General features: G+C 35.2%; 1 protein-coding gene across 1 annotated transcript; it reads left to right on the top strand.

Annotated features, from left to right (window-relative positions):
• Positions 1–12390: 12390 nt before the first annotated feature.
• On the top strand, positions 12391–68470 carry DTHD1 (death domain containing 1). The gene is made up of 10 exons (XM_039848774.1): positions 12391–12661; positions 14639–15242; positions 18694–19024; positions 21619–21798; positions 22876–23120; positions 38882–39046; positions 40796–41085; positions 46373–46617; positions 63834–63891; positions 67961–68470. The coding sequence occupies exons 1-10, from the start codon at positions 12391–12393 to the stop codon at positions 68278–68280; spliced, it is 2709 nt and encodes a 902-aa protein (XP_039704708.1). The 3' UTR covers positions 68281–68470.
• The last annotated feature ends 3619 nt before the right edge of the window (positions 68471–72089 follow it).

Below are 72089 nucleotides of genomic sequence, written 5' to 3'. Positions count from 1 at the left end.
AATGAACATATTTGTAAGTTATCTTGCCAAATTTAGGGTTTAAAATTAAAATTATTAGCACTCATCAAAAATTGATGAATTTTATTTGTCCACAACACATGGAAAACATTTCTGGTGTAGTGTACACTTGTTTGAGGTGGTTTGCTGTTGTTTTCTTTTAAAATATTGAAAATAAACTCTACTTGTGGGAAACCCCTTGAGTTTGAGCTTACAAAAGTGCTGTAAGTTCAATTTTATCATGGTATCGAGGCTTTCCAAAGAATGTATCTTCAAAACTTCAAGGAAACTATACTTTATGTAGCAGACGCAAATCAGCCACAGCATAAAAAAAGCACTTTTCTGAAGGCTTATGAGAGATCCAAAGGCTTCGAATCTCAATTTTCAGTTGAAAGGGCCTAGAAGTAATTACCTGCTATAATATACTTCTATTGGTTTACTATTTTTGTATCCCAGAAAATCTTTCAAGAGTAAACATAAGAGAAAATAGTCATATTGGCAATTACCACAGAGTAATAGTAAAAACTCCAGGATCCCCTAGAGAGGAAGCAGGTGTGAGTGAAACTATTTCTTTCAGTACCTTACATATTATAGGGCAGGGGAAAAAAATGCTTACATTTTCATTCTTCATTCAAATTCACATCTACAAAGTTTTCTCTTGGTCAAGCAAATTCAACTATATATCATCCTGAGAGATTCAAGGATTGAGCAGAAAAATGTCATTGTTCAAAATAAATTGATGTATAACCTAGAGAACTCATTTTTTTTTTTTTTAGTTCAAGATGTTGGCTGCTTCACAGTTCTTGTCCCCACAGCAACAGGATGTGCTTGGTATAACCACATGATGAATGAAACAACAGCCTCTGTACTGCATCCCTGGGGGTGGTTTTACTGTGGTTTTACTGCTGCATTCATGGTTCATCTGCTGTTCCTTCAACAAACCTGGACTTCCTAACGGGTTCCAAGTTGCATTTGAAGATGTCTGAAGTTATGTTTATTTAATATCTACACTCCATGTGCTTGCCCGTGCTATTTGCTACTTCTTCCCTTTGCTTTTCTTGTCTAATCTATAGCACTCATTCTTCTACAACCTGGTTAATACGTGGCTAATTTGCTCTTTTGACGTAAATTTTTGGTTTCCTTTGATTGCTTTCAAATGCAATGTTTGGTCGCTCCAACCACATTTTTCAGATTCACAAGGACCAGAACTATTTATTTTAAGCCACCTACATATTAGTACAATGCTTAGTACATAATAAACCACAGCAATATTGACTGGTGGACAAATGTCTCACTACAGCCCCTGTCTCTGTCATATGTAGGTGAACAAGCCAGTTTTGTCCAGCAGAGATTTGGTGATAAACACTTGGTTTCATTCACTCCAGTGGGTTATTATTATAGATAATCTTGCTGCTTGTTCTAGTCATGGCTCACAGATGATGTTGATTAAAGTTGTCCCCAAAAGGGTTGCAATATCTATTATTGGCCCGATTCTCACAGCTAAACTGTAGGAAAGATATCACCACTATCACACTGATACAGTTAACATTATATAGAAGCTAAAACTATATTCACATAGCAAACTTTCTCATTAACTCACTTGCCTTATTATATTGTGCTTCTTTGTTTATTTTGTATCAAACAAAAGGGCATTGCCAGAGCTGCTGAATCAAGTAATGACTCCAAATATCAATCTTCAAGGTCATACAAACACACTACTATTTCTTCTCTTGGACAAGGATATGGATTTCAACTGTAAAAGTCCTCAAAACACTTCCACATACTCATAGACAGCACTCCCATGGATCATTCTTCTTCTCGAAAAGCATACTGCGAATATTTTCTTTTCTTTTCTTTTCTTTTTTAATTCCTTGCATGTCACCTGCTATCTATTCTTGAAGTGCTCCACTTTCTGGGTTCTTGAGAATGTTGAGATTATTTTCCACATATTAAATTTAGAGCTCATTGCTGAAATGAGAGCAAGTGAAGCACAATGAAGTATTTGAGAGTATGGTACTTTTTAAAAATCTAGAATTTCTTCATGAGAGTGTTTTGAATATGTGAAAAAGTGCATATTTGAAATCTTATAGCTTATCATACAAGGTAAATTCTGCATGCTTCTTGCACTTCTAGTTATTGAATTAGTAATATTCTTTCGAAATTGCTTCTTCTTACTATTCTAAGCTATCATTAAAATTTTTAAGATTTAATTAATGAAATTTTGGTTTTTAAAAGTTCCCAGAGGAGTCAGTTCTTCCCATGGATGAATATATTATTTCTTTTATACATTTGAAATAAGGGAAGTCCTCTGGTATTGAAGATTCTGGTTTATTTCTCCTAGTACTAATAGTCCCTCATAGTCCCTAGTACTACTAGTCCCTAGTACTATTAGCACATAAATAAGGTACTACGAAATTAAATTCTTTGAAATACAAGGAAGCCACTTCCCAGAGGTTCTAACTTAACTGTACTGTCCTGTGCAATCAAATGAATTCATAGGGCAACTTTCCGGAAATGCAATTAAATCTTTAATCCCTATGCGCCCGTTTATTTTCCGGAAGAGATCTTAGACTTTAGAAAAATATAAACCAGTTTTAGAATAAGTAGAGATTACAACCATGTATTTGCAGCAAAAGGGAGTATGAGAGGGGTGGTAGAAAAGTCAAACTGGACTATATTATTTAAACTACAATGTTCTTATACCCTTCCCACCTGGACAAAGTGGCTTAAGCCTTATAGCATTCGCTAGCTGTTAGGATTTTGCTTTTAAAATGAAAGTAATATTCTTAAGCAATAACAATATATTTTTTTAAAGTGTAGACCTGGTTTTAAGACCTGGTTTTTAAATAGCTTAGTTCCTTTGTAGCTGGCCACCAAGTGTTAAAAACGACCCTCATCTTGTTAGATAATACCGCAGAGTATTTCTAACTTCAGCTTTAGCTTCTGTCTGCTGGCTAGACCTATTTAAATTCTCTAACCTGTTTAATGAGCTCCAAAAATAAATGTATATTATAGAAAAAAACGGAAGCACAACTCACTATGTACAGAAAAATGACACAGGGCATTTATGCAGTATGTGACCTAAATAACCCAAAGCAGACTTAATTTAATATGGGAACCTGGGATTACATTGGAGCTGTTATCTAGGTCTAACAGTTACTGTAACAGCATGTTTAAAAGGTGACACAGTCTTGGATTGTCTATGTCCTAACAAAGATTGTGTCCTTCATGCGAACAGAAATTAATTCATTCTTGTTCCCATTTTTATCACAAAGTTATAAAACTTTTTAAAAATCAAATGAATTTCCCTTAAAATTTTATTGCTAATTCTAAGTTAAGAAATGATCAAGTGAAAAGTCATGCATTTTGGATAGTGCTCAAAATAAGACACAGAAAGAAAAAATACTCCCAATGATATTACTTCACCGTGTTGACCTAACACGTAGGCTGAGAGGTACCTGGAACGACATTCCATTGAAGCTTAGATTTTAGCATTACAGATTCATTTTTTTTAAAAAGTTCAAGTAGTGCTGGTGGGGAAACTCACAGACCTGCCAAGACTCTAGTACAAATAGGTTCATCTAAGTGATTTTTGGCAGATGACTCATGGCAGCAAGAAAGAAAGAACAACATGGAAGATATGCTGAAGGGAGAGAGGGTGGGAAACCGGGCCAGAAAGGCGATGCTGGTGATCATTTCATAACAAAAATGCTTGCCTTGGGCCAGTTACAGCTGGTCTTCCCACCCATTGCCACTCACTGAGATCCTAAGATGCCTCTGAACCTGGTGATGAGGGCAATGAAAAGGAAAAGAAGAGCAAAAAGAAAGATTGGTGGTATTTTTTTTTCTGCTATTGAACATCGCTAATATCTGTAGTGGGTGTAAATAATTTAAGACAGAAGTTAATAAGCATAAGATCAAATGTGTCAAGATAATAATGATCTAAGAGGGGAGAAAGTTGTGGTTCTGAGGAACGTAATACTTTCTATTTATAATGAATTTTATTTCTGAGCAACAAAGACGCTTAATGATTCAATGTGTACAATCTGTTTTTCCTGGTTATGATGAACACTGGGAGTCCTAAGGTGGTCTCAGTCCATCCAGATTTAGTTGGAAATGTTCAATTATTTCTGAAAATAATTGGGCATCCCTCAGCATCCTTTTCTCGCTTCAGAAAAGTTTCTGTGACGCTGAGGGTATAGTTCATACTAAAGAATTTGTTTCCTGAAAATTTATTTTTGCCTTGTGAGGAATAAGACTTCTCATGACAATTCAACTTTCAAACAGATAAGTTCTTGTATGCTAAGTGGAGACATCAGGTTTCTAAGAGATGTGATAGGGTGTAGGCAGAAGGGGCAGTTGTGGAGGTAAGATCTAGAATAGCACAGCAGCATTCCACTGCATTCTGTTATGACTGTCCGGAGGAAAGGAAGAAACCTGGAGGTGAACTTTTTCTTCTTTTTTAAAAAAACTCTTTTTCTTCTTTCTCTGTGACAGAACTACACCTCAAATGTCTAACGTGCCCTGGTAGACGTCAAGCAGAGAGGAAGGTATAGAAACACATTCTAAATACTGAGACATCACATGGAACTCTGTAGCAATGCATCTGGCACACCCTCATTTGTCCCAGAAAGTCTGGCAGAGAAGAAAACTGTCTAGTTTTTATTTCACATGAAAATTTACTTCATTAGTTTCATATCATAGGCCCATGACTATATAACGAGTCATAACCTTTACAAACACAATAATGACTCAACAGAGAAGGGTTGCAAAGCCGTAATGCAAACACATATTAATTTCAGGGGCCATTAATGCTGTTAAAGAAAAACTCAACCAAATAATGGAATACCCTTAATGACTTTTCAATTCTAACACATGTCCTGACACCCTGAACAATGATTTCTTTACAGTTACTGCAGAACTCTGAGATATGACAAAACATCTCAAAATCAATACTGACTGTAATTGAATGGTATTGGTTCAAGAATGTATTCAAACACAAAGGGATGAAACCATCTCTGCAATTATTTCTGCTATTGTTTTTCAAATATAAAAACTTAGTCTGAATCAACTCCTTTACTTCTAATTCTCATCAATATACAGAAATAACTAAAATGAAAGATAAGTTTCAAATTTATAATTAAACTCCATATTAATTAAACTGCATATAATTAAACTCACTATTTTTGTTGGCATATTTTTTTAATGAGTTTTTCGGTTACTTTAATTTGTAAGAAAATCATTAACAAGGAGTTAGTTTCTTGTGTGGACCTTATTTAGAGCCCCATTTAAAAAACGTATGTAAAAAAAGAAAGTCGTTTGTAATTTTTAAGAGGCAATTGGAAATTTGAACCCTGTCTGTGTATTCGATGACATTAAGAAATTTTTTAAATTACTTTTTTGGAAGAATGGTATAATTATCTTTTTAAAAAGAACATGTAGATTGTTTATTGTCTTAATCCCCAAACATATTTTGGCCTTCTGTTGTATCTAGGCTTCTGTGCTCTAGATGAATTATTTCATATTGGAACATTACCGGGTAGTAATTATTTCACCTCTGTTTGAAAATCATGCCCGGTCGATTTGAATGCTTTTAAGTTCATTCTTGGATACTTGCCACTGAATTCTAATCATTTTCAAATGATAAATTACTCTTTATAAAATTAATAGAGTATGTGTTAGCTGTTCTGAAGTAATCCATGTGATGCGAATATGTTATGTTGATTTTAATATGATCTTCAAGGATCTGTAGTGAACATAGCATTTGACCATAGTTATTTCTTAATATGTGCATTTAGTTTGTATCAAAATAATACATGTATATAGTTTTTAAAGAATCAAATAGTATGGCAATTCTAAAGAAAAGCAATAGGTACTTGCTCCTTGCTTTCCTCTCAACCCGAATACCCAAGTATCTGTCAATGCCCTCCAGCAAAAGGCCACGGAACACACCTATAATTGAACAGGTTGGGCTTCGCACTCATTTCAGTGAGGGAAAACTCACAGCCATGGGGTGTCTCAGTTAAAGGGTGTTAAAGGGACTTATTATAGGATTGGGCTTTGGTTATATGACTTTGGAAGTTTCCTGCTCTGGAATGGATGCTGTTTAAAAGCGAGAACAATTTTATGATTGGGTATCTCAATAAATTGTATCTATAAGAAAGACAGACTAGAAAGATGCTAAAGCTACTGTTGGTAAGAAGCAGCCCTCATACTAGCTAGAATAGAGAGATGTTTGGTATTTTGTGGCTAGGACAATGCTCTTATCTTGTCTGTGTTTAGATGCGATTGTAGAGTGGTCTTCCTTTTGCCTTGATCAATCACAGTCGCAGAGTGGCCTTGTCTGATTTTCTGGGAAATTCTTTATATTCAACAGGAGAACACCAGGGCCCAGTTGATAGTCCTGGACTAGTTCCTAGAGGTCATAAGTTGCTTTTCTCTCTCCTGTACCTTTCAATTTTTTAGAGGCAATCACATTCAATATTTTTTAGCAGTTTCTTCTGGCACTTACCTCCAGATTCCCAAATATTAGTTTCTCCTTGTTTTTAAATATTTATTTTGAAATATCTGACTTCCTTTCTTATTTAGAGAAATAAGCCTTTTGCTCTCATATCCATTCTACTATACTCATTCTCCACATACATGCCTCCTATACCCATGCCAGTAATGTACATATAACACCAGTTTTACTTAAAGTAATTATAATATTTTCTTTCTTTATGGTTATGTAAGTATTATTTATATCAAGGTTATACAGTACTATGATTATATATCTTTTCCTTTAGAATTTAGTCTATCGATTGTCTCATTTTTTTTCATTTGCTTGATTATCAATAATTCTTTCCCCAAATAATTGTAACACTTCTCTTAAAATTGTTAAAACATCAGTTAGTTCTTCAGTTCCATTTTTCCCCCTTGCAGACAGCCCTCCTGGGCCACTCAGAGGACTGTTGCAGTCTGGACTAGAGCTCTCAAGGTCGCTGGCATTGCTGTCACCGTGGGACTTTATTTTAAGCATTTGATTTACCCCTCCACTTTACTGAATTTTCTACCTCCTGAATTTTTTCTGTGTTACTCTGTTGCTTTTATCAGAGTACATCCCTAAGTAGCTTTCCAAGAAAGGATACACAGGAGGCACATTTTTTTGATATTTGCATACCTGAACATGCCTTTTCTCTTACAAGTGATACTTTGGGGGAAACAGAATTCTAAATTAGAAAGAGGTTTCCTTCAAAATATTGAAGTCACAATTCTATTTTTTTCTAGATCTTGGTGTTGTAAAATCCCATGCCTCCTGATTTAAATGTAACCTTTCTTTCCTCTTTGGAGGCTATTAGTATCTTTGTCCATGGTGTTTTGAATATTCATGATGATATGAATAGTTACACTGTTTTTTTTTTCTTTGCATGCATGTATTGTTCTGAGCCCTTTTGTTCTGAAACTTCAAGTTCTTCCATCCTGGGAAAATTTCTTATATTATTTATTTGATAATGTCTTTCCTTATGTTTTCTCTTTCTAGGACTCATATTAGTTGACCAACTGAATTAAACCGTTAATGTTTTTAACTTTTCTTTCCTATTGTCTCTTTGTATTTTTGTTTGACCTTCTGGGAGATTTTCATATCCATATGCCAGTTTAAAATATTTCCATTATCATATTTTAATTTCTGTGAGGTTTTTCTTATTGTCTGAATGCTTTCTTTTTTGGAAAATCTTTTATTTTGTGGGTACATTATTTTCTCTTATCTCAGACTCTAAGAATGTTAATTATAGACTTATTTTGATATTTTCTTCTCCTCCTTGTGTTGGCTCTTTTTTTTTTTTTTCCGAGTCCTTTATTCATGTTTGCTTTACTCTCTAACATTATGTTAGAGGTTTTTTCAAATGTCTGACCTTCTTGACTGTTATTTTATACCTAAGAGAGAGGTATCAAGGGCATTGTTTGAAAGCTTTATATACATAGATAGGGCTTACAACTGGATGCTTCATTGTTGATGATCTGGCAGGGCCAGAGCAAGCTTTAGGGGTAGAGACTTGGGAAAAGAACACTAAAAGTTTCACTATTGATAGGTTTTTCTCTTCCGGTGTTCAGTTACTCTAGAGCAAAAAGCTCTAATCTTCTGCCTGAGAGTTTATGCTTGCCAGCCCTTGTTCTTGGAGCTGAGCGGAAGAATGGAATGGGACCTCACTATTTAAAATTGTGAATTTCACTTAACCCTTACTGTTATCAGGGCACCTCCCTCCAGTTCTCTGTTCACCCCAGGCCTTCTGCCTTTTTGCTGCATTTTCTTCATAGAGAAAAGTTAGCTTCTGATGGGTGACAGAGAGAGCATTGCCTAGGTATTTGGGGCAGAGGAGAAGGATCTGGGAACCTACTTGCTTACAAAACTGGGTTTTAGCAAAAACTTGTTAATGGGTCCAACTTTACTCTCACTTTCAGAGGTAATAGTCTCTAATTTCTGGTACCTTCTGAAATTCTATAGTAAGAACTGATCCATTTTCCACCTACTCTCTTTGCTTAAGTCATTTACAATTTGTTTATCTGCTTCCTATCTCCCAAAAGTTTGTTGAAAATTTTTATCTGTCATCATATCCCTCATTTTCTTTATTCTTTGGGGTTTATACGTTGTTTTATCCTTTTCAGTGACATTTCAGGAGGAAGCAGAGATAGATATGTATCTAATAATCTACATTGTTCAACCAGAAGTCTTAGCCTTGATTTTTACCACTTGCTCTTTAAAAAGTTTTAAATTGATGAACACATTGAAAATTCTGATATTTAATTTGTATTTTTTTCAGTGCAGTAAGTCATTGGGGAAAATAAAATACAAAACAACTACTTTACCTTCTCCTTCCACTCATCATCCATTTGTCTCCAAAAGATAAAACATGAACAGATATATAATAAGAGTTTTCAAATGGTGCCAAATTAGTCTGATCTGACTGCATCCAAATCTCTGATGTAGGCAACCACAGGAACTCAAAGAAAATGACAAAATCAGATAATGGAACTGATATTGACTTATACTACCTCAAGCATACATAACTCTTTTGTTTCCATCTGACATCTACCAGTCCTCATTGCTAATTTCATGGAACATAGCATACTTTATTATACTTCAAATCTGCATTGTCCTCACCTCCTGCCTAACATCAATAAGTTATCCAGTCTATTGCAGACTTTTATTTCTTCAGGTTAAACAAGTGAATATTATACTTACTTGAATTTTACCTATACTCATTTTGCCACTTTTAATGTTAAGAAGAACCGTCATCTTTTTAACCACGTAATGTATTGTGTGAATTCAGGACTGCATACTAAAATTCCTTTGATGTCAGCGAGAACACAGAAAAAAAGTAAAAAAGAGCAAAGTAAAAGAAAGTATTGGTAGTCATAATTAATGAGTAGCCACAATGAAGATGCAAATCAAATGTTAAACACATCACAATGAATTTTCGCAGCAACTTCTGTGGGTGTCACAAACCTTAACTATGAATGACGGTCTTTTCTGTGGTTAATGACATCGGCTAATTGAAAACAAGATGCAGGAACAGGCAGATGCTTGTTTGCACAATCAGTTGTAGCATGGCTTGTGGTAGGTCTCACTCTGCAAATACATGTTCTTGGGAAGACAGAGAACGAGTTTAGACTTGAGGAGAGCAAATGTCAGTGAGGCTAAGGAGAAATATCTTGGTTTTTTTTTTTCTTCTGCCTTGAGAAAGAATATTCCCCCATATCTAGAAGGGGACAAAATGTATATTTGTCCAGTGATTTAGCATTTTTTTAAATCAGTTTTATTCATACTGTGTATTCTTTATTAATCTCTTCTACTTCCAGTGGATCATTTACTTCATAGTTACTGATGACATTCAAATATGCCAGAATCATTCTGAGTTTTCTCCTAAATTCCTAACACATTCCAAAAAAATGGTCTTGAGCTATCTCAACTTCAACGAATTCAAAATTAATCTAATTATCTGCTTATTAAGCCTAACATTTTTCCTAATTCCTTAACTCAGTTAATTATTTTACCATCTATTCAGTCACCTAAACTAAAAACTTTAGTTATATTCCACTACCAAGCACAGTTCTTGTACTAGCAGCCAATAAATATTTCTGAAATAAATGAATGCATGGATATTTCCATGCTTTCTATTCTTCTCCTTCTAACTGATAATTTAGCAAGTTCTATTCCCTGTACTTCACATCCTTCTCAAAATATTCTCTTCCCTTGCCTGCACTGTTATTGCTCTAATATAGACCCTCAAGGCTCTTAACTCTTGTGTCTCTGCCATCTAAACCACCTGCATCCCTACAGCACAGATTTGGGCATATCTTAACTTGGTTCAAAAACATTTAGTTTCTCTCTCTCTGTCTCTCTCTCTTTTTTTTTTTTTGTCTGTAAAATAAAATCCCAACTTCTCCCAATTCTCCATAATTATTAGACTCTTCTCTTGCCACTTCTCAGACTTATTAACTGAACCTTCCTCTAAAGCCATACTTTTCCATTTGTGATCACCTTGTGTCATTTCATGCCTCCATGCCTTTGATTATATTATTTCCTATGCTGGAATGTGTTTTTCTTTTATTGTCTAGCCTACTCAAATCTTGATCATCTTTTAGCTCCTAATTTAACATCTCTTAGGCATCTAATCAAAATTATTTTTCACTCCTCAAAGCTTTTTTGATACTATTTATTCATTTTTCCTCTCTAGAGTTCAACACAGTTTAAGATGTATTTTAATATTTTGGTCATGTGTCTACCTCTCCAAAGTCCTAAAAAGCCCTATATCCAGCACTTAAATAGGGCCGGGCACACAGTAAATGCTATAGAAAGTTTTCAGAATTGACATTGAATTAAACCCATGTGTACATTATTATTTAGAATTACACATATACTTCAAGAATTAGAGAAAAAAATAAAATTGAACTAGAAAGTGTTTACCATTGAGAAGAGGGTGTAAAGTATTAAAACAATGTGATTTGTGATGTGATATGGATTCACATCTCAAAAAAGATGGCATTTTCAGTGTACACAGAGAGGATCACTGAAAAGTAAGGTTTCTTCTAGAGGGCGAGCCGCACTCACACCCCTACCTCAGCCGCCGCTGCTGTACCCCGCTCCGTGCCTTCTCTTTGAGATTCTGGGCCTCAGCAGCTTGGGCAGTCTTTAGGCCTGTGGCATCTGTTCTTTCTTCTTTATGCACTAGGCTTGTGTTTCCCCATCTTGTTTTGTAGGTGCCATGAGCTCTAAGATCTTAGTGCTTAAGACGAGATAATGTGGTGCCCGTGGGAGGGAAGCATTCTGCTCCCCTTTGGAAAGCTTTCATTTCATTCCGATACCTCTGAGAGAATATGAGCCTGTCTCGAATGCGCTGCCCTCTCTCTCCCTGGCTTTATGTTCTCCTTTACTAGAAGAGGGGGTTTGGAGTGGAGGAAGCAGGCTGTTCTGGGTTTCTCTGCACATCTTCCAATGTCCCCCCATATCAAGTCTTGTATCGCAATGGCCTCATATATAATGTGCCAACTGAGGAGCCAGTAGTGGTGAGAACTTGCCATATCTGAATTTATTTATACATGATAAAGATTCCTTGTTAGAGCAGATAAAGCCACTTTTCAGGTTTCCTTTCTTTTAGTGAAGGGGCATTTTATCCAATTAGAGGGAAATTATCAAAGAGTAAAGAGGCCAAGTACCTATCTCAATCTCACTGCAGATGTACCAGATAAGAAAGTACTAATTAAACTTACTTAACCAATGGTAATAGACTCTGCTCCAGCAAAGGGATATTTTTAAAACACTTTATTATTAAAAAATTATAAATATTTGATAATTAGAATCATAAAGACCCCAGATGTAACCATATCCAGGTCCAACAATTATTAACTTTGAGCCAATCTTATTTCATCTATTCACCACTCTCTGATTATTTAGAAGCCATATTATTGAATGCATAAGTATTTTAAAGATCACATAGGAATCTTATTAGCTGTGTTGTTTAAACCATTTACCTTTGATTAACAAACTTCTCATCTTATTCAGAATCTACATTTTCTTGCCTTGAAACTTGAAAAGTATGTGGAGCTCCCACAGTATATTGAATATGTAAGACTCACATAGAGAATGGGATTGTGGGAGCTAGCTCTACCCCTGTGATTAATCTATTCTGTACACAATGGCACCCAGGGTGCAGGAACGCCCCTCCTTTGGTCACCTAGTAACTTTTCACTGGTCAACAAGAAGCTGAATAAACTATTGTGTTGTGAGAAAGTGCTTGGCTAGCCGACTTGGATCATCTCCTAGATTTTAGGAAAAATATCTTTCGCCAAGTTCATATTTGCTAAACCTTTAGGCTTTGCTGTTAGGAAAGAAGCATTTCACTCTTGGAGCGTAAAATGGATACAGAAGACATGGGCTCAGGTAAACTAGGCCAAATATTGAAGCAGATTTGGAGACAAAACCTGATGCTAAAGCAGGCACTCCTGGGACCTGACCATTGTGAAGAGGCTGGCGGGGCCACTTGGATAGCCACAGTGGTCTTTCTGGGACAAGAGCTCAGTGGGGCCCTTCATCAACTCTTGGAGCATACTACAGGGACTCTACACTTTACTTGCCAGCAGCTGTATATACTGCTTGGCAAGGAGACTCAATGTACGTGGAAACAAGGCAAGTATTTTATTTATTCTTTCTCTAACAAATATCTATTGTGTAGCCACTTCGAGAGGGGCTAAGGTGCATACCAAGAAAGCTAAGAAAGAATCTCTGTCTACGAGGGACTAACAATATAATAGGGGAAAAAAGATGAGACAAATACACAATAACATAAGGAATGTCGAGGCCAGCTTCATTGGAAACATATAAATAAAGTGCATTAAGAATTCAGAAGCAGGCAAGAGCCCTTTTTTAGAACAGAGATTTGGGGATTTCACTAGAAAAAAATGTGGCATTTAAACTGAAGATCAAGGAGTGAATTGTATATAGGCAGCAAGAAACTGGAAATCTAGAAAAAGAATGCCAAGCAGTGGTATTATTAGCAGGATCTAAGACGTAGAGGTAAGAAAATATAGGACTACTTGAGGCAAAATAAGCAGTCTTTCTACATTGGAATATGATATCTTATTTTTAGATTTACTTGAGTTTGAACCTATTAGTTGCAAAAACACTGGAAAGACTGAGGTAAGCTGGAATATGAAACTGAACTCCCCCCTCCCAATACATACACTAAGAGAAATACAGGTTCTTGGGAAAAGGCCCAGTTATGGATGCTGAGAAGTACAGTACGGCAGGAAGAATGTGGTATCTGATGAATATGATCTCACACAACAATAGTCACTCGAGGTAAGAAGATGGGTGGCGTCATAAAATCCAATTCTAAATAATAAAGTGTCAAGGCAAGTGGGTAGGTCTTATTAATCAAGAATCCAGGGAAGATAATGGTAAGAAATTCAGTCTAGAGGGCAAATAGTGGGCATCTGGGAAATCTGTCCAAAGGCAGCATGACAAAAAGACTACTGGCTAGAGCTCATAGCCAGGATCCAAGTCTTTTCAGATAACTGAATGTGGTCCTAGGCAACATAGAAAGACAAATAGTTATTCATAGAATAGTTATTCATGATGATTTCAAAATAACATGAGTTCAAAATAAAGACAAAGTCTCAGGTACAAGATGAAAACAAATAGTCAGAAAGGGAGCCCAAAGTTAATTCCAGTGAAAGATTAGTGAAAGAATGATTTAGTGATGATTCTAAAAACACTGAGCTATGGGGGCTTAAATTACATATTCCGTAGTTCAGAACCAAATTCTAAAGACTGGAGAGTTGTTAAACCTGCAAAAATACATCAGGTGACCCTAGCCGTGAAGGGAGGAGAAATGAACAAACAGGAGAATGGTAAGAAATGGGGATGGAGTGAGAGATTACATCAGATCAGATCATAGTGAAAGTATACACTAGAGTGAATAGGCTTGACTTGGTTTAGTAGTCCTTGAGTAGCCACTGCATTATCTAATCAGAGAAGCAATATAATTAGAGATATTCTTTGAAAGACTAATTTGAAAATTGCCAATGATAACAAGCTCAGCAGGCGAAATAGCACAAACCTAATCCAATTCTCATAACAGCAAACCAAATACTCAATATAGCATCCACAGCAGCAGAAATAATGCAGCTATGGTATGCCTCTACCCAAGTCTCATCTAGAGTGTTTTGTTAAATTTTAGCAAATAATGTTAAGTGAATAATTGATAAACTATAGTACATTCAAAGGAGAAAGAACAAGTTTCAAAATCATAGCAAATGAGAAATGGCTGAGGGAGATGTTGATTTCAATTGAATGGTCTTATAGGGAGGTCATAATATCTGTCTTCAAATATTCAAAAAATTTTTACAAGCAGAGGGAATTAGATTTATTCTTTTTATAACCTTAAAAAGCCATTTGTCCCCAATTCCTAGATGTGTTAAAAGAATGATGGTTGTACAAATGACTTCTCCTTCAGGAGGGAGATTGGCTTAAATGCCCAGTAAAGATCTTTGTAGGTTTTAAATGTTATTTTGCCATATCTCATTATATGTCAGTGGAGAAATATAATTTAGTTTAGTTTTGTATTTGTTCTTTTTATGTGTCTATGTGTGTATATGTGTGTAGAAATCATTACTTTCAGAGACTGCCTTATGAGAATAAATGAATATTTGGGGACCACAGCTATACTTCTAAAGAAAGAAGAAAAAAAGATGTGTGATTTTTGCAGCACGCATGATGAATGTACTCCACAGCAGACAATGTCCTCCATTCAAGATATCAAAGCAATAGACACTGCTGCAAGAAGGGAACAAAATGTCATAGAAACGGCTAATGTTTCTTCCGCATATGGAGAGGAAAGTCATTACACAAACCAGGTCCAGTTAGCATCCATGAGTCTGGACTTAGTGGAAAAAGAAAACAATACATCCTTGAATGGTGAAGCAGCAGGGCAAGAAGAGTCACAGAACAAAATGTTCCTAGAGAATACAGAAAATGGTGATGATAAACAAATAGAACACATGACTGTTGAGAACATAAGTGGCAACGAGGAAGAGATGCATGACATAATTCAGACAACAGAAAGAGAAATTCAAGAGACCTCAGAAAATCAAAGAGAAGAGATTACCACATCCTCCATAACATGTGATATCACCAATAAATACGCGAATAGTCTTCTTCCCAATGACTCAGAGAGTCCAAAGCAAAAAAATAACATAATGGAAAAGGAGTAAGTAAATGCAATATGAGAAAACCTTATATGTGCTTATTTATATGTATGTATCTGTGGTTTTATACACATAGTATTTGTAAGTGAGCAAAGTTTTATATTTTTATTTCATATCTCCAAACAATATTGTAAATCAGTAGTTCAGTATAAATTATTCCCATGAAAATCTGATAGCTGCTATAACTAATATTGTTAGTTTCTTATACTTTTAGGAAACAAACATATTAAATGTTTCTTTAAAAGAGGAAAAAATTGACTGAGAAAGTTGTTAAAATATGTAATTGTCCATTACAGGGACACTTTAAAATCACTATTTTTTTCAATTATAATAAGAAAAACTAGGAGGCTACAAAGTATTCAAAATTTAGAAGAGAATTTTCCAGCCTCAGATTTATTATATTTATATTCTTAAGTAAATTCTCAGATTTATTTTATTTATAAATCATCATGAATTCTTTAGAACTCTGGGGAGCTCATAAATAAGTTTTGGCAGGTTCTTAAAATTAAATGAATATTTTCATACCTATTTTATTTCTTTGGTTTAGAGCTTTCATCAGACTCTCAAAGACCCATGACTTCAAAAAGTGAGAAAGACTGATCTATTTTATGAATTATCTCCCCAATACAAAGGGGCAATAATCCATGTTTGTTCAAATAAAGTAAAATATTCACAAACAATATTTCCCCAGCAAACATATCACCCTCAGAAAGCACTGAAAAATAGTGAAAAAATATCATATGTTTGGGAGTCAGACAGGCTTAAATTTTATCTGCTGTTTTATTCTAAACTAGTTCTATAACCTTTGACCACTTGCTTCATTTATTAGCCCCATTTCCTTCTTTGTAGATATTACATATACTTCCTGGGATTATTGGTAAGATCAAATGAGAAATCATGTAAAGGTCCTAGTACCCTGCCACTTTGCAGATGTTCACTCTCAGCTAAATGTTAGTGTTAATTTATTTCACCCCCAACAATCCTCACTTTCTCCACCTTCTACACACTACCACACTTCACTTATCCCCTCTCTGCCAAGATGTGTGATGCTCTTGAAGATGTACTATACCATTTTAGGACAACACCACAATTAGTCTATGATTGCAGGCAAGTCATTTTGCTCACTTTGACCTGAGTTATCTCATCTATAAAATGAAGAGGTTGAAACTAGTTTAGCTATGAGGTCCCTATAGGTCTGAAAATCTAATAAATTCTATAGGTGTCCTAGGAGTACAAAAGGTGTCCATGGTTCAAAAGAGTTACAGCTCCTGAAAAAAACCAAAAAACAAAAAACAAAAAAAAACAAAAAAAAACCCAGCAGCCAATATGTGTTTGCTCATTTCACTTGAGAAAAACATTAAGGCTGCAGATCCTCACATTCAGAAATGACTCAAAGTTGGTACTAATGAGTCATTGCTGAACCACTCCCTCTCACATCTACTTTAGGTGTTCCCTAGTTACTGATTTCCTCTTTGTGGCCTTCAAACCAATTGTGCTTGGCTTGCATATTTAAGATGACTACTTATTACAATCCCTCAGGCTAGGAGGCCATCATGCAATGTAAAAGATGAGTGTCAAAAACACAAGCTAGCTCAGAATCTGTTGTGATCCCTCCCTGAATAGCTTTTTGAAAAAAGCCTATCTCTTCTTGTGTAGTTGACCTAGAGTGCACATACTCAAAGGGAAACAAAACTAGAATAAACCCATGAGATCATTTGAGTGGCTGGACCTGATCTATTTGGTTAGGATTAAGAGAAAAAAAAGCATTTTGGGGTCTCCTCACCCTACCTCATCTGTCAGTCTTTTCTAAGAGTGTATTAAGATGGTTCCCATGGCACAGAAAAGAGGCATTTTTGAAGTCATTCTTGAGAAGTCAAGTTATTCATTCCTTTAGTCATTCTTGAAGACTGGGGTCACTGTGTCTTCTACTAAATGATGTTTCATATTTTCTAAAGTATAATCACCATCATCAGAGAATACTCACACAGATCATTGGGCTGGATAATTTTCTGTTCCTTTTAAATTTATGGGTTCGGAATTGTAAATGTAAATAAATGACCTTTGCAATTTCAATTTTTAAAAAAATTTCTATATTAAAGTGTACTATAAAAATTCATTACTAATAATTGAAAATAATTAAAATCCGATTATTCTAAAACAGTATTAATGCTGTATTTGATATAGATCTTCTTAGTTCTCTTTGACATTGTCTATATATCAATCATTTCACGGGTATACAATGAGAAGGAGCAATAAAAGGAGAAACTAAAGCTGGTAATTTTGATGCAGAGATCTAACATTTATTTAACACTCATTTTATGCTAACCCATTTTTAAGAGGTTTAAACATTTGATCTCATTAAATCTCCACATATTGTGATTAGTTATTAATTTCAACTAATAAGCCCTGGAATAAGAAACCAGGGCTTTGGAATGATTTGAGGAAGTATGATATTATACTAGAAAATTCGGCTTTTGTGTTGAAAACAGACAGATTCAATTATTGATTCTACAACTTACCATTTGTGTTATCTTCAGCAAAATAAATTTTTTTAAACCTCAGTTTCCTAATCTGTAAAATGGTGATTATAATATAACAGCCTAACCTTATAATATGAGGATTAAATGAAATAATATATAGCCTAAAACCTGGTGCATAGAAAGAACTAAAATATTAGCTATTTTAATAATGATTACTGATTTTTAAGGTCAAATAAATAGCAAGCGACTGATCTCAACTGTGAATTTAAACCTACAGGACTATAAAATCATTGGCAAAGGTGATGCTAAAAAAAAACGAGAGTAAAACAAATGGTCAAAATAAGCTTTTAGTCAAAACAGGCCTTTGGATTTATTCTTTGAGGATTGTAAATATTGTTTCTAATTACCTTGATTACTCATAAGTTCACGGTACTTTTGCACCTTTCTCAGGTTTTTGAAAAAATGAAATAAGCATTTGATCTCATGTGTTTAGATAATTCCAAAACCAGATATATATTTAGTCTCCTCAAAATTTAAAAAACTATTTGGGTATTAGAATTTGGTTTATCAAGAAGCTATAGCAATCTTCAGATTCATATTGTGAAGTGAACAAAACTGAGGAATGAATCAACCACTTAAATAATAATAGTAATAATAATAGTAACAACAATAATTACTAACATAATACTCACTATGTTCCAGGCACAGATTTTTGATTACTTAACATATAATAGTTCATTTAATTCTCAGCCTTCCTATGAGATACATTATTATTTTATCACCATTATAGTTGAGGAAACTGAGGCACAGAGAGATTAGCTATGTTGCCCAAGGTCACAGAGACAGTAAGCAAGAGAACTTAGATTCGCATGAACATAAGATAAAAGTATATAAGCTTAGGCTCTTATATACATAGCTATACAATACATAAATCAAATAATTGTAAAAATTACATCCTTTTTTCCCCCTGCAGGTATCTTGATGTGCTGAGTGATGCTACAGGTCCCCAAGTGTCTTGTTACATCACAGCACCATCATACATTTTACAACATCTAGAATGCCGAATAATTAATAGCATGAGTTCTTTCATAGTGAATGATAATGAAGAGTTGGTTAGCAATGTCATCAATGTGGAGTGCTCAGATATGGAAAAGAGAATTCCATTCCCAATATGCGTTGCAATTCCATTTACTGCACGTTACAGGGGAAATTACAGAGACATCATGGTGAAAGTGTCTGACATAAGCCTTCAGTCAAGTTACCTAACCCCAAGTTCACTGGAAGGAATGAGAGGAAGTTACAAGGTTGGTAAATCATTGGCTACACCTACATTTGCTGTTTGACTCTTCTAAATATTACTAAGACTACCAGAATCATAGTGTAGATATAACTACTCATTGGTATCAAATGAAAGCGTTGATAGATTGATACCAGTGCAGTCACATTTTTTTGCCATCCCCAAAGAACAAAGAACAGAAATTATTGGCCAAAATTAGGGATAGAGAATTTGGGTCTAGAATCAGCAAATACTATACTTTCATTTGGGAAACAAAACCAACATCATGCCTTAGACTACTTTTACATTAACATTTCTACATTGATGGACCTTAATTTAAGAATGTTAAAATCCCCAGATGATAGTAGCCTTATTTTTATTATTCATAGGTTGGGAACATATGTTACAAACAAATAATTGTGTGCATGTGTGTGTGTGTGTATGCCTAAAGATAGTTATTAAATCTATAAATTGTGTTAATTCCACACATGGAAGATAGTATATGTAGTTGATAGGACGTGGGTTGTAAAGGAAGATTGGCTGGGTTTGAATTCTGGTTCTTACACTTTCTTGCTATGTGAACTTGTGTAAATCATGTAATCTTACTATGATTCAAGTTCTTTACCTGAGAAATGATCAACTAATAGTATCTACCTGTTAGGGTCATAAGGATGAAATGAGAAAATACTGTACACTTATGAAGATAAAAGGAAGCCAAAAAACACGTTAGGAGTTAATAAATTATCATTTTTCATTGTAGAATTTATTGTAATAACTCCGAGGCCCTCTGTGGTCACCAGTTCACATGTTTTGAAGAGAGAATATACAAAAGTATTAAAGTTAGCATAGAGTTGATGGGGACTAACTTTTAAGGTTCTTCTGTGGGCCACTGAACTTATTGTAAAACAATTAAAATATTTGTCTTTTCAGCTTTATGTGAGTTGTCATTATTTGAAGAGGACAGGATATAAATGTAAAAAATTTCCATGCATATAAGAAATTCTTTGTAATACATCTCTTTTTCTGGTTTAGGTCTTTTCTGAGTTACATATAATGTTATACAGTTGAATGTGAAAGCTAAGCCTATTCTAATTATTTACTCCAATTCATGCAACTAATACATTTTCTATTTAATCTAGGAAGCCTATAAGTATAGCAGCCCTTGATTGGGGCTTTTTAATCTTGGCCACTTTGTGTGACTGTCATAAAAGCAAAAAACTGCTCTTGGACATGTGCTTTTCACAGTGGATACATAAGATGTTTAGCAAATGGATAATCAAAGCAGAGAGAGAGAGAGAGAGAGAGAGAGCGCGCGCGAATCATTGTCTACTGAAAAAAATAAAAGCATATACTTTTCTCTTTATGTTATTCTAATGGCAGTTATCCCTATTTTTAGCCCAAGAAAATTTAAACTCTGGATTCCTTCCAAATTTTTATGTGGTTTTTATGACATTTAAGAATTCTAATTCTGGAGTCAGATAAATCACCATCAGAGTTCTGTTCAGGACACTCCCCTGCTTAAAAACCCTTCCGGTTCCCCAGCATCTGCTAAATATCCTTGAAACACAGGGCAACCACCGTCAGTTCCCAGAAGACGTTTCTTTTCTACCTCTCACCATTTTCCCTCCAGCCAATTAAGAACAGTCATCATGCCCTGAATTTTCCCAGCGACAGATTCACGCAGTGATATTGCGAAATCTTTTCCTTAGTCAGTTTTCAAATGATAGATTATTTTGCACTGTGATTGTCCCTGAAATGTTTGTGTGTGTCTGCACGATTATCCACTCAAGCCAGGGTGGAGCCCAGCTGGCTGACGGGAAAGCATGAATAGATTAAATTACTTCTAAGTCTTTCTTTTCATTTTAAGCTTTGGTGATTGTAGGAGTAGATAATTTTGTTTTCACTTATGTACTCAGTTCCTTTCTGTGTGATTTTTTAAAAGCTTGAATATGTGCCTGCATACATGCATTACGAATTTAAATGTCACCATATAAAAAAGAAACACAAATGTATCCCTTTGTAGTCAATTGCTCCCACTGCATGGAAGAGAGAAGTAGAGAAAATGACTTTACTAAGGGATTGTGAATTGTCTGAAGGAAGAATTTGCTGGCAATACAAGTGCTTTAGCGTTTACTTAAACTACCTGAATGATAACTTTTCAGTCCTTGGACTGCCTAAAACAATATTGCATCTTCTGAATAAAGGCTAATAACTTTCCTCCTTTATCCATAAGAGAATTTAAATTTAAATTTAAATTTAAATTTAAATTTAAATTCTCTTATGGATAAAGGAGGAAAGTATTCCAGAAGTAACTAATATTTGTTAAAGACATTGAATGTTATTACCATTATATAGATACAATTTCTCTTTGGAATTTAAAGTAAATAGATTTCTCTCTTTATCATGGAGTCCACTCGAGAAACTACTTATTATTTACTTCTATGTCCTATCTTGAAAAGGCCATCCATTTGGAGTTAAAGGAATTATTCTCAGTTGTGGGAGATTACAGGGACAGCATGTGGATTTTTTTTCGCAGCTACAGAGTATTTACGTATTTACAGTATATCCCCCAGAAAAGTGCTGTATTAATGTCCTTATCTTAATGTCCTTCAATCCGTACAGGGAACTTGTGCTGAAGTGAAAGTTTACAAGTTGGGTATCTTTTCTGTTGTATCTTGTTTAAAGAAAGAATCCTTCACAGTAACAAAGAAAGGCCTTACTCTTAAACCAAGCATGGATTCTCGAATATCTTTAAATTACCCTCCAGGTGTTTTCAGCTCATCAGTGCTTATACAATTAAAGGTAAATATTAAAAACTGTCGAGTCTTTTCTCATAGATTTTGTGAGTCATCACATACGGTCCTAAATAATGAAGAAGATACAAATATTTAATATAATGATAAACAAATTCCTATACTTTTAACAACCTAATAGACAGTATTATCAGTGATTAAGTGATGATATGGAACATATTGAATCTCATTTCAAATTAAATCTTTGCTTTAACTGAAAGGTTTTTCTAGCTACGTTTATGTTATTATATTTATGATATTTATTAACAAGTTATTGAGTATCTATGATAGAATTGATGCCAGGCATTGGACATTCATATGATTCAAAATTTCTACCAGAGAGGATGGCAAAAAAAGAGACTAATAAATTAAAATATTTAAAATTTTGAATGTGTGGTTATATTTAATTATAAAACAGCCCTACTGGGGAAGGATTTTTAAAAAGAATATATACAAACACTACTTGTAAGGTGGATAATGCCGTATCAATCTATCTTTCAGAAGATATTTCCTAAATTTTCCTTGTCCTTATATCCTCAACTTTCCCCCAGGCTCTCCAATTTCTCTCAGTCGTTACTATAAGTGGTAAGGAAAGAAGGAAAGTTGGGAAGAAAACATTATAAATAGTTAAATTTTATAAAAATTTTCCATAAACTTTGAAATTTTAAAATTAGGTTAGCTTTTTTTGATTATTAGCTGTTCTTATGTGAGAGGAAACACGTAAGTAAATATAGTCTGTTTTTCTAGTTTCTAAAGATCTCTTGATCTAACAATAGTTCTAATTAGAAATTATGTAAAATGTCTATTTTGTTTTCTAGGTCATTTTGTTGCCTATAATTAAGAATGTTTCTCAGTTATTTATAACAAAGGATAGGGAACCTAGATTTCAGAAGGACTTTGTAAAAAGGGTCCAAATGCTGTGCTCTTTTATCGACTAATTCACCACTAATTCCAGCCAACAATGTATAAAGAAATGTATTAAAACTATGTTCTATCAAATTTTCAAAAAATTAGTTTAGAAATGCACTGATACTTTGCATCTTTCACTATCAAAATATAAGAATATATATATTTTTTCTTTGTTTAGGTCCAACCTGTTGACCCATCTCTAGTGGCATATTTAAAAACACAGCAAGATACTTCCTACTCGGTATTATCCACAAGCCCTCTGATTCATGTTCAGCGGCCATCAACACATCCTTTCCAGAAGCCAGTCACTGTATTCCTACCTTGTTCTCCACACCCTGATAAAAAAATGTTGAGGTCTGAACTAGATCACAAAAGAGCAGCTAGTGCCACAACAAATAAGAACGTACCTTTATACCTCAACCGGTGAGTTAGACTCTATCTCTAACTGACTTGAAGGTAAACACAGAAATGTAAATGACTAAAAACATAATCAGATGTTTTGTACTTCAAAATCAGTATTAAAATATTATGAAATATTTTTCATATAAAAATAACATTTTGCAGACCTATGAAAGGAAATGATTTTAGCTGTGATGGGCCCAAAAGTATGCTATGCAATACAGTTGATACAAAAGAGGTAAAATTAATCCTTGCTTTCAACAAATTTATGATTAATTAACTTAAAAGAGAGGTATTGTGATTTTAATTTCTATATTTAAGAGTGTCATGTTGAAGTAGGAAAAAAATTGACCTGACTTTTTCCAAAACAAATTAAATTTGAGTCTATATTTGCCATATAGGTGGATTCTTCTATCTCCTAATATTTATAATTAAACAAAATCCATATATATATATTTGTTATATATATGTTATATTTTGTTATATTTGTTATATTTGTTATCCTTTGTTATATTTCTCTCTATATATGTGTGTGTATATATATATAGAGAGAGAGAGAGAGACAGACAGACAGACAGACAGAGAGACAAAGAGACAGAGAGAGAGGAGGGGGGATGTCAGCCAGAGTGAAATCAGAAATGAAATGCCAACATCAAGAAAGAAACACCAAATAATAGTAATTCTGATCTTAATTCCTGTCCTTTTATTTAATACTTATTTTATTTCCCTAATGAAAAAAGTAGAAGGGAATTTTTCTGCTCTCTGGTTCTAAAGGGATTTTTTTTCTTTGAAAACCAGAAGGAGAAACAACTTCAGACACTTAATTAAAATAATAAAATAAAATAACTACTATTAATTGAGAAGCTACTGTGTGCCAGTTTCCTTATATATATAATCCAGTTTAATCTCCCCACTGCCTCATCTTTATCTTATCAGTGATGGACTCACATAGCTGTTTCCAATCATAGACTTTGCGTGGCCACCATTTATTTAGTTTGAGGATGGAAGGCTAGAAATTGAGAAGTGGATCATTTGTTCTTTCCCAGTACATTTGCAATTTAGGAAGATGACGCTAGCGGAATGTTGGGTTGTGGCTGGGAGAAGATATCAAATTTTCCCTAGTGTTAGGTAAGTGAGAGAGAACATAGACATGATCCAGTTTTATATACTCTTGTTATTTGTGATACATATATCCCAAGTGGCAACTTAGTTAACCCATGTACCTGTCTGTCATGGTAAAGTAAGATTTCAAACTAGAAATACTTAGGATTTTCCAATTTAAAATATATTAGTCTAATAAATTAAGACATCTTTTAAATATCTCCTAAAATACATGTATGTGTGTGTGTGTAAGGGTGTGTGTGTGTATTTTTTTAAGATAAGAACTTAACCCTAAAAGATGACTCTGACTGGTAACCTGTTGCTAGAATCTAGTATTTCTACTGTCTGTAGGGTAGATAGCAAAGGATTAATAAAAATAATTTGTGACTGACATACTTTACATTATAAAACAAAGCAGCTCCATTTACCAGAAAGATGCTAGAAATAACAATTTGCCTGTCCCTATTACCGATTTTATAGTTTATACATACCAATGAGAATAAAATTATCTCCATAATACACAGATAACATTTCACAAAGTGATTAATTCAAGTGTTCCTTTGCTCCTCCTTTGTTATATTTCCACATCCCTCAGAAACAACCGAGCAGAATGTAGAGAGAAATTAGAGGCAGCATATTGTACTGTCAAAAATGAAATTCCCACAAGCACAGAGATAAAAGTAGAGGCAATAAGAGTCTTAATAGAAATGTATAGGGTGGTGCATTTTCATACACTCAGTTGACTCAAAGCACTGGAAATTCAGTTAGCACAGGTGGGAGAACGCTGTTCCTCAGTTCAGAGGAATTAGTAGAAATGACTAAACACTGAAAATTGTTTTAGAAATGATTTACATAGATCTGCCCTCTGAATCTGAGAAAGTGATTCAAATGGCTACCAAATCGAAAGTGAATGGATGAATATTCATCCAAGGATAAGAAAAAAACAAAATCCTACTTGATGTCTTAAGGGGAAAAAAAAAAAAACCTATCAATTCCAAGAAGACCAAAACAACAAAAAACAAAATATAGAAATAAAGAAAACATCATCCTGACATTTCACAGTAATTTGAATAATGAGAAATACAGTTAGCTTGAAAATATTGTAGAAATCTATTTTGTAAGTTCAGTAGTAGCCAGTAAGCAAAATTTTCAAGAAAACAGAAAGCCATCAGATAGACCAGGAAAAGATGAAAGGACAACAGGATGAGATACAAAGATAACAAGCTGAGATGAAAAGGGGCCAAAGTATAAGAAATCATTTGAAGTGATATAACCTAATAATTATATGTACCATCAAAGAAAAAAACAAAACAATCATAATAGAAGGATTAATCAAAGGCATAGTTAAATGTAATTTTCTGATGTTTTTTAAAACTTTGAGTTAGAAAGTGCTGAATAATTACTAGACAAAATTTATGAAAAAAATACTTAGACACAACATAGAAAATTGAAATGTATGTTTAAATAAAACATAATTCTATAAGCATCCATTCAGCAGAAATGGATTCAGTAAAAAGGAATAAAATCAGTCTAGCCTCAGTCTCATTCTTTGTAGTACTAAATGTCAAGGAAAAGAATTGGACTAAAACCTTTAGAGTTTTGAAGGAAAGATATTGTGGAATTAGGGTTATCGGCTAACAAAGAAGGTTTTTTTGTTGTTGTTGTTTGTTTTTTTAAATATAAGTGTTCGCAAAAATGTACTACTCACATGTTCATAACAAAATAAATAATGAAATAAATGTGCAAACTTGATAAAGTAAAATTTAGGAGATTTTTAAAAAATTCTGGTATTGAACATAAACAATATAAGAACAAAAGGAAAAAGAAAAAAGGAAAAGTTCTGTTATGAGATAACAGAAATAAAGGAAAACATTAAAGAAAAAGATGATATAAATAAAATAATCATTTATATTAAATAAATATAAACAATTAAATATAATTTATACTGTTGCACACCTTAATTTTAATCTTCAATATTTTAAAATATTTTATATCTATATTTGGGGTATTTCTCTAGATTTATCATATATTTTACTAATTTTTCCATTAGTTTGTTTAAACTGTTTATTTTAGTAATTATAATTCTCATTTCTAAAAAGCTATTGCTATATTTTAAAAACCTTTCTTTTCCAAACATCTCTGTTTTTTCATCATGCTTTCTGTCTTCTTTTACTCCTTTAATCATTGCAAACATACACGTTTTATGGTCTCATTACTCTATCATCTATTAGCATGATGTTTGCAATCCTATTTTTTTTTAGCAGGGTGTAATCTAGTACATTGTTTATCATACTAACTCCTTTTTAAGAATTTTACCCTTAGGAATTCATTTCTAAGTATCGATTATAATTTTTTGATCAGATCAACTTTTCTTCCCTCCTTCCCTCCAATCCAGAGTAGCCTTTTTGTGCTGCTTTTTTGCTTCGTCGAATCAATGTTCAAAGAGATTTTGGTTGTCTTTATTGTTTCTCATTTCATGGACAGTGCTGCCCTTTTGCGATTCCAGTTTTATGACTGAGTTAGTTCCATCTAACAGCTGGAAGCTGTATCTAATCTGCTTGAATATGTTAAACACAAACCCCACACACCCGAAGTGTGTGCGTGGTTAGTGGGGAGGGGGAGGATGATGGAGGGCGGGAGTACCCATGGAATCAGGTCTTCATGGTTCCTAGGGGGGAGAAAAACATCCTAGCTTTTTGAGATTCTCGTTTTCTTGTTTCCAGATCTAGAGGATTTTTTGCCTCCAGTTTTGAGTTCCTTTAACGCGCGCGCGTGAGAGAGTTTGATTTTGTCCAGCATTCCTATGTGGTGAGAAGATGGCTATTTGTCATCAATTCAATCCTCCAGAAAGTGCCAATTTCTTTTTTCTTCTCCATTTATTTGCCCTAGTACATGATCTATCTCTCTGCTTGGCAATTCTTTTCCTACCATGTTTAGCTGGAGAACTCTCCTACATTCCGTAGGAGTGGCAGTGCAATTCTTTCTTCATCTGTCAAGACATTCTAAGATCTCCTGGAAGGATCGATAGCTTCTCTCTTTGTCAGCCCCATTCCTTGTGCACATCCTATACTATACTGTAGTATTATTAAGTGTTTTTTTTCTCCAATTTATCACCACTCAGTACAAGTATAACATAGTAGATGCTCAAAAAATGTTAGGTAAATTAAACAAATTAATGAGTAAATTCATAGAAATGTAAATTGTATTACTAATTCTATACTTTTCGACAATGCTAAATTGATAAATTATAATATGCTTTATTATTAGTGCTGGGTAAAGTAGGTGTATTTTCTCCATCCAGTGGAGCATAAAACAATTAAACGAGAATCTATATCACTGTTTATTTAACACTCTTTCCTCAAGGAGTGAAAGCCAGTTGAACATTTTTTTTTTTGGAAATAGAAACATGGTGAAGCAATCCATGTCTCATAAAATAAAAAAAGATAAAAACTAGTTGAGGCCAAAATATAGTCTGAATATGAAGATTAAATGTCTTTATTGCATTACATTTTTGCATGTCTAATTTCTGGGGAAAAGATTAAAGTCATTTAATTATAAGCCAGAAAAGTTTTCTTAACAGCAGTGAAAGGAGAAATTTATAAAATAGAAACATTCCACATTATACAAAAAATATTTTAGAGTTAAATGGAGTTGCTCCTGAAAAAAATGGCCATTTCTATGTAATGCTATTGGTTTTAAGATTATCTTGTTCAAATGTACTATGTATATCATATACAAGAATATTTGTAAAATAGATATCATATCACATAATAAAATACACAAGCTGGTAAAGCTACCACATAACAACAAATTAGATATTATCGATACAGTCGAGCCTCCTTACTTGCCTCTCTTCTCTCCCATCCCCAGCCTTCCTGCTATAATTGATCCTCACCCATACCAAAGTTAAGCACTATTTGGAAATATTGCATCATTCCTTTGCTTACATTTAGTTTAGTTTTATCACATATACTTTTACTCATTCCTATACATTGTCTCATTAGGCTTTGTGCTTGACAAAAGTAAAAATGGTCTCCTACTGTGTATAGCCTTATGGTTTTGCTTTTTCTTTTATAGTTGTGCATGTTCACTTTCACTTCTATACAATATTCTATTGCATAACTACGTATCTTATTTATTTACTTTCCTATTGTTGGACATTTGGATTGTTTCCTTTTCTTTTACTAATACAAATATTACTAATATGACTATCCTTGACTCAAAGTATATTTGTGCAAGTACTTTAGAGTACATACCTAGGAATCTAATTGCTGAGTCCTAGGGTATGCACATGCACAATTTTACAAGTTTTCCAAAATAGTAGAATTAAATTAGAATCTCCTATTATTGCTCCTCATCTTCTCCAGCCTTGCGTATTGTCAGATTTTAGAATTTTTAAAATCTAATAGGTGTAAAGTGGATCTCATGTAGTTTTAATCTGCAATGTTCTGATTACAATGAGGCCAACATCTTTTCATAATGTCTTTTGTTAGACATTTGTGTTTTCTTATATGTGAAATATCTATCAATTTCCTGGCTCATTTTGAAGTCTTTTTTTTTTTTTTTTTTTTTTTAAGGAGAAAGATTGCTCTAAGACATAGAGAAGGATTCATAAAGATGGTGACATTTGAGCTTGACTTTGAATAGGATGGACCTTTTTAAATTTTTCATCGTTATTTTATATTAGTTTCAGGTGTACATTACAATGGTTAGACATTTGTATAATTCATTTTGAAATTTTTACATTGATTTGTAGGATTCCTTTTCATATTCTTAATGCTAATCCTTTTTCAGTTTTGGCCTGTAATTTCATATTTTTGTGCTGAATTTATCATATTTTACTTTTATGATTAGTGCTTCTTGTCCTGGTCTTAAAATACCTCTATCTCCTGAAATTATAAAAATGTTCTTCTTTATTATTATATAATTTTAAAGGATTGAATTTTATATGCCTTAAGTCCATCTAAAATTGACTTTTATATACAGTGTGATGTAGAAATTTATATTTTTCCATATGGATGACATATTCTCCCAGCATTGCTTATTGAATATTTCTTTCTTTCCCTAATGATCTGTAATGTCTCCTCTGTCATATAACAAAATTTCCTTATTCTGGGTTGTTCCATTGGTTAGTCTTTTTATCTAGTTTTAAGCCAATCTAATACTGTCTTAATTTTAGCTTTATAATAAGTTGATATCTGGTTGGTAAATCATATATTTTTCTTTTTCTTTTGATTTTTTAGGCGAGGCAACCCTTGGTTGACCTCACAGATTGCAAGGACCTTGTTAGCTTACAATCCCTTATTTTTTTAAATTATTTTATATTTTACACCTACTGCACTTGGTCTTCCTAAGTGGTCTCCCACCCAAGCATTAACCAGGCCCAACCCTGCTTAGCATCCGAGATCAGACAGGATCAGATTGTTCAGGGTAGCATGGCCGTAGACATATATTTTTCTTCTTCAAGATAACTTTTTTTTTTTTTTAACTTTCCCTTTCCTATAAAATAGAATCAGTTTGTCAAGGTCCACAAGAACAAACTTTGTTGGGATTCTGATTGTAATTGCCTCTGACCTATCGGTCAGTTTGGGGAAAAGTAAAATCTTTACCATAGTGAGTCTTTTAATCAATTATATAATATATGCTTCCATTTGTGTAGTTCTCTAATGTCTTTGAATGAAATGTTTTGAAAGTCTCCATACATGTACTACACATGCTTTGCTAGACTATTCCTAGATACTTTATATTCTGGCTGCTATTATAAATGGTATTTAAAATTTTTTTCTATTTGTTGGGAATATGTGTGTAAATGAATGTAGATTTGTCTGCAATGATATTAAAGCCACCACCTTTCTAAACTCTCTCATTAGGTCTTATATTTTTTCAAGAATTTAAAGTTTTCTATGTAAACTCTTGTATCATCTTCAAGCAATAACAGTTTTGTTTTCCTTTCCAGTCATCATGTTTAAAGTCTTTAATCCATTTTGAGTTAATTTGTGTATGTGGTTTCACGTTAGAGTCCAACATCATTCTTCTACATATGGATACCTAGTTTTCCCAAAACCATTTATTGAGTACAATATCCTTTCTCCACTATGAGTTTTGGGCATCCTTGTCAAAGATCGGTTGACTATAGGTGTGTGGATTTATTTCTAGGCTTTCTATTCTGTTCCAATTGGTCTATATGTCTGTTTTTTTGTCAGTACCATATTGTTATGATTGCTGTAGTTTTAAAATACATTTTGAAATCAGGAAGTGTGATGTTTCCAGCTTTGTTCTTGCTCAAGATTGGCTATTCCAGTTCTATACAGATTTTAGTTTTTTGTTTCTATTTTTGTAAAGAATACCATTGAGATTTTTATAGGAATTGCATTGAATCTATAGATTACTTTAGGTAGTATGGACATTTTAGTAATATTAATTTTTCTAATCCACGAGCATGAGATTTCTTTCCATTTATCTGCGTATCCTTTTTCTTAAAATAGAATTTTACAGGGTGTTTCAGTTATATATTCCTGCATATTAAACTACTCTAAACAATAATCATTTTATTATTTCTCATGATTCTGTGGGTTGTTTGGGGTCTAGACTGGGTGATTTTTTTTTTTCTTTTTGGATATAAAGGACTTTATTTTTCACAGGACATCAACAAAATGTTTCATATCCACATGCGCTACCTTTGTCTCCAATACCATGGAGGCAATGTCACAGCTGAGAAACCCAAACTTAGGGAATTCAAATCTTTTACAATGGGCAGCAAACAGACCTGTATGACCTATGACCTGGAGGGGAACATTGTATTTATTGTAGTGGATAGTAAACTCTCCCTCTGCTCTGGGGAGACAAAATCATGTGTTTCTTCTAAGGATGTTAGATATTCAAACATCTTTGAAGAGATAATCTATTGCAAAGGCCTCTTATAGCAAAATGTGAGATACCCGTGGAGAATTGTCTCCCAAAGTGTTTATATTCTTTAGATTAGTGTCTTTTCAGTCTTTTGCTAATTTTGAATTGTGTAGTTTTTCTTACGATAGACTTTTGAGCATTCTTTACATATTCTAGATATATGTCCTTTGTCAAACTTGTGATTGCAAGTACTTTCTCCCAGTCTGTAGTTTTTTCATTTTCTTTTTTAATTTTATTTTTCAATTACCATTGACATTAATATTATATTAATTTCAGGTGTACAGCAAAGTGGTTAGACAGTTGTATAACTTATGAAGTGATCTTCCAATAAGTCTAGTACCCACTTAGTACCATATGTAGTTATTGCAATATTATTGACTATATTCCCTGTGCTGTAATTTACATCTCTATGACTATTTTTTAACTGCTAATTTGTACTTCTTAATCCCTTTATCTTTTCCACTGAGCTCTGCCCCCCACCCCCCGCCCCCAAACACACACCCTTTTCTCAATTGGATGGTTTTTTCGTCAGTCTTGTTTAGGGTCTATTATGGCTTTCAATAAGATGGTGTCTGAGGCTGAGAAGTCCAAGATGGCTTAGTCGCATATCTAGAATCTTGGTAGTGATAGAGGGAAGGCTGGGCTCAGCTATTATGCAGAAATGATTAGACCAATTCTCTCTTCATGGAGTTGTAAGGACTCTTTCTTTCTACTTGACTTCTCCATCTGGCCTCTTTCTGTCATGTGGTCTTTCCAGGAGAGTAACTGGGCTATTTAATGGAAGGTCAGGGCTTCCAAGTACAAAACTGATGCTGCCAGGCCTTCTTAATTCTGAAGTTTGGAATGATCAGATCACCACTTCTGTAACATTCTATTCATTAAAGCCAGCCATAGAGGGGACTCTGATTCATTGTGGGAGAGTGCTACCCAAGGGCATGAGTACTGAGAGGTATCTTTAACATCTTTGGAGACCATCTAAAGTATAAGATTCTAGATTTACATGGATATATCCCCTAATTTCTTTGGGGATATTATGCCACTGTTTATGAGTTTTATTATCAACGTTGTGAAGACTGTAGTGAATTTGATTTTCATAACTTTATGGGTGATTTGCTTTACCTTGCTGGCTGCTTTTAAGATCTTTTCTTGGTATTTGATGGTCTGCATTTTTCTATGATGTATTTATATTTGAATTTTAAAAGCATTTTTTGAAATTCAATACATTGTGCTTCCTGAATAGTAAATTTCTGTCTTTTCACATTTCTGAAAAATCTTTATATATTTTCTAATCAAATATTGCCTCTCTTCCATTTTATCCACTCTATCTTTCTGGATTTCCAATTATATATTAGACCATCTCTTTCTAAATTCCATATTTCTTTTCTTCTTTTTTATATTTTCCATATTCCTGTCCCTATGTGCTATATTCTGTGTAATTTCTTCACATTTCAGTTAAAATGCCACAAACACAGTATACTTTTAAAATCTACTTTAAATTTATCATTAGGTTATTATATCCAGCAATTACATTTTTTATTTATTAAGATTCTACTTAGCTCTTATTCAAATTTCCCCAATCATTCATGATAGTCATCTACTGCCTGCTTATTTTTATGATACTGTCCTCTATTTTATTAAACTTTTCATATATAGTTGTTTTCATTCTCTTTCTACTAATTCTGATACCTGTAGCTTTTGAGGATGTTGCCTGTGGCTTCTGCTGTCATTTATGGTATTTACCTCCATATGTGTTTGAGGACTTTTGCTGGTAAGCATGCATGTATGAGAATTCCGCAGGCATAAATGGAGCTGCTTTCCTCCAGATGGCATTTATTTCTGTCTCTGCTGAGAACTAAGTGCTATTTACTTGGGATTATGTTAGCCTCCATGAGAATCTTGGTTAAGGCCTCAAGTTCATCTTTTATGGATGAGATCCCAAGGATTACAGTGCCTTGCTCGCTCACTTGATTACCACTTACAGATTTCTCCTTACCTAAATTATTGAAAAGGAATTCATTCTCATAGTAATCCCATCGTTTGCATCTGGTTGCTCCCTCACCTTCAACCCTGGCTTCATATATTTTTTTTGCAGGGGAATTTGGAAAATTCCTTTAAGATTCCTCCCACTTGAGCAAGCCAAAAAGTGTATTAGTAAGTAGGCTTATCAGGATCTAGTTGTTTAGCAATAGGAAGGGAGAGACCATAGATTATTCTTGATTTGTTATTTATAATCCTGGGTTTTGGATATTAAATTTATAATATATTTGAGATTCACCCTGAAAAGAAAGGATAATTTTATTTATTTTAGCTTTATTGAAGTATAATTGACAAATAAAATTGCGAGATATTTAAAGCATACATTACGGTGATTTTATATATGTATACAGTGTGAAAAGATTCCTCCCATCTAGTTAGTTAACATCTCCATCACCTCACATATTTATCTCTTTGTTTTCTGGTGAGAACATTTAAATTCTACTCTCTTAGCAAATTCCAATTATTTAATGTATTGTTATCAACTACAGTAATCATGTTTTACATTGAAAAATGGTAACTTTATAAATAGTAAGAACACACATACCATATTTTCCTTTGTACTCATCAGCCAGTACTATATCGTCAACACTGGTTAAACTCATTTAATAAAGTGAAATGGTTTCAGTAAAAGTTTGAAGCAAATGCTTACTGAGCAAATATGATTTTTCACATTTAATAAACTTGAAGATAGTATACTAGAATTATTTTTACTTTATTATATACCATTTTATGTAAAAGCATATACTATTACCTGTGGATTAGAAAACCAGATGAGGAAGAATTTAATTTTATTTTTCAAATAAAAAAGAAAATATCACTCAGAATAGCTAATACAATATTGAAGGAGAAGAATAAAGCTGGAGGACTGACATTATCTGACTTCAAGACTTACTATAAAGCTACAGTAATCAATAGAGTGTGGTATTGGAGAAAAAATAGACCAATAGGTCAATGAAAGAGAATATAGAGCCCAGAAATAAATTCACATAAATATAGTCAACTGATCCTTGACAAAGGAGAAAAGATAATACAATAGAGCAAAGATAGTCTTTACCACATATGGTGCTAGAATAAGTGGACATCCACAAGCAAAAAAATTAATCTAAACACAGACATTATACTCTTCACAAAAAAAACCTCAAAATGGATTATAGATATAAATGTAAAATACAAAACTATAAAACTTCTAGAAGATAACATGGGTGAAAGTCTAGATGATTTGGGGTATGACCATGACTTTTTTGACACAACATCAAAGGTACAATCCATGAAAGAAATAATTGAAATGCTGGACTTCATAAAATTAAAAAATTTTGTTCTAGAAAAGACAATGTCAACAGAATGAGGAAATGGGTTACAGACTTGGAAAAAAAATTTTGAAAAAGATACATCTGATGTTATCCAACATATATAAAGTACACTTAAAACTCAACAATAAAAAAACAAAAACCTGATTAAAAATGGGTTAAAGACTGTAACAGACACCTCACCAAAGAAGATATCCAGTTAGTAAATAAACATATGGAAAGATACTTCACATTATATGTCATCAGTGAGATACAAATTAAAACAACAATGAGATACCATTACACACTTATTAGAATGACCAAAATCCAGAACACAGACAACCTCCAATGCTGGTGAGGTGAAGGAGCAGCAGGAATTCTCGTTTGTTGCTTGTGGGAATACATAGTGGTACAGCCACTTTGGAAGACAGTTTGTTGGTTTCTTACAAAATTAAACATACTCTTACCACACAATCCAGCAAAGTACTCCTTTGTATGTATCCAAAGGAGTTTAAAACTATTTCCACACAAAAATCTGCACATAGATGTTTATAGCAGCTTTATTTCTAATTGCCACAACTTAGAAGCAATCAAGATGTCCTTTAGTAGGTGAATGGATAAATAACATTCCTACGATAGAATATTATTCAATTCCAAAAAGAAATGAGATATTAAGCCACAGAAAGACATGGATGAATCATAAATGCTAAGTGAAAGAAGTCATTCTGAAAATACTTTATACTGTATGATGCATACTGTATGACATTTTGGAAAAGGCAAAACTATGAAGACAGTAAAAAGATCAGTGGTTGCCAGAGGTTGGGATTGGGAAGGAATGAATAGGCAGAGCACAGAGGATTTCCAGGGTGGTGAAAATATTCTGTATAATATTATAATGATAGATGCTTGTCATTACACATTTGTCCAAACCGTAGAATATACAATACCAAGAGTGAGCCCTAATGAAAACTATGCTCTTTGGTGATTACGATGTGTCAATGAAGGTCCACCAATTGTAGCAAATATACCACTCTGGTGAGGGACGTTGGTAATGGAGAAGGCTGTGAATGTGTCAGGGCAGGAGATATATGGAAAATCTCTGTATCTTTCTTTTGATTTTTCCGTGAACCTAAAACTGTTCTAAAAAGTAAATTAAAAAAAGAAAAGAAAGAAGGAAACTATCCTTGAAAAGTTCCTAGTAATGTCTATTTCTACTTGTGGTAACAAAATATTGAGGTACTTTGGACCAGATCGTTTTCATTTTGGGAAAAAATCTTCTGAGTGCCTTTTAATTGGGTAGCATTAAGGCACTGATCTGGGACAGAGGTATGAGGGCACAATAAGACCTGAGAAAGGAAGCCTGGAGTGAACACTTAGTGTTTTGTCTACCCAGCCACTTTATTTGGGGAGAATTATATGACAAATTCTAAAAATCGTCTTTTCTATCTATGTGCATTTAATGGGATCTTTTGTGTTCTTCAATGTCTCTGTTCATTATAATTGAACATTTGCCCCCAAATGGGCCAATTATAATTCCCTGGATGCCCAGAATTTAGGACCTGGGAATCTTGGACTCAAGAAAAAGCTAGCTCAGTTATTCTTGATTAAACAAATTGATTTAATAAAGGTTGATTATATTTTATGGAACTCTTGGTACATTAGAATGTTATTTGTGGAGTATGATCAAGTGTTATTCACTGCTAGGCAATACTAGTTGTCAAAGTTTGCTACTAGCATACATAAAAAGAAGTATTTATTTGCAGAGTTGTTAAGAACAGCTGGGATAAATAAAGATGCCGACAAATCATTTAATTTCAATATGAATTGTATCTATTATGATATAAAAGTCTAAATTTAAGGTGATACATTAACTAACTTTATTGTGGCAGGCATTTTATAATAAATACATGTATCAAATCATCACACCATATACCTTAAACTTACACATTATATGTCAATTGTATCTCAATAAAGCAGGGAAAAAAATGAAATCTAAACTTGATCTTTATATCATTAAGGGATCTTTTCATCTTAAGAGACAGAAAAGCAAACTCAATGGTTTTTTTTTTTTTAATAGAATTCTTTGGTGCATGCAATTTAAAAATTGAGGAATATATTTACCTTTATATTTTTCTTGAACCAGAAAGATCCTAGTCTTTCACTTCTCTTTCTGCCTTTCTCTGTGCCAATTCCATTCTCTGACATGCTTGTCCCTCATACTGCAATACGGCTACATCTTTATAACTCCAAGTTCAGTGGAAAAGAGGAAGCTCTTTTCACCATGAATATACATGAAGACCCTGAGTCTTATTCTAACTCTAAATCTGTCACCAACCCATCACTGAACAGATCACTGGGTCCAGAAGGAAGATGTACTACGGGGCAGATTAACTTCGATTATGGCATGGTAACAAAATCTGAAATCCCAAAGGCTTATAATAATGACCTTTATGTCTTGGACACATTGTTTGGCCATCAAAGGCAGGCTGCTTCTTGGTTGTCCTCACTCCTGGACTTATGTTAAAGGGCAACCACTGTCCGCTGTCATGGTGGCAGAAGAAAATTTGAATAGACCCACATTAGCAATTAAATGCTTCTTCACCTCACAGTGATATATATGTCCTTTTTTCACTATGCATTAACCAGAACTAGCCACATAGCCCCACTCGCCCATCAGAAACAGGAAGTACAATCCTACCATGTGCTCAGAATGGATAGAAATTGGATTTTTTGGCAAATAGTATTAAAATATGCCAAATGCACTATCTCACCTACACCTGGGAGTAGGGTCAGCCCTACTACAGTTGAAAATCTATTAGTGCCCACAGAAATTTAGGCTATTGGTAGAAAAAAGTAAGAGTGGCCATCAGAAAAAAAAAAATTAACTTTCCATTTAAGTAAGTCAGTTTCTAGTAAATGACCAAAGTTTTTGATGCAATATAAGTATATATTCCTGTGTTAATAAATTATTGACTTCAAAGGTTATAAAAGTTATCATATTTGTGGTTATAAACAAAAAGCCAAAAACTAAATGTCATTTCTTTCCCCATCCTTCTGATTTGAATCTGGGTGATTTCCTGAAGAATCAACACCATCTGAAGTTTTCAGAGTAGACATTTAAAATCTAGTTTAGTTAGGTCATAGGACAGTTCAACCTGTGAAAATACAGTGGTTTTAAACCTTTAACTAATTCTATTCACAAATAAAGATGTGTGATTTACACTTGGATTTTCATTTTTAATACCTAGCTAGAACAGTTCTGTTCCCTATGGGTGCAGCATCATTATATCAGGTCTTTTCATATCAAAGATTTTTCTTCCTTTAGTTGTGACAAACAGGTATCCATTTAAGTGAACTCAAAAAAAAAAAAAAGAAAGAAAGAAAGAAAGAAAAAGGAGTTAATATAAGGCTACAATTTGCCTGCTCCATCTCTAGGAGAACACTGATTTTTTTTTAATCTTCATTTTTGTTTTCTTTCTTAGCATCTGATCTTTTATTTTTGCCCCTTTCTTAATAATCTTTCTGCATATTCACCTTTATAGCCCAGGGCACTGCAACCAAAGGACAATGACAAATTATAATCACTGGGTCTCTTAGTAAAATTCCAAAAAAATAAAAATAAAATTCATTGGGTGTTGGAAATCGGTATACTGTTAGTCAAATCAGCTCTGGTTGGGGGGAAAATATCCTATGGAACATACAACTCTTTCAGGGCTTTTGGATGGGGTAAGTTAAACAGTAAGAAGAATTGCACAAAAAAGCTAATTGGGCACATCTGCCATAGGAATTAGACTAAGAATATTAATATCATTTATGCTTACTACAATTATAATTGCTTTACAAATATTTTTAATGCTGTGATGCAGATACCATTATTGGCCTCATAGATAGGAAAGCTGAGATACAGAAAGATAAAAAAATTCACCCATGGTCACACAGTTAATCAGAGGGAGAGCTACCCTGGATTTGAGAGTAGGCAGTCTCGTTTCAGTCTGTGGTTTTACCTATTATGCTATACCACTACTATTAGCTCTCCTAAAACATCCAAGCTTATGTAAACAAGTTTATTAGCGTTTTGGGATGCTCTCTTAACTCTTTTTGTCAGTAGAAAAATGCTTTTCATTCTCTAAAGCTCATCTCAAATATCAATATTTCCACTTTGCAAGCTTTCCTGAGCACCTTCCTTCTGCTGCTAACCCACTCTGTACATTCCCTTAATTATCTCACAGGTCATCTTGCCCTGTAATTGGATAATATTGTAATATTGTGAGCTTCTGAGCAAGGGTATTATATTCCTTATCTCTGTATTCTTGGTGTACATAGCATAATTAGTGGCAAATAGTATATACTTAATGAATTGTTACTGGATTATTCACATAATGAAAAACATAAGTGCATTACATATGATTTATACTTTACTAAATTCACCAATTTCTCTTCTGCTACATTGCATAGGACAAAAATTGCTTCCGTAAGAAAACCTGGGAACAATGCCTGTGAATCTTTGAAATTACTGGGATTCAGAAGCCGAGACGGCGGCTGGTTTGGGCTTGATGATGTTGTGGTGAGAACTGTGCAGAGTGGCTTGATATCATTTGAATTGTGTGAACATTTAGAAAGGTAATGCAGTAGCAAACAATAAAAGTTGATGATAGTCTGTCTTAATGATTTATTATTGGTTTGCATAAATGGGATCATATGATTAAATCTTTATTCTTCAAATAGGAATATGAATAGTCCCTTAGAGTGTGCTTAACATGCAAACCAGAACTGACATGAATATGTTAACTGTAATTTCATTCATGATAGCTTAATAAGTGCTTTTGGAAACCAGTCATAACTTAGATTTATTTTTACAGGTTTCTTCTAACTACAAAATAGTTTTAAAATAGCACCTTCATTTCTGAAATTTCATGAAGATAGTAATTAACTGTTCACATTATGCTCATCTCATAACTATGTATATGTAAACTGAATTCGTTATTCCAATGTCCTCATTTTGCTTTCTCATTTCCATGTTTTCTAGACAGCTCATTATGAGAAGAGTTTTTGACAGTTTTAAGGTTCATGAGGAGTAGGCAATCATAAAGAGAATCCTGTGACCAAAGATAGCCTTTATTTCATAATGGAACATCTTACGTCTACAACTGTCTGAGGTCAGGTTCTCTAGAAAAAAAGCCTAAGATGAAAATGCAAGTGCTTTATTGAAATAGGGCTCCCAGATGAATCCCGGAAGGGAATAAAAGAAGCAGGTAGGGCAAGGAAAGAAGATGGGGACATCTGTGGTTTCAGCTGAAGGTTTACCTCCACCTGGTAGCTCCCGGGAGCTTTGCAGTACAAGTACCAAGGGTCTGGCTTTACATCTGCATCGGTCAGTCCTCACCTCGGATGTGGGGCTGCTCTGAACTGGGGCCTCCTGTGGGGCAGTTCTCTGGAGAAGAGTTGGGTGATGGGGGGTCTTACCCAGGGGAAGGATCTGTTTTAGTTTGCTAGGCTGCCATAATGCAGTACCACAAACTAGGTGACATAAACAACTGAAATTTACTGTCTTAGTTCTGGAGGCTGGGAGTCAAAATCTAGTTGTTAGCAAAGTTCATTTCTTCAGAGGATTCTGAAAGACAAATCTGCTCCAGGGCTCTCTCTTCAGCTTGTAGATGGCTGTTGTTACGTTCACTGGGCATTTTCTCTATACTCATTTCTTTGTGTCTAAATTTCCCCTTTTTACGACACACACACAGTCATATCAGATTAGGGCCCATCCTAATGACCTCACATTAACTTCACCTCTGTAAAGACCATATCTCCAAAAAAGGACACATTCTGAGGTACTAGGGGTCAGGACTTCAACATATGGATTTGAGTGGAGGGAACACAATTCAAGCCATAACAGGGTCCATCATAACAATCCTTGCCACACATGACAGAGGAGAATATTTCAATCTCCAGTTAATTATGATATATATTCTTCATCTTATTAGTAGGGAATGGATTATTTTGATAATCTTTTTCTTCTATATTTTGAAGTAATATTCTTTAGTAATGCTAATTAAAATATAATTTAGACTACATTGCCATATTTAGAGCCGAGCTGAGACTAGACAGTTTCTTTGTTTCAGCACGTCTCTCAGAATGTGGTTTGATTTGAGCTGGTTTCCTGACGGCCAAGAGTTTCATTAAACTCACTCATGAATCCAACCAGTCGGTCATCAGAAGGCTTGATGTTAAAGGAAGTTTGGTTTGATAATGGTTCCTTTCTTGAGTGTTATTAGTTACCAGTAATATTTTTGAGACTGTATGTTTACCTTAGGTCACACCTGTTTTTTTTGTTTTTGTTTTTGTTTTTGTTTTTGTTTTTGTTTTCCGATGCAGGTTTATTGTGCTTCATCTGTCTTCCATTGTGGACAACAGCCATTTGATTTCTTTTGTGAAATCTTTGGAGGAAGCCGTGCTCAGCACCACTGCCTGCGTTGTCCTGCACCACCATAAAGACAATCCACATAGAGTCGTCATTTTAGTGGTGCCTTCTAAAGATTTAACCCAGGTGCTCACGAACTCATGCTCAGAAGCTTTCAATGGCCCTACAGAGCTCTCTCGTCATTTCCAAGTAAAAGAAGGAGAACAACTTTTTTTAAGGTTTACTGGAAACATATTTGCTTCAAGTATGTATAAAGAAATTTTTTTTTTTTTTTTTTTTTGCATATTATGTGCGCTATTAATAGCTTGAAGCCACAAACTTCGGGAAGGGTTTGCTAAACTTGTATTACTAAGGAAAACTCCAGAGGACTGAGGGGCTTTTGAAAAGCAAGAAGAGAAAAAAATGTATTTACTTCTTTCTTCCCAGTCTCTCTTTGCTTGTTTGGGGAGATGCATGTTCCTTTATGGGCAGACTCTAATTGACACTCTTTTTAGAAATGATCCTCTATGTGATTACTATCTGAGTACAAGCTAGGATCATCTCTTTCCTACACCAAAGCAGCTGCCTCCTAAATATGCCTCTGCTTCTACTACTGGCCACATGAAATCTATTTCTCTATAGTAATAACAGAGATTTAAAAAAAATACTCTCCTGATTAAAACCTTATAATTATCTCTTATTCTACTGAAAATAATATCCAAACTCTTTATGATGTTCTATAACGAATCTAACCTGGAATCAGTGGACTCACAAGACATGTGTGGATAGAACTATATATATTCCAGTACAATTGACATATTTATAATTTTATTTATTTTATTTCACATGTTTAAAAGACTACTCTGAGAAGGAATCAATAAGTTTCAGCACTCTATAAGAGTCCATGGCAAAAAGAGTGGTTAAGAACCTCTGATCTAAATGACATATCCCTGCTTACTTTTCATCTTCATATTTATCTAGTGCTTTTTTGTTACCATTATAAATCTTACCACAATTCAAAATTATTTTACCTACTTATGTGTTTACTTACTTTTCGCTCATATGCTTATATTATGCTCTTCACTGGAGTGTAATTTTCATGAAGGCAGCGACTGTGTCTTTCTTGCTGTTCACCCCTGAGGCTAGAATATTGTCTGATATTAAGCCTTTCAATAAATCTGTAGTAAATGAATGACTATAAACAGGGCGAGTGAATCTCAGAGGGGACAGGAAGATGAGAGGTGAGGAAATGCATGAGAAAGAAGAGATAAAAGGAGTTGAAAAGGAAGAGAAAAAAAAAGAAAGAAAAAGAACACAGAAAATAAATGTGCAAGAGAAGAGAGAAAAAGATCTTTGAGAGAGTTGCCGTCACAGCAATTTCTTTTTTATGAATTTAACCCTTCCCCACTCCATCTCTTTTCCTTGAGGTGAAATAAAATCTAACAGGTATGCATGTTAAGATGAGGTATCGAGAAGAATTCAGGGATGGGTTTATGGAGATTTCTGGCCCTGGAGTCTTGTGACAGACTTGACCTCAAGTAATATTCTCTGATCACTTATAAATTAATATAGACCCCACTGATTTTGAATGATGCCTATTATCTCTCTGATTCTGGAAATTACTCCAAGGCCCACTAGCTCTTTGTTGCTTCAAAAACGATGTGGCTTGAAGCTGAGGCTGCCCATTTTCTGCCATCTCTGAAGTGAGACCCAAGTGTCCCAATTTGAAATGTCTCTTTCACTTTAACATGCAGAATCTCAGCTGTCTGAGTCAGCTGACAGGACTGGACAGGGAAGTCAGAGAAAGAGAAAGGCAAGGGAGAGGACGGGGGAGAGGAAGGAAGGGTGGAAGAGATCTCTTCCTACTTGGCTTCCAAGCAGAAACCACGGTGTCCACCCTGGGACAGTCTCTCTAAGAAGATATAGTCAAAAACTGGAAGTGTCCCACCCAAGCTAATAATGCAAATGATTTTCCTGTAATACTTGGGACAGCAGCTGTGTTTACCTACTGCCCTAAACAGGAATGAGTTACTGTGCTTCTTACAGGCCATGGTACTGAGTATACTATTGTCTGTGATGGGGAGTGGGGAGAATATGCTAAGAGTGCCTGAAGATAGTCAGAGTATGTACAATTCCTCCAAATAAGGAACAGGGAAGAACTCATCTTCACTCAGAGAACATGAGTCAGGCAGGTTGCCAGAATCATTTCTGTTTTGCCTTTCCTAGAAATCTATGCTCAGATTTGGAGTCTCACTGGATTTTTCTCCATTTAAGAGGAGCAAGATCCTCAGTAAAGAACTGATACTCATTCTCTATCAGGGCCTGTGGGTGTCTCCTTGAACCTCAGACCTGAAGACAGAGGTTGTCTGCCTGGAGTGTTTTCCTCCCCATCCATCCCTACTCCCACCTGCACTTATCTCCTACATATCTTCATATCGCATTTTGATAATCATGTTCGGAGAAGCCTTCTCTATCTTTTTTGATTATGTCAGTTCTTACTTTACTCCATCAAGACCTTATTTTACTTCTCTTTTGCGGACCTTGCTATAGATGCAATCTTCTATTTATTCATTGAATTGATCAATGACAGTTTCTCTGACTACTGTTCCATCAAAGGAGGGTCAGTCCAGTTGGTGAGAATCATTTCATCCACAGCACCTAGGATGGTGCCTAACAGCTAGAAGGAATTTATTGAGTATTTGTTGGAAGAATGAAGGCAAAAGCTTGGGAAAAGACTTAACACATTAGTATTGTGTAATTAAGTATTTAAAACTTTAATACATTTAGATGACTGCCCTCTGAGAAATGTTGAAATTTCTATATTTATTATGTAGAATAGAGATGATTCTTTTGAGTGAGGGCCATGGGACATAGACTTTATTTCTACTTCTAAGAGAAAATAAGATATATAGGTGCTCCTCTTGGTTTTTATATTAACCTCTGGCATTCCTCTAGATAAGAAGAATACTGGACAAGCTAGAATATGCTTTCATTTTCTAGGCCAGAGAGGTTAATTTGGCATTTAAGCTTTTTATTGAATGATATCTGAGTCCCTGGTGCTAACCAAAAAGTGTTGGGAAATGGGCAGACAAAATTTTATATAATGATATCTTAGCATCACCCATAACATTTAGTAATGTTGTAAGGAGTTCTGTGTGTTTCAAAGTTGCCCCAAATGCTCTCCGGCCCAGGCAAGTGATTTTTCCAGACACAGATGTAGGATATTAGGATGACTATGCTTTTATTTATTCAACAAAAATTTCCTGCTCTTACGTATATTATATTCTAGTAGGGAAAAACAGAGAAGAAGCAAATAAGTAAATAAAATATACAGCTTAATGGGGTGAGAAGTACTTTATAGAATAAAGCAGGGAAAGGATATAGAGAGTCTCAGGGAGTGTCAGAGTTGCAATTTTAAATAGATCCATTAGGGAAGACTTTTTGAGATGGTGGCATATAAACAGAGATGAGAGAGCAAGCTATAATCCCATCTCTGGTGAGTTTGTCCTAGGCAGAGGGATTACAAGTATAAATAAACCAAGGCAGAAGTGTACCTGGTGTGTTTGAGGAACAGCGATGAGGCTGTGATGGGTAGTTAGAGGGAGTAAGAGCAAAGTTGGAGATGAGGAGAGTACTGATCATGGCTTGAAGTCCATTGCAAGGATTTTGCCTGTTATTCTAAGTGATATGGGGAGCCATGAAAAGTGTTAACGGAGGAGTCACTTGATCTGAGTTAAATTCTAATTGTGTTGAGAATAGATTGTGTAAGGCAAGGGAAGGAGCAGAAAGACCAATTAATGAGTCATTGCAGTAAAACAAGCAAGGGATTGATGGAGGCTTAGAGGCCGAGGTGGTGGAGATATATTAGAATACAGAAATACTCAGAGCCTGTGGTTCTCATAGGATTCTTCCAATTCCCCATATTGCTAGCGTTTCACCCCTTCATCTGACTTTTCTAAGCAGAAACAGGTATTGCTACATTTGTACTTTCTGTCATCAATAAGAAATATTCCAATACCCATTAATGTGAAGAAAATATATTGCTATAAAGAATATCTAGTAACATACAAATTGTAAGTTAATTTTGTATTTTTTTAGATGACAAGGTTTTTTGAAAAGCTACTATTTCAGGGAACTATATACATAATACGTTGAAGAGAGATTCTCAAAAGGTCAACTCATGGTTGATTTCATAATTTTGGTATGCAATGAATAACTTTTGTTTGTATTTATCCTCCAAGTGCTTCAGTGTGGGAGATAAAAGAAAAAACCACTAGAAGAATTCTGCTTCTTATCATTTACTATCATTGCTATTATTTATTGAGCACTTATTTTATGCAAGACCCTGTGCCAATTATTTTACCCATATTACCTCATTTCATTTTCAGAACAATCTTAGGAGGTGCATTTTATTTCTCATGTTTTAAAGATAAGAAAGTTAAGGCTCTAAGAAATTTAGTTAGAGATGTGAAAGAACTGGATAAATAGTACAGTGTAAATAAACATAGAGGCTGGACTTGGATCTGTAAGTCAGAAACGTATTATAACTGCTACATCGTACTTTACTTTAAAATTTTGCTAAAAGTGGTGCAGCTGTGCCTTAGGCAGTGTTTGTTTTACCCTAGCAATGGTAAGTTCAAACATCCCAGTTGTCATGGTAAAACCCTCCATGGGTGAAATGTTATGGTCACGAAAGCTCCATTACTTTCAGTGAGCAGTGAGCAGTTTTTGGGGGGGAATTCACCAGGTTTTAATAGAAATTTCAGTAATGTGAACCTCGTAACTATTTCATGTGTCAGTTCTAGAATAGCACTGTCTATTTCTGTGATGGTGGAAATGTTTTATATCTGCACTACCTAATAAGGTAGCTACTAGACAAAAGTGGCTATTGAACTTTTGAAATGTGGTTAGAGTGACTAGGAAATTGAATTTTAATTTTAAATAATTTTTTTCTGGGTACCAAATTACTTAATTTGAAGGAATGGCACAAAGGAAAGAACATAAGTAGATGATTTGGTACAATTCATAGAAAAGGTTAAGGTAACCTCAGCATGCAGGTACTGCTTTGGTGACTACGGATGTCACTCTTTAATTAATTTTAAACTTAAAAAGCCATATGTTACTAGTGGTAACCACGTAGGTGAATGCAGTTCTAGAATGTCTATTATGAGGTCACAATAGTGTACGATATGATATAGTTTGCGGAAAGGAAAAAAGGTTATTCTTGAAAGGTGAAAATAATTTTTAAATACAGAAAGCGCTAACTGTTTACAATTACTTTTGTGATAGAAAAATGCAATAACACAAGAAAATCAAAGATTATTAGATCTAGAAACAGCCAGAGATCCCCTGGGCCAGTTACGGATGAGAAACCTTTTTATTAACCTAGACAGTCTACGTCTATTGCTGCTTTGTCAGGATATATTTTGATAAGAGGCAATGACACCAAAAAATCTTTAATTGTATTTAAAAAATAATATGATTATTTAGATTCTAAAAATTAAGACAATGATATATCTTAATAATAACAAATGAATTTTACTTTTATTTAGGCAATGGGAAGGATTATGGAAAAGACTACAAGCTTATTTTTCACTTACAAAGAAAACCCAGGCTGGAACTCCAAATCAAAGAGGTGGATGAATTTGGAAACTATAGCTGCTCTCATTATAAGGGCACCATTGTAGTTTATAAAGTACCTAAGGAAAAGATAGTCCGCAACTTGGATCAATCTCTTATACTTAATGAAAACCATTATCAGTTTCCAGTTTGCAAATTACCATTGAGATTGCCAAAGGTGAGTTATTTTACTGTCCTAATTACCATTTTTTGTTCATTTTTTATAATTCTCTACCACAATCAAAACTTCAAGAATATGGATACTTAAGATTAAAAGGTAAGGTAGGAATAAAGTTGATAAGGAAGGACTGGGTAGCTACAATTTTAGAGTAGTAGACTGTATATCAAGATTTCTATTTTTATATCAACTTTCTAACAGGAATAATTTGAGTTGACCTGATCCTGACAGTATGTGGTTAATGAATATGGAAATAATGTCATTCATTTTCTGTAACTGTATCTGAGTAACCAGAGAAATCACTTATACAAACATTTGAGTATATTTTAGAGGAAGAATCATGTGGTGAGCAGAAAATGACATCAAAATATTTTCACCAAGATTACCAAATCCTGCACATTTGTTTTAAGAGTTAATTACTCTTATCTAAAATTCTTATTCTTATCAGGAAAGTAGGATTGAATCGTTTCTCCAAACGTGTCAAACAAATAAATAAATTCATTGCTGTAAATACTATTTCTTTTGGTAATCTATGACTTAGTACATCTCAACTATATTCTTAATGAGAAAATGATTGAAAATTTTGTTTTATCACTCCAGATGAAGAGCAAATTTCTTCTCTAAAGATATCAAGAAAATTATTTTTCTTTGCTTTTTCTTTTTGTGTTGTGAATAGCAGGAATATATTTCCCAGGGGGTTAGATTTTGTACTGATTTTAAATAAATCAGTAATTAATTTGACAAATATTAATTGCACTTCCGAGACAGGGAGTGTGCTATGCTAGGCATAATGATAAATTCAGAGCTGCAGAGGAAAATGCATGCCCTGAGGCTGCACTGTCCTGAGTGGTAGCCACTGTCCTCACTTGTCTGTGGAGGATCTGAAATACGGCTAGTCCGCATTGAGATGTGTTGTATGTGTAAAATATACACTGTATTTCAAAGACTCAGTACAAAAAAAATTAAAATATTCCATTAATAATTTGTTTATATCGAATGCATAGTAAATTATAATATTTTTGTTGTGGGATTAAATAAAATGTTACTAAAATTAATCTCACCTGTTTTTTAAAAAAATTATATGGCTAAAAAAGTAAAATAAATAAAATTACTTATGTGTCTCTAACTCTATTTCTATGGGACAGCACTGCTCCAAATAATTTACAATCTAACAAAGTGTGCAAAACAAGTACACGAAATCACCTTGTAAGACAACCACCTACTAAACTAATGGTATGAACAGTAGTACTAACAGTTGTTCAGAGGAGGGAACAGGCTTTTCTGGAAGCTGAAAGCAGTAGAAGTTTCGTGGTGGTTATGACATTTCATCTGAGCCTTGTAAGTTGGTAGAAATTTTGCCATTGGAAATAAAGAAAAAAGTATGTTAGGATGAGGAAACGGAATGAATTTGACTGGGGATGGTAGGCATAGCTTAGCAGGAATTCATAATTCATGCAACCATTATAATAATTTATAATGTGCCAAGTCTTTTAAGAGCTCTACGTGCATTATTTTATCATTAAATCCTCACAAAAATCCTATCAGGCATGCAAATTTTAGGCAACTTGCCCAGGGTCCCATAGCTAAGTGATTGTCAGAGTTACGATTCAAACCCAGAAAATCTGCTTCCCACATATGCAACCACCGTATGCTGTTGCCTCTTTAACAGATAAAGCCAGGAACCTTAGGGATACAGGATAGATTTTAGAGCATCCAGGTTCATCCTTGATGTAGTATGACAATTTTATGTATACTATGCTTTAGTATAGAGGGGATATTAAAATTATTTAACAAATAATATGACGTGGGTTCTGGCCATTCAAACTGAAAGTGGCCATTTGAACAGAAGTGCAGGGTCCTTAGAGACATTAACTTTTTACTTAAGGTTTTGGGGAAATCCTGGGGTATCTGGGTGGCACGTATAGGGTGAAAGAGTCTATTAAGCCACTGATACTGAAAATTATATTTTAAGAACAGTAAAGCCACATAGGTGTATACTCACTCTCAATTTTTCCTCTGTTCATTTTCATTTCCATCTTAGGCCCTATTTTGGGGCTGTCTTCCCTCAGTCACGTAGCTGGCTATCATTCAGTCCTCAACCCAGATATCCTCTCCTTCCACGGATGCCCCCATCTCCTTATCTTACTTTCACTCTTTGACCCATTACCCTTTAAAAACTTACTTCATAACACTTACCATTAAAAGAAATTATTAGATTTATTTATTTGTGTTCATTTATTTTCCACTTGCCTTTGCTCCTTAAGAAAGCAAGCTTTGTCAGTGAAGGACATTGTGTACCCTGTTCTATCCCTATCATCAGTGATTAGAACAGTGCCTGGCACATTGTAGGTGCTCTAAATATTTTTGACTGGATGAATGAGGAGAAGTATATCGCATTCAATAGGTTCTAAAATTTTAATAACTACTGACTTAAAGGAATATTTGAACTCTCTTTGATCAGTGGTTTAAAGCCTGACTCTACAGAATTGATTTGGATCAACGTGAAGATTTGAGAGTATCAGGGCTGCTCTCCTAGTAGCTCAATTTAGCACATTACTTCCTAAAATCACTATGTTTTCCTGCTGCTATGGGGTGACTAGAGGGAGTCAAGTTAGGGGGGCTACTGGGATTATCTGACAGAAGGTAGTGAGGGCCTCACTGTGATGACGACAGACAATGGAAACAAAGGCCATTATGTAAGAGAGGACAGACTTGAGATACAAAATGTGACAAAGATTCAGTTTTCAGTTTGTAGTGTTTTCTTTGTGGCCTATTTGACTGAATGTATTAATTAGCTAAATTAGCCGAGCTAGAAATTTTAGGAGTTTATATAGATTTGTTTCAATACAAGTCTGTGTAAATAATTGTCCAGGTCTTTTGCATAAGCTCTTCCTCTGCCTTGATTCTAACACACCATGGCCCACCTACTTGCCAGAGTAATTCCCCGTGGCCATCCCTCATGGCTCTGCTGAGGTGTAACGTCTTCCAGGAAGCCTTCCCCAATCTCCTCCTCCATACCGAGTTAGATGTTCCTGGTGTGTGTTTCTATAACGTCTCGTACTTTCCCTATCACTGCAATTAGCTTATTTTATTATAATCACTTGATTCCCAATAAACAAATGTTTCTCCATCTGTTTTTGTCCTCCTAAGGAATCTTTTTAGACATCTTTTTTCCTAACTGTACTTTCTCATTAAAATTTAATATCGCAGATATTTGTATGTCTATGTACTGTGCATGTATATACACATTAAAAATTGCATTTAGTGGACACATTAAATATATTAATGTACACATTAAAATATATCTATGTATAAATATATATATACATATATATATACACACATTAAAAGTATAAGCTTTTTTTTTTGTCTTGCCCAAGAGTAAATTTTCTCTCCTTGAGAGTAAAGTTACCCTAGCTGGGTTGTGTGCAATTGACTTTACAGGCACATTCATTGTCCTGCTCAATTTGTATTGTCAGTGCCACATATAGGGTGTGCTTGATAATTATCTGTGAATGATTACATGAACAAGGCAATTTCTTCAAACCTTAAAATTATCCAACCTTGACACTGATAATCTTGAAACTATAATGGCATGTTAAAAATAGTACATTTTAAATGTCAGCTGCCTTTCATATATGAATCTCAAGACAATGTGTCACCTGTCTTAACTTCTCCTCCAAACCCTGCAATGGCTCCTGGTTTCACTCAGAGTACAAGAATCTGTATGAACTTGGCCCCCACTGACTCTAGGACCTTTTCTCCTATACTCTCATGTTCACTTATTTAACTCTAGCCACAACGACTGACTCTCCTACTGTTCTTGGAATTTGTCACACACGCATCTACTTCAGGTCTTTGTGTTAGTAGTTCCCCCACCTGGATTGTTCTGTCCTTCAGATACCTGCCTGGTTAACACCATCACCTCCGTCAACTACTGGTTCAGATTTCACTTTCTCTCTGAGGCCATCCCTGGTTCTATTTCTTATTGCTATCTACTGCAACCCCCACAACCTGTCACTCCCGATTCTCTAAAGCATTGTTACCTTCTAACATGTATTTTCTTATATACTGTATTTATTAGAAAATCTTCCACTCCACAGCTAGGACATAAGCTCCTTGAGGGCAGAGATCTTTATCTGTTTTGTTTGATGTTGAATCACAGGGACCTAGTGTCTGGCATGTGTTAGGTACTCATAAATGTTTATTGAATGAATAAATTCACAAAGAGAGCTTGCATTTTAAATACAAAAAGTATGAAGAGGAAAGTGAGAAGGAAAGAAAGAAAATAAATGAGCATCAGAGGATTGACAGAATTGGCAGTGTATATTTGCAAATGCGATGGCCAGTGAAGGCTTCACTGTGGAGGTGTCTTCTGGGCTGAGGAGAAAGCACGACAATGAAGCTATCTGCCTAGCTATCTATCTGTGTGGCCAGGAGAATATTAAAGTGAGGAAAATAGCAAATACTAAGACTGTGCTGGGTGTGAGCTTCTAATCAAGGACTCAGAGAAGACAACCATGGCAAAGGCACATGTGAGGGACAGAGAAAGGTGATGAGATTTTAAAGATAAAGAGGTTCCTGTTGATAGTTCACATTTTAATAGAATCTTCTGCAAATGGTCACATAACAATATATGTGATAATGTATGGCTGAAAAGAAAGATGATTTGTTTCTAAATCTTTCCTAAGTTGTACTTCAAACTTCCTCCTTTTACAACATATTTAGGTAAAGTCAGTTCACACTATGTCTTTTTGTGCTTTGGCAGAAATAAGATCAGCTTCAAAATTCTCAACTATTTTTTTTTTAGGTGGAAGGAAGTGGTGTGTGTGTGTGTGTGTGCACGCTTCTGAAATAATGTCGCATTTGGTCATTTGCACTTGAGTTGTGACTTTTAATCTTCCTGTCGTCTCTGAGGCTTTGCTTTGGAGGAGAGAGGGGCTCCGGGTCTGGTGGCTGTTTCTGCAGGAGTCTATTTGAGGCTGCAGTTTTCCAGTCTTAGCTAACCTATATATTTACGTAAGCCATCTGTTGACCCAAGTTTTGCTTGGCCTGAACTTCCTCTATTTTTTTTAAACTGAACTCATGACATGTGATTTCTAGTGAATAGTGATACTGCTTCAACACTGACTTTCTCACCACATTAAATAACTTTCTGTATCCAAGCGAGGAAGCATGCAGAGGCTAGTGCAACATTCAGTTCGTCAGAATCACCACTTTCTCACCACTTGAGGACTTTCATCGTCATTTCCCTGCCCTGCCAGCGATGACTTTTTCTTCTATGTATTTTTTTTCCCTTAATCATATGAAATACTAAAGAACAATCTCAACTGAAATTCCAAGTTATTGACTTTTTTACATTCATGGGCACTTCGATTCCACTTAGTGTTTTTAGTTGTAATACTTTACAAAATTATCTTAAGGTTCAAAAGTGAAATGAGAATTATTACCCTTTTGCTGGCTATTAAGAAAGGAGATTAGAAAAAGCATATACTTAAAAAACAAACAAACCAACCCTATAAGAGACCTTGTGTGCTTGTGTGTATGTAGAGGGGGAATAGTGAACTTAATGGTGATTTAAAAATTTCCTATAACTTAGTGTTGTGCTTTTATACTAGAGTTAATTCCAATAACTTGTATGTAGCTTTAGGCTCCATCGCTTACCAATTATAGAAGAAAGTCATGATAATCTTGGTAAGTAGAGAGAGCATGCCATTTTTTTTTTTTAACCTGTGAAAATTAAAACAAAATAAAACAAAACAAAAAAAACTCACTCTTTCCAATGTTCCAATTCTGGCCCTCCTTGGCTCTTCCTTGGCGCCTTCCATGCCAAGGAAGTCTAAACTTCCTCTAAGTTATTAGAATGACCTTCGAAGACATGGTTTTGACCATGTCACTGAAAAATCAACTTTATAATTATGTAACATCTGAAAGGGAGAAAATGAGCAAAACTGATTTAGTCAGAAATAGGACACTTATTCTTTTTTAGAAAGTGTTTCACCCTCCAATTTAATCAGAAGTGAATCTTACCATTTTCTTTTTACCTCTCTTTCATCTTTACCTTCTCCCTCCATTTTCTTTTCCTTCTCCCCTTTTCCTCTTCTTCTCTCCTCCACCTCTTCCCTGGTCTCTTCCCCTTTTCCTCCCTTCAATCCTTCCTCCTTCTTCTTCCTCCTTTACCCTCTGTCCATAAAAGGGAAAGCAAGCTTCTTCTGCTCAGTAGGCAGTATAACTAAACAGAAATTATGCGCTGCTGTCATATGAAGTTCAATATTTTTTTTTCCAAAGGAAGTACAAATATTCTTGCTTGTCTAAGAAAATATAATAAAATAAGTAATTGATATTTGCATTTATTCTCTTAAAATAGTAACACTTAAAAGTAAAAAGAAAATCGTATTCATTAATTTAAACAATTTTGTAGTTCATGAACTGCAGCTGTTTTCTTTTTTGTGTGTAGATTTACCAGTCAATATGTCAATTAACAAATATCGATTAAGTTCCTATTATATATGAGATATTATGGAGGACCTAGAAAAAAATAGTAATACAGGTCAAAGTCTTAACTTTCAAGGAAATTACAATGTAGTTCAGGAAATAAAGCACAAACACTTTAAAAGTTATAAACAGTGCAAGAGATAATACAACAATACAAAATAGCAAGACAGGAACTGATGATTAATCACAAATGAATGACTGAGATGGTCCGTGCTAGGGCATTTCAGAGAAGGGATTTATTCCTGTGGACTGAGGCGACCCGGGGACACATACCAGATCAAGATAGATGTAGAGAATATTTAGGTTCTGCAGAGGAAGAGAGAATGAGGTAGTGGATTCCACACCAGAGGGATGGCGTGAGCTGAAACTTTGAAGCAGCAAAGCACAGGTGTTTCAAGAAAGAACAGTGAATAGACTTGCATGGCTTGAGTAGAAGGTTTGGAAAGAATCGTATTAGAAATAAGATGGGGAAAGAGTATGAAGGGTTTCAAATGCCTTGCTTAGGTCAACCAAACGTCTCTGTGAAATCATTACAAGTGGGGCTTTCTGTCAAAATTTGTCAAAAGAATGTGACTGATGTTATGATATAGAGCTCATGTGTAAGGCAGAGATTCAAACCAGAGGTCCTTAGCACGTGTGTAAACAAAAAAAATCTCTCAGCCACTGGTATTCTTGGAATGAGTATGGCTATAACTAAAGTATCTAGTCAGTTTATAATTAAGTTTATCTTTTATCCTATTAGTAATGGCAAGCCATTGGAAAAATTTGACCAGGAGGTGACATGATCACATTTTGTTAGCAGTATTATTGTGACAGTCTATAAGGATAAATTACAAGGAGATAAGCTTAACATAAAGGGCTAATGAAGTAGTCCATGGAAGGAATGGTGATGGCCTGATGTAAGATCATGGCAGTAAGGATGGCAAATAGAGAACAGTATTGGAGAGTTTTGAGATTTGGGACCAACTGAACTTGGCAATAAGGTGTGGGGGGTTGGCAGGACACTGAGAGACAGAGAACGTTTTGAAGAGGGAGCTTCCCAGGGTGGCTCTCTGGACACAGGTCTGAGCTATGGTCCTATGACACAACACAGTGTTTTGCTGAATTTACTTTGGAATTGTGCTTAAACTTGCATTTCATCTCTATTCCCCTTAACATTGCCCTGTCCAATAGATGATTGCAACTTCCTTGTTGAAGACCTATCACCGGCCCCCCATTTTCTGCTCTAGGCTATACAACTGACTGGGTGTTTTTTCTGAAAAACGAATACGATTTTATCAATCTTCTCCTGAAACTTCTCAACTGGCACTTTGTATCTATTGATTAAAGTCCAAGCCATTTACTCTAAGGCCCTTCACAACCCCTTCATATTACCCCCACAACCCCTTCATATTACGTTTACCTAACTAGCAGCTTTTGTTCCAGTTCTACTCAAGGTCTCACTTCCTTTACATGTTACGGTCTTAACTGCCTCAGAGACTCTTTCCACAGCTGCCTTTGTGACAGCATTGACTCCACACTTAGCTCCATTATCACCTTTTCAGAAGAAGCCTTTAAATTTCCCAGGCAGAATTAGGTACGACACTGTAACTACAATCAAAGCACTTTGAATATATATAAAAATGGTAATGATAATAATAACTAATATTTATTAAGTTATTCCCTGCTAGTAACTTGATAAAGCATTTACATATATCAACTCATTTACTGAAAAGGTAGGTAGTTGAAGAAATTGAGGCACAGAGAGGTTTGTTCAAGGGGAAACAGCTAAAGAAAGGCAAAGCTACTGATTGAACTCAAGTTCCTCTGATTCCAAGACGGGAACTCTTAACTATGATACTTACTGTTTCTTTTTTTGTGACTGAGTTCCTCAGGGCTGGGAGCATAGCTCATTTTTATCCTCTCATCTCCTAGTATGCATTCGATAATGTTGTGCTGATTTAATTAACAAATGAATGCATGATGGACAAACTGATAAAGCAGTTGAAGGTGGGGTCATTAGCTGACAAAACCTTTACCTTTATCCTTCCCCAGCTAACAGCTACACTTAGCAAAAGCTTTTCATGCCTTCAAAGGAATGACTAATGTGGGGATTTCACACATTGCGGCAAGACCTTGGGAGGAAGATGTGGCTATCCAGGCCTTTCCTGGCAACGTTCATATCACACTGTTTTTGTTCAAAAGGCTGTTCCTGTCTATAAGCCAAACAAAACAAAACAAAACAAAACAAAACAAAACAAAAACAAACTCAGGAATTTTTTAAATAGAATATTCTAGAAAGAATTATGTTCTAATTTGAATAGGCACCTTGACAGGTCTTCAGGATTAATAAAAATGTTGGGATTATAATTTAAAAGTAGAACAATAAAGAGAGGAGGTGGACGTTTATGCAAGCTAACAGTGTTGTGTATCTTCGATTGTAGAGCTGCTTTAAAAATCAATGGTATCTCCCACATAGCTGCATTTATGGATCAAAGGCATCTGCCTTTACAGAATTGCTTGGAATAATGAGCGATTCTTGAGCATATTAGCAATAGCACTTATGGAGGGCTTGTTAAATTCCAGGCATGTTTGAAGTACTCTATATACATTGTCATTTAATCCTCATCACAACCCCATATGGTATATCAACTGCTTTGACATTTGGTATATAAATGAAACCGGAGACATTAATTTAGAAATGAGATTTATCTATTACAGACTGCTTTCGACAACTAACTTTTCTTTACTGACTCCATGTATATTCCATACAGATTTTCTAAATTATCCAGATCCTTGCTCACTTAATATCTGCAGCCATCTCTGAGAGCCCCATCCTTCTATCTGGCCCAGTTCCTTAGATCAGTTGGGGTTTCTTGAATTGTTATAACTGGTTACCAAGGACCTAAAGCTTTCTCCTTTTGTGACTGACTTCTTCAAAGGCCGAGAGATATTTAATCCCTTCCTCTTGAAAAACCCATAAACAGTGAAACCTCAAAAACGATAATCAAAGAAGCAATTGAAAAAAACAGTAAAGAACCAAACGGTAGGTTTGGCTGCATGGGTTTAAAACCAAGAAAGATCTGAGCTGAATAAAGACATAGATCTGTATTACTTTAGAAATTGGTAGCAGTCTGATTTCACTTATAAAAATGCTTAATTTCTAGATTTATCTCCAAGTTAGACCACTGTGGGTCAGCACTTCTTCCTCTGAACTTGATTCTTATTTTATTCCCCAGTAATCTTACTTCTCTGTGGGTTTATGCTGCTCTTCTGATGTGGAAGACCTTTCTTTTATTGTGTCTGGCCAAGCATTTCTGTCCAAGCCTTCAAATCCTACTGAGTGAACAATTATAATAATATCCATGATGAAAACAGTAGGGTATTTGTTGACTGATGCTGGTATCTTTTATATTTTAAAAGTTATGTGTGTGTGTGTAAATTTTCAAAGGCACACACACAAAAATAGAGAAACTATACAATGAACCTCCATGGACCAACCGCCTTTTATTTTCTGCCATTCTTGTTTCATCTAATCCCCCTGGGTTTTGTTGTTGTCTTTTGAGTATTTTAAAGCAAATCACAGCTATTATATCACTTTACTTGTAAATAATTCTCTATGTTTCTATAAGAGGTAAGAACTTAAAGAAAAAGACACAATACCATTTCTACACCTAATAAAATTAGCTATTATTACTTAATAGCATCTACTACCCAGGCATGTTCTACATTCACCTACTTACTTTTTTCTTTTTCTTTTTCTTTTTGTGGTTAATTTGTTCAAAAATAGGGTCCTAAAAATATCCACACATTACATTTGTTTTGTGTGTCTGCTACCATTTATTGAATTCTCAGTTTACATCCTTTACAGACATTATCTCGATCTACCCTCATAGCATATTTCAGAGGTAGGAACCATCATCTCTGTTTCACAAGTTAGACAGTTTAGATGTCCTGTCTCAACTTGCATGACTTCACAGGGCAAAGGCTAGACTAGGACCCAGACTTCAAGGTCATTACTCGTTTATGCTGTTCCACCTCCTCCTATTCCTTGTGCAAGTCAGATCCTTGCTTACTTTATGTCTACCACATTTAACTCTCTGTCATATTTCTTCTTGTATCCTTTGTCCTTTCAGGGTATTTGACAAATCTAGATCTTTCAGAGACCTAGAGTGGTTATACCTTTTGCTGAAACTAAGCTTTGGAATAAAGTTGCCATAGCCTTGGGTGGTGGTCTCCTTAGTTACCTGGTATTTTTCACCTCCTGGGGCAGAAGCAGGCTTTAAAAGCATTGTCACTTCTTGGTTTTAAAAGCATTGACACTTCTGAACAGCCCAGTAAGTTCCCCTGTTCTATCCACACAGTGACATTAGCTCATAGGTTCTCATTTTCAAAGCAGAAATGACTGCCCTCCCTTTAATGGAATGAAGGTTCAGCTTTCTCTGGCTTATGTTATGAGTTCATATTCCTTACTTTTTGTTGATGACTTACCAACTCACATGCTCTGATAATTTTCTCTATAGTTTAAAATAACAAAAATAAGCTATAACCACAAGCAAGTAATAAAAAAAGAACTAAAATACAGTAAAAAATATGATTCCCAGTAAATAAAAGGGGTTGTTCAATAATATTTTTTCCAAAGTTTTAGAATTGTAAGTGCTCTCTCTCTCTTTTTAAACACAATAATTATAGACTAGCTTTAAATAAAATGGATTCACATGGTGAGGAAGTTATTCTTTTTTTAATCCTTTCTTTGATCTTCTAAGTAGATCTCAGGTTGGTATTAGCATGTTTTCACATCTAACACTTGCAAAGCTCCCCTGTTAACAAGCAGAGAGCAACTCTCAAGCTCAGAGATCTTGGCTGGCAACAGATTTTAATAATATCATTTTAATTGTATTTATTTTTAAAGTTTCACTTGTTTACGCAAGTTAAATTGTATTTCCACTTAGAGTTGAAATACATCTGAGTTTCTTCTAAAAATGTAGTTGTGTAGGTAAAACAAGTAATTTTAAAGAAAAACATTAACTAATAACAGCTATTATTTTGAGCACTTATATTCATCCCTTAATATCCTGGGGGATTGGTTTCAGAACACCCACAAATACCAAATTGAAGGATGCTCAAGTCCCTTACATAAAATGGCGTAGTATTTGCATATAACCTATATACATCCTCCCTCGCCTATACTTTAAATCATCTCTAGATTATGTATTGTACCTAATATAATATAAATGAAATGCAAATAGTGGTTATGCTGCATTGTTTAGGGAATAACGACAAGAAAAAAAGTCTGTGCATGTTCAGTACAGACACAGCCATCATAGGCCTAACTACGTAACACATGTCAGCAACGATGAAACTTTTCCCAAGTATTTTTGATCCTCAATTGAATCCGTGACAGAGGGGTGACTTATGATGCCCTGCTCTATGTTACACTGATTCCTTCAATGGCACTGTGCAGCAGGTACAATTATCATGCTTGGTTTATAAATGAGAAAAGTGAGGCATAAAGGGAATACTTTACGATCACAAGGTTAATAAATAGAATGGTTAGAAGATGAGCTCTTTTCCTCCTTACAATACTGGCATCAAGTTTGAAGAAATAAAGTTGACACATGTGAATGGTGAGCATTGGGCAAGAGGTGCTGGAATTTCTGAAAGTCCTGCCTTACGACCTACACTCTACACACTCAGAAATTATAAAGGATGTAAAGTCTTACAAATGTTAGTTTAAATATTATATCTGTCATTACTGCATGTTTTGGGTCAAGTTATCTTATCTCTTTAAATCTCAGTTTTTTTGTTTGTAAAGTAGGTATAACAACTACCTCGTAAAGTTATAGACTATACCAAGGTTATGTAATATACTTTCAGTTGTTAGAGTGATTACTAGTACACGGTAAATAACAACAAAAAAAAATAGTAGCTGATATTTTCTGGAGGCAATTTTATTTGTGGTTTAAGTTAGGGCTTTAGACAGACCTGAATTTCAAAATTGGAGAAGGTACATCTATGAAATCGAGAATACTATACTTCAAACTACTTTAGGGGTTTGAAATGAAATAATATAGTTACACGTCTAGCTCAATCCTTGACATTTATCCTGCTTGGTATTTTCTCACCTTCCTGTGTCTGCAATTTGGTGTGTGACATTAATTTGGGGAAATTCTCACTCATTAGTATTTCAAATATTTTTCTTGTTTCTCTCTTTCATCTCCCAGAATTTCTATTATATATAGGTAGTTCCACAATTCTTGGATATTCTGTTTTTCTCTCTTTTTTAAAAAAAGAAACTCTTTGCTTTTCAGATTTGGGGTTTCCACTGAGATATCCTCAAGCTCAGAAATTCTTTCCTCAGGCTTGTCTATCTACTAATAATCCCATCAAAGGCATTCTTCATATCTGTTACAATGTTTTTGATATCTAGCATTTCTTTGTACGTCTTAGAATTTCCATCTTTCTGCTTACATTGTCTACCTGTTCTTGTATGCTGTTTACTTTTTCTATTTAGTACCCTTAGCATATTCATCATAGTTTTAAAAAATTCCTAGTCTGATAATTCTAACATCCCTGCCATGTCTGAGTCTGGTTCTGATGCTTGCTCTGTCTCTTTAAACATGGTTTGTTGTTGTTGTTTTTTGTTTTGTTTTATTTTTTGCCCTTTTAGTATATCTTGTAATTTTGTTCTTAATGGCCAAACATGATGTACAGGTAAAAGAAACTTCCATAAATAAGCTTTTAGTGGTGTGGTGGAGAGGTGTGGCAGAGGGAAAGGGTTCTATAGCACTGGGATTAGGTCTCAGTCTTTAGTGAGCCTATACCTCTGGACTGTGAATTTCACATGTGATTCTCAGTCCTCTCCCTAAGTCCCCACTCAGGGGGACAGGGTGGTTAAAGGGGACTGGAGTTGGGTATGTCCCTTCCTCAAGGTCAGTTAGGTGCTAATAAAACCCTATGAGGTTAGGCTTTGGTTAGATAGTTTCTTCTGAGAGCACAACTCATTAAGAAGAACAGAATGCTCTGGTGTATTCTAAAATGGTTCCTTTTCACCTCTGTTTGCTGGAAGTACAATGTTATTTTTCTGATATTCATTATGAAACTTAGTTGAGCTCCTGGAGGTAAAATTCACAAAAGAGTAGGAGCACTCTTGACTGGGTCCTCCTGGAGTTTTTTAACCCTCAGACTTGTCCGCATTAACCCTCCAGTAATTTGTCAAGTATAGCTCAGGTTTCCTTTCCCTGGCCCTAGTTCCCCAGTGGTTTGTGTTTCTAGGTTTACTCTCAGAAAGTTGTCATTCTGTATTTACCTTTCAATTTCGAGTGGAGGTTTGCCCTGTGACCTTGCTTCTCTTACAAATCTAAGGAGAGTTGCTGATTTTTCAGTTCAACTTTTCACTCGTTAGGACAGAGAGGCAACATCCAGCTTCTTACATGCATTGATGGAAACCCGAAGTGTAGGCCAGTTTTTCCTCATTCAGTACTGATACAAGCTTTTATTTGGTCTGTGGTTATGTTAGTTGGACCCATAATTGCAGCACACAGTTTTTATGCTAACGTTAATTTTTTGTACCAGATTGCTTCTTTGATCGATATCCTATCTTATTTACAATGTAAAACCATTAATACTTCTCTAGGAGTTGTACATTATAAAGATTGAGAATATACAGTTTACTATTATGATGCAATAAATGACCTAAGCTTAAGCAAATGGCAACTATTACTTAGTTGAAGAGGCTTCTATGTAAAATAAATACAGAGTAAACAGTGAAAACCGGTATTTAGTCATGGTATCTAAAAGGCTTATGGTAAAACCCATGCTAAAGGTACACAGAAATATAATGAGTACATGTACTTCCTTGATGTATTATTATTCATACCACTTTCACTTCTATATCTTCTAACTGCAAAATAAATGACTCATTTACCAGAAAAATCTACAATAAGTGCATGGAAGTGGGAAGAATGTGAGGGTTAAGGCTGCATGGAGTTCTTGCCGTACAATATTATAATTACTTGTGAAATTCTCTTCATGCATAAGTGCCTTAGGGTAAATGATAAAAAATAATAACATCAGCATGACATTTTTTTTTTTTACTGTTGGTTGTATTACACTGACGTTTAGCTGTAATGCCATCAGGCATCCATATTAGATGGTGCTTCAAGCATCAGAAAGTCCTCAGCATGTTATTACAACTGGTTCTGCAGGAGACATCAAAGAAATGGAAGGTAAGTAGGAATTAAAGAGGAAAATTCCATCACTTATTATTTCTATATCTGACAAATAGCAATAGTTTTATTGTGGGTGCCCTTGAAATAAGTGAGCACCCAAGTTATAATTTAAAATATGTTATAGGATTAAAATATACTATAGGATTAAAAGATATCATAACTTTATGTCATTATTTCCACTTAGCACTTCAAAATGTGTGTAAAATTGTGGAAAGATTTAAGTCAGGTTACCTGAGAGATATAACAAACCTTTCTTTAGCAAATAGTAGAACCTGAGATGTTACAACAGAATAGCACCATTTAATAGAAGGAAAGAGAGGAAAGTAGAGAATAATTAGAGCCAGTGCCAACAAGGAAGGCATCCAGGAAACCACATGTAGACACAGGGACTCTGTGGGAGGTGACACTACATAAGGCAAGCAAAGGCTTCCTTGGTTGGCTTAGAACTGACCCTAATCATCAGTGAGATTTAAAAGGTACTGTGAAACGCAAAAATTGTGCACAGACAAAAATCATGCAATAACAGAAAAAAAAAAGCGGGGGAAGGAAGAGATCATTGAAAATCTCCAATAAGGAGGCCCTGTAGGAGAACAACACAGTGCCTGGAAGTCTAGAAGGGCCGGGAATTTCCTGTGCTGCTGCTGTCACAATCCACTGCTCCTATGGCTGTGTTGTCACATGAAGGACTTGACTTGAACTTTTATGCATGTGAAAAATACGTATATTTAAACACTAGAATCACTCTCAATGCGTCGAGATGCTATGACTCATCTCTGGAGAAAGAATAACTGGGGGATGGGAGGTATTTATACAAAGAAAAGAAAAAATGCAATGTATTCTCTTGTCCCAGGCTCAGTCCAGTACACATGCCTTTCGATGGGAATGATAGAATCTGCTGCACTATTTAAATTGGTATTTCTCTCAAATTTTTTAGAGGAATAAGCACATAGTTGATGTATTGAAAATTCTATGCACTTATTTTATAGTGCTACAGTATTATTATATTAGAACTTATATTATTTTTATGTTGTTCATCGCCTCCTGTTAAAACTTCTTAATGGAAGTTCTATATACATGTTTATTTGATATCAATGATAACAATTCCTACAAATATGATATTCAAATTTAATCAACTTGTTTTGAGTGCTCATTATGAACTGGGTAACATGCTATATATTAGCACAGAGACCTCACATTCTTCTCATATCATCACCATGAAGTAGTTTTTAAAATTACTTTGAAATAATTATAGATTCACAGGAAGTTGCAAAAAATATTACAGAGAGGTCTGATGTCATCTTCATCCAGTTTGCCTCAGTGGTTACATCTTTTATAACTGTTATATAATATTAAAACCAGAAAGTTGACATTGATACAATGTGTGTGTAGAGTTCTATGCCATTTTATCACATGTGTAGATTTGTGTAACCACTGCACTCAAGATACAGAGTTATCCTATCATCACAAAAAATCTCCCTTGTGCTACCTTTCTATAGGCGCAATCACTAATCTGTTCTACATCTTTATAATTCTGTAATTTCAAGAATGTGATATAAATGGAATCCTAGAATATATGACCTTTTGAAACTGGAACTTTTCACTCAGCATAATCCCCTGAGGTCCATGCAAGTTGTTGCATGTATTAATGATTTATCCTTTTTATTACTGAATAATTTCTCATGGTGTGGATGTATCATATTTTGTTCACCAACTGCAAAAATTTTAATTATTTTCAGTTTGGGGGTATTACAGTAAGGCTGTTATGAACATTTGTGTATCAGGTTTTATAAGATGTGTGTATATGTTTAATAAATCAAATATCAGAGCTGAGATGGAGGAGATAAATAAATTTTCCAGAGCACTGAACAGGTTTCCAAACCCAGATGTTTTTACTTTATCTCCTGTGTTGTTTCCAATGATCCCATATTAACCGATAACAAATCATTCTGCAGTGTAAAAAAAGTTATGACGATATATTTGATTCCTTCTTGATTAAATACTGGTTTTAGAATAATATCTGCTCAAAGACTTGATTATTCTCAGCATCATGTATGCACATCGATTCATTCACTTATTCACAAAGACTGTTGTTTTGGTGCCCATGAGGTTCTAGGCCTGCGCTTAATGTTGAAGCAGGGCCCTGCTCCGTGAGGGCTTTCCCAAATACGGCGTCTGCAGCAAGGAAGCAGCTTGTTCGAGGTTTGCTAGTTATAATAGGTTTACATTTTAGCTGGAAAAAATGTTTACCAACAGATAATGTGACTGCTATCATAATATTTAAATGTGTATTCTTAAATTTAAATTTTCTAGAAGATTTGGGTTAATATATTTTGCCTTGTCTTAGGAAAGCAATTGCTGAGCATGCACGCACAAATGTGCAATCTAATTTTGCAAGGAAAGCAATTTAGGAATTATTTCAAACAGGGATGAGGTCTGGATGAGTTTTTGTTTGTAGCTTGTTCACAAATTAATGATTTCTTCTACTTATTTTGTGTCCCTTTCTCTCAATAGCATGAAAAATTAATCAACCGTCCACAGAGTACCAAAAGAATTTCTACAGATCCTCTAGGTGAGAAATTATAGCAGCGCTTTTTTTTCTCTTATATTTTTTATTTTATATTTTATGTAAATCTTTTTATAAAACAGAATAGATAACTTTGCAATTAAACAATCATTAGGTTTATCAGCCTAATAAATGAGTTTTCCTTTGGAAGTCATGCCCATATAGACCAAAACATACTTGAATGTAGACATAATTAAAATTTTGTTAAAATCTACAAGAAATATGAACCCTACTACATATTATTTTACTAAGATAATTTGTAACTACTTACTTTGGTAAATAGGCCACTAAAGTTTTTTTGAAGTGTTGGCTATTAAATTGTAAATCTTAAAGTATGGTCAGTTCAAATTTACATTTGAGGGCAATACACTTTAAATAGAGGTATACTGGTAGGAAAACACAAAAGAAGCCTGTGATATTTGATTGTGGTTATGAATAAATCAATTACATAATAATGACATAGCTATTTCAGGGTAATTTGACACATTTATTCTATTTTAGCCTTAGAAGTAACTCTTTTGTGATGTAAATAGTTACTACTGTGACACTTTATTGGTCTTCAAAAGATATAAGTGAGTTTGTTTTGCTACGGTATCAGTCCCACCACTGATGACATAGCATTCCATTCAGGGGTTACCTTTATGAATTTATATAGAATATCTGCAGGTTTTACTGAATTACATTAGAAGAGAGTAGGATGGGGATAAATCTTAGTGCTATATACCCTCTCGGAGATATAAAACTATTTTCAAAGAGAGAGCAGGTGACACAGAAACAGAAAACACCAAAGCCAACACTCCCCCGCCCCCAAAAAAGCCCCAAACCAAACCAAACCAAACCAAACCAAACCAAACCAAAACAATAGCAGTAGATGAAAGCCCAGCAAGTTTGTTAAGTTTTGAAGAATTTGATGTTGAAATAAAAGCATTCTCACTACCGTCGTTACACCACCAGACAGCACAGGCTTCTCCAAACTTTCCCATGTGTACCCAGAAGTCCTAGTCTGTTATACAACGTGCTGTTTCTTGACCAATGCCATCTCAGCTGCTGCAGGAAGGATGATGGTTGATAAGATCAGAGCAACATAAAACTATAAAAAGTTTTAAATGCTAAGTTTAGACGTTTAGACAATAGTTTACAAGTGTTTATAAACAGGAACAAATGAGATCAGATTAGACTGAAAACTTCTCTTTATTAGTTGTGTGGAACACTGAAGTCAGTGAAAACAGATAGCGTGGATATGAGTTAGACCCCGGTTCATGCAATACTCCAGAAAAGAGGGGTAGGTCACAATTAGGATTGAGTCAGTAAGGCTGGAAATTGGGGGCAATACCTGACACATGTTTAGAGTTAGAACCAATAGGACTGGGTACATGAGTTAAGAAACAGGCTTTGAATATTACATATTGTAGTTTACTCGGCTGAGTGGTCGCATTTATTAGGAAAGTGAACAGAGTGAAGGATCAGGTGGTGGAAAGTGAGAAAGGTCAAAGTTGATTTTGATTTGAGAAATATGGAGTTTGAAATGGCTGTGGTCTATACTGGTAAAGATAACTAGGAGATGAATATTGCAAATGCTCTACCAGGATTTAGGAAAACAAAGCCACAGATGAACATAAAGTAGATCTAGGCTATTTCACAAAGAGGAAATGAATAGGTAAGGCAATGAGAGTTGATTAATTCATTGAGGGGAGAGGACACAAATAGAAGAGGCCTGAGAGAGAAAGCAGTAATTCAGCAGTATCAGGGAGAGTCAACAAAGGAGAAAAAAGAGGTATGTGGCAGGAGAGGGAATTGGAGAATGTGGGTAGGCCATGGAATCCAAGGGAAGGAATAAAAATGCCTTGTGGCTTCAGAGAAGATGCAGATCGAAAATCAGTTGTAAGTAGTAATTAGGGGGGCTCTAGGGAAATGGTAAAGAAAGGTTTCAATAGAATTTTAAAAGAGGGAACAGAACCGTGAAAGTAAAAGTTTAAGGAGGGAGTTGATAGTGATAAACTCGAGGTATCAAGGTTCCATTAGGCGTTAAAAGATTTTTATGGTAAAGGAAAGTGGAGAAATAGCTCAGTACCTTGAAAGAGTAGCAGAAGCAAAGAAAGAGGCTTGAGAGTGTTTGTGAGAAGCATGGCAAGACCCTGTGGTGAGGAGGAGATGAAGGAACAGGTGTAAAGGGATATTACTTTATGAAAAACACAGTGAGGGATGGAATCTGGCAAACATGGAGGAGTGAGATTTTGTAAGAAAATGGTTTCAAAATGAAAACAAGGTTATGAGAACAGGTCAAATGGCTTTGGGTAAAGTAGAATTCAGACACTGACTGAGTGAAACAGATTGAGGGTGAGACTGGGGCTTAAGAATGGCAAAAGAGATTTGGGTCATTGCTGTAGAAAGTTTTCAATTGAGTTTAGGAAAAAGATTTTTTTTTAATGGATTTGTAAATTGCTAGGAGCTCAAATAGTATAAAAAGCATGGAGATCATTAATTACATGTCGCATAGTTCATAATCCCAGGCAGCCCAGTAGTTAAATGCAGGGTGAGGATTGGGGATTGACAGATTGAGAGCAATGAAAGCTGAAGAGGACAACAGAGTTTCAGGTGGATGCAAGACCATCGATGTATGTAGCTGGTCATTAGGAGCATCATGGGTAGAGAGGGATGTGAAACTCAGTAGGGATGATTGAATGATTGTGGGCAAAAAAGGAATCACTGTATTAGTAGTGATGGGGGTAAGAAGCATATTAAGCAGGAGCAATGGAACAGAGGCTGTGGAAGTTTAGCAGATAGTAATATTATTGGCAGTAATATTAAGAAATGGAGGCCATGGAAGTGAAATAATTCTGGTTGATGAAACTTGAGGATTGGACACAAGAGTCAGTTTCTAATATGGAGTCACACTCAGGTCACTGACGTTGACTAGATTAAGGAACCATATGGTCAGTGGCGTGACTGATTATCAACAGAGTTGCCGACTGATGCTACCTGTTGATGGCAAGAGATCGATGATGTAGATGGGGAGAGGAAGGCCTACCTGTGTAGCATGGACATGAACATGAATACACGGCATGATGGAAGCAGAATGTTGGTTTGAAAGTGACAAACGAGAGCAAGGAGATGTTGGCTCTAAGTCCTGAGTAGCCCTCAGGGAAAAGCGTAAATTCCGCAGCATAAAATCAGGGGCAATTTGTGTGAGGGGGCAGATGGCAGGAATCTCTGAGTAACAGGTGGCAGACGTAGAATTCTTCATTCACGCCAGACCAGGGAAACTGGTATGGGAGCGAGCGTGAGGGTGGGAGAAGGCGATGCAGGCTCATGCTGACATATGGAAGGAGACAGGAGTAGGGCTTAGGGGTTCACTACAAGTGTTGGGTCTGAGTTACACACTGAAAAAAATAATAACAGAAAAATGGAATCATGAGTTTAGGTGGTAGATGGGAGTCACAGGGTAAGGGAAGAGGTATGCTGAACATACGGGATATATCCAGAGGAGATATTTGTGGTTCTAAATAGTCCAGAGGCCAGGGTTAGCTGTTGGTGTAAAGACCTCCTACACAACTGTTTCCATAGTGAATCTCGGTGAGTCTGTGTGAGTCTATAGTTGGAGGTGTGTGTGAGGACAGCCCAGCTGCCGATATAATTTATATCAGATTAGCACTAATTAGGAGAAGTATGTTTTGAACATAAGAATATCTTTTAATATAGTGCTACTCAAAGTATGGTTGGGGACCCCAGGGTCAGCACTACCTGGAGCTTCTAAAAAGGCTGTTTTACCCCGACCCTAGTTCTGCTTAAACTATCTGGAGCAGAACCTAAAAACAATTTTAAATAAGCCTTTGTAGGCCTTATGGAAGTTAAAATTTGAGAAGCATTTCTAACCCTCGGCAATTAAGTGGTTCCCTCAGAAGACCCCAGAAATTCAAGGCTCTCAACTGGCTCCCCGGGTGGTCCCAAATCTTTCTCTTGCTCAGAAGCCATACTAGAGAGTCCTTAGATTTCCTGTGCATAGGTGTGGAGGGTTAGGTGAACACCTCCTCCAGGACAGAGTCCTGACGCCCACTGTTGCACGTGTGCCTGACAGAAACCCTGTGGGAAAACTTGCTCTACTGGCTGGCAGATGAGCTCTCGGAAGAAAACGCCACGGCTCTCTCCTCATCCCTCCCGCTTCGCCGCAGCACCATTCAGCTCATCAGACTGAAGAACCCGGATGACCTCACAGAACAGATCCACGAATTTCTTGGCTTCTGGAAAAAATCTCTCCCGAATTCTACTGATAAACTTCGCCTGCTGGCTCGTCATCTCCGCAAGATCGGCAGGAGTGATCTTTCCGAAGAGCTCAGATTCAAGTGGGAAAACAGAGTGTTTACCGAACCACAGCCGTGGTTCGATCCGGGGGAGTAAAGCCGGGTTGCTCTTTTCTTTTGCCCTAGACTAAGGGTCGTCGTTGATTTTAAGATCGTTTCTGTCAACATTTTACTAGCAGTTTCCAAGAAATGTTGTTCGGAGTGAATCCGTTTGATAGGTGTGCTGTTGAGACAAGCGGTGGAGCAGTAAAAAGCATTCCTAGGTTGGAGTGCTTCTTCAAGGGTTCAGTGACATATGTTCTGCGGGCATGATTGTCTCGGGTTCAGTCAAACTTAATAGCATTTCTAATAGAGTTTGATAGCTGAGGTTGCTTTCTATGTGTAAAGGAAAGATAAGATATACAGACTCCTTTTTATTGTTACTTACAATAGCAATATAGATAAAAACACATTGTTATCTATCTACATAAAAGTAAAATAGTTACCCAGGATTCCAAGCAACGAATTCTCATGAGGTGTATAGGGTGGAGCCCACAGGTAACAAGGTCGAATAAACTGGGCTGCAGAGACTTGATGCTGATGATAGCAAATTGCTTTAAGAAAACAGACAAGCTCTAAGTAAGTTAAAAATAGAATAACACTTCAGCTATTAACTGCCAGTAAACTTTTCTTTTAATAAAATGTAGTCTGGAATAGGGAAAACCTCATATTTTATTATTAGTGGAATGAGGCAAGCGCAGAGGAAATGAAGTATCAGTGAAAAAATTCAGGGCTCTTTCACCTACATAGGAGTGAAAACTCTGCTTTAAAATCTTTTGACAGAAACCTTATTACATAAGCTCTATATGCTCATCGTTGAAGGAAAAAAAAAAAGTAAAAAACCTACAGAACTGAAAGAAAAAAGAGTAATTACCAAAATTCCTCTATCATTGATATTCCCTATTAATGCCTAGTATATAAACTCTGAGACTTTGGAAAACCCCTTAGTTTCTTTCCTGAAACAGGGTGATGTGAATGGGACGTGACAATAGTTTTACCAACTCATTAACACAGAACTACCAGGGCCCTGGCTTGCAAACAGCAATACGATTGGTTTCAATTATTGAATACCTGGAAATTAATGAAATTACATGGAAAACTAAACATTTATATGGTTCTGAAATTTAAAGTCAAGATTTCCTTCTACAAATTAACCAGGAGCTGACTGAGATATCTATTTGGTTATGTAATGGAAAAGGGAATTTCAATTTTCAAAAAACATTCCTATTAAGAAACATTTACTAGTCAAGATTTTTTTGTTACATGTTTCCAGAAATGTACAATATTTTTCATGTGTTCTTCAAATGAAGAAAACAGACTGAAATATTCATTGTTTATCTGACTACAAAATAACAAAAAAGTAAAGAAGACAAAATTTGCCTCTTATTTCAACCCTAGAGATTACTCTTATAAACATTTTGGTGTATTTTCTTCCAGTTTTTCTTTCTTCCTGGCAGGAAATATTTCTAGTTCTACATATATAAATACACTCACATATGTGCTCATCTGTACACACACTAATATATAGAAATCCCTTCATACATATCCCCTCATTCACCTCTTTTTCACACACTCACATCTTATACCCCTTCCCCATGTCCTCACAGCCCCATAAGCACTCACTCTTACACACACATCCCCTCCCACACACTTCTAGCAAGAATATTTGAACATATATACATATACCCTTTACACACACGAATGAGCTGGATTCACATCCACCTGTGCGTCCTCATATGCACACATCTTCTGTCACAAACACATCCTCCTGCACACCCCACTCCCACCTTTTGCACACACTTATTCATATACAACCCCATACATATATCCCTTACACACACAATCTCAGGTCCACTTGTATACTGTCACATATGCTTTTACAAACTCACACGCACACCTCTTGAATGCATCTTTTTATGCACATATACTCAATAACATACATATTTACAGCTATCCACATACATATATGCAAGAACACCATCTCCCTTTATCTGTACACCTTTAAACACACACAGTCTCACAAACACACTCTCTCACACCCCACTCTCACCTCCTTCTCTCTCTTACACACACACACTCATTTACATACCTTCACAGGAACACATTCCTTCACATAAATACTCCGACAAGAGTTTTTCACCAGAATTAGAAAAAAAATACCTGTATTATTGCAAAAGTAAGAAAATTCGAAGGTATATAAAGAAAAAAATGGACCATCTCTTCAACACCTCCTCTCTCTTAGATAATCAAAGGAATCAGTCACATACAGGGCTTGTGCCTTTTGTGTTCGGCGTGTCACACCCATGCCCCACCTTTGTGCACCCTGCTCTCTGCCTACTGGTCTGACCTGGGTAGACCACATCAGCAATGCCTCTGGTTTCTGCTGGGTTTGAGTAATAGAGCCCCAGCAGGAGACTGAGAGGAAGAAGGGGAGTGAGTTAGACTGTTGGCTTTTCTTCCTCCCTTCGAATTCACTGTGGCCAGGCTGTGTCTTTCACCTATTGCTCTCCTCTCTCAGCAACTCCCTTCTGAGTTTTGGAAACTGGTCCTCCTCTTGCCGCTTCAGGTCTGGGGTAGTAACAGCTCTGTCGCTACACTATCCTTCGTGGTCCCCCTATAGTGCTGCCCACTGTTTTGAGACAAATCTTCCTCTAAACTCTTAATGTGAGTGTATAGTATGTTTCATATTGAGATTCTGACTGATATTCCCATAGCAACCTACACACTTTTGTTTCTGTGTTATATATACAGTTTAAAATATTACTGTCTTTTATTAAATTGTGAGCATTCTCCAATATCTTTAAATGTTTGAATAGCTACATAAATCTTATTTCATAGCCATACCATAATTAATTTTAGTATCACCTATTTTTGTTATTCTTACTTTACAAATGAGAAAAACTATATTTCAGAGTTACAGTGATAACCACCCAGTGGTAGGGCCTGAACTAAAGCCCAGATGATTCTGTTTTTAACATTCTTTTACCTCTACTTTCAAATTTCTGCCCCTGGCTCCTTGCCCCACCCCCTAGCCACCCCCAGCAGTTCTCTTTCTTCCATAACTATGAGTCATCCTTTTCCATTTCCCTGAATACTCAACTGGATTATGTGTCTATGGTACCTGTTCCTAAGTCTAGTTACAACACTTCTATGCCCTGCTGTGATTGCCTACTTATCTGTGTTTTTCTCCAACCTCAAGTTGCTTGAGGGCAGAGACTGAATTTTGCTCATCACTGAATTTGCAGTACTCCACACAAGACACAGCACATAATAGACACTCAATGAGTCTTTGCTGAATTAATGCATAAATAACATCTAAAGGCTCATGTGCTAGGATCCTCTTCTCCTGATCCATCTTCTTTCTGGAAGCAATTCTATGGAGGCAGATGTTATGTCTGAAAAGGTAAAATTTAGCTTGGATTGTAAACATCTGCCCTGCCATTTATCAGAATGGAATAACAGACACAGATGAAGCCAGCTGCAAAGTTGACGGGATTCAATATTTCTCCCCAAAACACACTGCAGCTATAAATTGTCCCCTTCTTTAAGTTACTGCTGCTTTTTTTTTTTACACACTGTGAAAATTTGTTTTAAAAAATTACAGAGTATCAGAAACTTTGCTGTTTGAAATCATATCAGTAAAAAAGCAATATACGTCTCTTATCTAAGTCACTTTGACACAGAAAAGCAATCTCAGTCAATAGCCCACATACAGAACTTCTGATAAAGGCTTTCTGGATACAAATTGAACATCTATCTCAACACTAATGTTTCGAAGAAAACAAGACTGTGGGTCCATTTTGCGGTGCAGACATGAGGTTGATCTATTTACACAAACTCCATTTTCCTTTGAGCTCATCAAAACAC

This window comes from Pteropus medius, unplaced genomic scaffold (genome assembly GCF_902729225.1).
Source record: "Pteropus medius unplaced genomic scaffold, Ma_sr-lr_union100, whole genome shotgun sequence".
NCBI lineage: Eukaryota > Metazoa > Chordata > Mammalia > Chiroptera > Pteropodidae > Pteropus > Pteropus medius.
Note: the sequence above shows the minus strand (reverse complement) of the source record. Positions and strands in the feature narration are given on the sequence as shown.

What these genes read in the sequence shown, in the direction of transcription:
- DTHD1 (XM_039848774.1), top strand. Translation starts at nt 12,391, where the DNA reads ATGGATACAGAAGACATGGGCTCAGGTAAACTAGGCCAAATATTGAAG. An exon ending in GAATGAGAGGAAGTTACAAG is followed by an intron (nt 19,025 to 21,618) that starts GTTGGTAAATCA and finishes CAATCCGTACAG; the next exon opens with GGAACTTGTGCTGAAGTGAA. An exon ending in AATTTCTACAGATCCTCTAG is followed by an intron (nt 63,892 to 67,960) that starts GTGAGAAATTAT and finishes TGTGCCTGACAG; the next exon opens with AAACCCTGTGGGAAAACTTG.